Raw genomic sequence first — 72,089 nt, 5'->3', positions numbered from 1 at the left:
CTTCTTGACAGCAGGGAGAGGAAATTCAAAACCTCCAAATATAATCGATGGAATTTTTCCAATAGAATTAATACTATAAACTTGAGGTTGTTTCCTCGGAAAGTGTACTGTATGCTCGTTACCATTAACATGAAAAGTGACATTGCCCTTGTTGCAATCAATAACAGCCCCTGCAGTATTAAGAAAAGGTCTTCCAAGAATAATAGACATACTATCATCCTCGGGAATATCAAGAATAACAAAGTCTGTTAAAATAGTAACGTTTGCAACCACAACAGGCACATCCTCACAAATATCGGCAGGTATAGTAGTTGATTCATCAGCCATTTGCAAAGATATTTCAGTAGGTGTTAACTTATTCAAGTCAAGTCTATGATATAAAGAGAGAGGCATAACACTAACACCGGCTCCAAGATCACATAAAGCAGTTTTAACATAACTTCTCTTAATGGAGCATGGTATAGTAGGTACTCCCGGATCTCCAAGTTTCTTTGGTATTCCACCCTTAAAAGTATAATTAGCAAGCATGGTGGAAATTTCAGCTTCTGGTATCTTTCTTTTATTAGTAATGATATCCTTCATATACTTAGCATAAGGATTTGTTTTGAGCACATCAGTTAATCGCATACGCAAAAAGATAGGTCTCGTCATTTCAGCAAAGCGCTCAAAATCCTCATCATCCTTTTTCTTTGATGGTTTCGGAGGAAAAGGCATGGGTTTCTGAACTCATGGTTCCCTTTCTTTACCATGTTTCCTAGCAACGAAGTCTATTTTATCATAACGTTGATTCTTTGATTGTGGGTTATCAAGATCAACAGCAGGTTCAACTTCTGCATCATAATTATCATTACTAGGTTGAGCATCATCATGAACATCATCATTAACATTTTCACTAGGTTCATGTTCATTACCAGATTGTGTTTCAGCATCAGACATAGAGATATCATTTGGATTCTCAGGTGGTTCAGCAATAGGTTCACTAGAAGTTTGCAAAGTCTTATCATTTTTCTTTTTCTTCCTTTTAGAAGAAATAGGTACATCAATATTATTTCTCTGAGAATCTTGCTCGATTCTCTTAGGGTGGCCTTCAGGATACAAAGGTTCCTGAGTCATTCTACCAGTTCTAGTAGCCACTCTAACATCATAATCATTTTTCTTACTATTTATTTCATCAAGCACTTCTTTTTGAGCTTTAAGTACTTGTTCTACTTGAGTGGTAACCATAGAAGCATGTTTGATAACAAGTTTAAGTTCACCTCTAATATTAGCCATATAATCACCCAAGCGTTTAATCATATAAGCATCTTGTTTTAATTGTCTACCAAAATAAGCATTAAAGTCATCTTGTTTAAACATAAAGTTATCAAACTCATCCAAGCACTGACTAGCAATTTTAGTAGGAGGGACTTCAGCTTTATCATATCTATAGACAGAATTTACCTTTACTACCTGTGTCGGGATATCGGGATCAGGAGGTTCTTTAGTGAATAAAGAATTGAGATCATATACTTCTTCAACAGGCGGTAAATTAAGACCATGTATTTCTTCAATAGGAGGTAAATTCTTAACATCTTCAGCTTTAATACCTCTTTCTTTCATAGATTTCTTTGCTTCTTGCATATCTTCGGGACTGAGAAATAGAACACCTCTCTTCTTCGGAGTTGGTTTAGGAATAGGCTCAGTAATTGGCTCTGGAGCTGGCTCAGGAGGTGCCCAATTATTTTCATTTGTCAACATATTATTCAATAGAATTTCAGCTTCATCTGGTGTTCTTTCCCTGAAAAGAGAACCAGCACAACTATCCAGGTAATCTCTGGAAGCATCGGTTAGTCCATTATAAAAGATATCAAGTATTTCAGGTTTCTTAAGAGGATGATCAGGCAAAGCATTAAGTAACTTGAGAAGCCTCCCCCAAGCTTGTGGGAGACTCTCTTCTTTAATTTGCACGAAGTTGTATATTTCCCTCAAGGCAGCTTGTTTCTTATGAGCAGGGAAATATTTAGCAGAGAAGTAATAAATCATATCCCGGGGACTACGCACACAACCAGGATCAAGAGAATTAAACCATATCTTAGCATCGCCCTTTAATGAGAACGGAAATATTTTGAGTATATATAAGTAGCGCGGTATCTCATCATTAGTAAACAGGGCGGCTATGTCATTTAACTTAGTAAGATGTGCCACAACAGTTTCGGATTCAAAGCCATAAAAAGGATCAGATTCAACCAAAGTAATTATATCTGGATCAACAGAAAATTCATAATAATCCTTATTGGGAACACAGATAGGTGAAGTAGCAAAAGCAGGGTCGGGTCTCTTTCTATCTCTAAGAGATTCTTTACTCCATTTAACTAGTAGCCTCTTAAGCTCATATCTATCTTTACAAGCAAAAATAGCTGCAGAAGATTCCGCATAAAAAAGATAACCCTCAGGAATAGCAGGCATATTTTCATCATCACTTTCATCATCGTATTCAGATTCAATAATTTCTCTTTCTCTAGACCTAGAAATTTGCTCATCTAGAAATTCACCCAGGGGCACAGTAGTATCAAGCATAGAAGTAGTTTCATCATAATTATCATGCATAGCAGAAGTGGCATCATCAATAACATGTGACATATCGGAACGAATAGCAGAAGCAGGTTTAGGTGTCGCTAGCTTACTCATAACAGAAGGTGAATCAAGTGCAGAGCTAGATGGCAGTTCCTTACTTCCCCTCGTAGTTGAGGGATAAATTGTTGTCTTAGCGTCTTTCAAGTTCTTCATAGTGTCCAACAGATATAAATCCCAAGTGACTCAAGGAATAGAGCTATGCTCCCCGGCAACGGTGCCAGAAAAAGGTCTTGATAACCCACAAGTATAGGGGATCACAACAGTTTTTGAGGGTAGAGTATTCAACCCAAATTTATTGATTCGACACAAGGGGAGCCAAAGAATATTCTCAAGTATTAGCAGCTGAGTTGTCAATTCAAGCACACCTGGAAACTTAGTATCTGCAGCAAAGTGTTTAGTAGAAAAGTAATATGATAGTGGTGGTAATGGTAACAAAAGTAAAGACAGCAAAAGTAATGTTTTTGGTATTTTGTAGTGATTGTAACAGTAGCAACGGAAAAGTAAATAAGCGAGAACCAGTATATGGAAAACTCGTAGGCACCGGATCAGTGATGGATAATTATGCCGGATGTGGTTCGTCATGTAATAGTCATAACATAGGGTGACACAGAACTAGCTCCAATTCATCAATGTAATGTAGGCATGTATTCCGAATATAGTCATACGTGCTTATGGAAAAGAACTTGCATGACATCTTTTGTCCTACCCTCCCGTGGCAGCGGGGTCCTATTGGGAACTAAGGGATATTAAGGCCTCCTTTTAATAGAGAATCGGAACAAAGCATTAGCACATAGTGAATACATGAACTCCTCAAACTATGGTCATCACCGGGAGTGGTCCCGATTATTGTCACTTCGGGGGTGTCGGATCATAACACATAGTAGGTGACTATAGACTTGCAAGATAGGATCAAGAACTCACATATATTCATGAAAACATAATAGGTTCAGATCTGAAATCATGGCACTCGGGCCCTAGTGACAAGCATTAAGCATAGCAAAGTCATAGCAACATCCATCTCAGAACATAGTGGATACTAGGGATCAAACCCTAACAAAGCTAACTCGATTACATGATAAATCTCATCCAACCCATCACCGTCCACAAGCCTATGATGGAATTACTCACGCACGGCGGTGAGCATCATGAAATTGGTGATGGAGGATGGTTGATGATGACGACGGTGATGAATCCCCCTCTCTGGAGCCCCGAACGGACTCCAGATCAGCCCTCCCGAGAGAGATTAGGGCTTGGCGGCGGCTCCGTATTGTAAAACGCGATGATTTCTTCTCTCAGATTTTTTTCTCCCCGAAAGCCAATATATGGAGTTGGAGTTGGCGTCGGAGGGTCTCTAGGGGGCCCATGAGGTAGGGGCGCGCCCAGGGGGAGGGGGCGCGCCCCCCACCCTCGTGGACAGGGTGTGGGCCCCCTGGTCTTCATCTTTGGCGAGGATTTTTATTATTTATTCTAAGATGTTCCATAGAGTTTCAGGTCAATACGAGAACTTTTGTTTTCTGCACAAAAAACAACATCATGGTAATTCTGCTGAAAACAGCGTCAGTCCGGGTTAGTTCCATTCAAATCATACAAGTTAGAGTCCAAAACAAGGACAAAAGTGTTTGGAAAAGTAGATACAATGGAGATGTATCAGAGAACACCAATGAGAACCTCATCGCTAAACAGCTACACCTGGAAGCTATTACCGACATGCTAGGTCGGTCTCATAGCCTTGCTCAGGAGCTTGCGCAGCAGTTCCCCTGCAAGGCTAACCTTTTTTGAACTGTCTTGGAAGTGGTCTCGGTTCAGTATTATTTTGTTACGCTGCAATGGTGCCCAGTTTTTGTAATCTGCTTCTTCGTTGCGCTTTATCATCACTAACGGCGAACTTCGATGCCCAGTGGATGTAATATACCTTAAATCCTTTATTGTATAGTGTAGGTTTATTCTTAGTTACTATGCCGTAATTTATTTATTGTATAGAGTAGGTTTGTTCTTAATTCCTACTAGTTACTGCCATCATTCGCTATCTGAAAAAAATCAGATGTAGTCGACCGGGCCGAAATATTCGACTCTAACGGGCCAGGTTTTTAGCGGGCCACAATTGGGCCGGCCTGCGTCTTTCTTGGGCCTGAATGATTGGGGCCTTCACACATTGCGCCAGGCCCAAACTTACACCAGCTTATATTTAGTTGGGCCTTTTGTCAACCCAGCGCTTAGTTTGGCCCAGGTAGCGTTGGGCCATTAACAAGCTAAATATTATGCTGGCCTGTTACGGTCAAGATGAAACCACGGGCCTTTAGCAGGCCAAAATGCATGTTGGGCCTCAATTTTCTCTAGTCGTCGACGGGCCTTCAGCAGGCCGAAATGTAGACCGAGCCGTTTTGGGCCCAATTATCTCACGGGCCATTACCAGGCCGAAACATATCTCGGGTCTTAGTTGGCCCACTGATATCATGGGCCTTTAAGAGGCCGAAAGCTTAGTACATGCATCAACAGGTGGAATTACGCGACAGGCCTTTAACAGGCCCAAAGTCATGTTGGGCTTAACTGTTGCCACCTTTAGCACGGGCTGTTAGTGGGCCCGATGTTCCATCGGACCATATATGGCCCATGGGCAGCACGGGCCATTCCCAGGCCGAAAGTCACACCAGGCTGAAATGGGCCCATGTCTACATTAGGCCTCTAACAGGCCGAAAGTCACTGGGCTGTAGTTGGGCCCAAATATTCGGCGAACAATTAACGGGCCAGATCTGGCTTCGGGTCGCGAATGGGCTCAAATATTGGGCGAACAATTAACGGGCCAAATTTGGCTTCGGGCCATAAATGGGCCCAAATATTGGGCGAACAATTAATGGGCCAAATCTGGCTTCGGGCCGTAAATGGGCCTTTATTAAGCAGGCCGTTATTGGGCTGGCCCACTAGTACCTGATTAAGTTCTACGGGCCTTTGACTAGGCTGACCTTTTTAACCTATATGGGCCTCTGTTGGGCCCAGCCACGTGTCGACGTATCATAGGCATGTCTTCTCCAATGGACGGGCAACATCTGGCCCACTGACGAGCTGACAAGTGTATCCTTCAGCCAATCAGAATTTTACACGTGGAAATTTCCCATTGGTCGGGGCTGTTAACGGGTTATGGATCCAAAATCCGACCCGATAGCTTAACGGCATTCCGTTACGGTGGATGCCACATGTCGGTCACCCTTGACGAAAGCACTTCTGTGACGCGCGATTTATCATCATGGAAGTGGACGCTTCCGTGATGATAATTTTGGTAATGTCATGGAACACTTCTACGACAGCACAGGTATGACTATCTTGATTCTGTCATAAATTTGTCATAGATGTACATGCATGACAAAAAACGCGACCTACTGTGACAAACATGTATCATCACGGAAGTGTATTTTTTTTGTAGTGAAGCACGAAAGTCACAACGGGCTAGAATTGGCCCTTTCACGGAATGGGCCAAGAAAAGGCCGAAAGATGTACCAGAGGCATATTGGTCCATATGTATAATGGGCTGCTAACAGGCCGGAAGAAGGTCAAGCCGTAATTGAGCCCAAAGACGTAGTGGGATATTAACGGGCTGGAACTAATGATGGGCTGGAAATTGTGAAATCTAGAATGGGCCTTTGATGGGCTGATTCTGTGTAAGTCGTATGGGGCGTAGTTGTGAATGGGCTTGACTCAAGTAGGCTAGTCATGGGTCGGCCCACTTCTTTTGACATGCCCGACATGTTAACCTAAACGGGCCACTAGTGGGCCGTGCCACGTGTCGACGTATCATAGGCGCCTTCTTCCATTGGACGACTGACATCTGTCGTGGTGCAGAGCTGACACGTGGTTTCGTCGGCCAATGAGAATTTACACGTGGAAAATCGCCATTGGTATGTGCTGTTAGCGGGTTATCGAATCCAAAACCGGACCCGATAGGTTAATGACGGCCCGTTATAGTGGATGCCACGTGTCGGTTACCCTTGACGAAAGCACTTCCATGACGCATCATTTATCGGCACGGAAGTGGGCACTTCCGTGATGATAACTTTAGTATTGTCATGGAACACTTCTACGACAACACAAGTATGACTATCTTGATTCTGTCATAAAATCGTCATGGATGTACATGCATGACAGAAAACGTGACCTACTATGACAAACACGTATCATCACGGAAGTGTATTTTTTGTAGTGATGGGACGGAGAGAGTTTTGCTCCTGTGTTCAATCACAAGTCCCTCCAACCAGATGTAGTCCTTTGGCAGAAGGACGAACTAGTCTACCAAAATTTGTCGCCATCGAGCACCACTGGCTGTTTCTTTTCACCCAGTATTTCATTCAAATATTGTCTTTCGTGATTTGCGATGATCATGTATTTGCTTATGATTTGATCATTTATCCTTCGTGTGTAAACTGCTAGGTATCTCTCTTATCCTTCGAGTAGTATTCTAGTCCCTTCATCTTTGCCTGCATTTACCTTGTTGTTTGCATATAGATTCCTCTCATGCTACTGCAATTGCTAGTGTGTTGCATTACCATCGTGATAGTCAAGCCCATTATCTACTATATTTGAACTATTATTGCTTCCTATATCGAAGGTTTGTTCCTCGGTAGGATACCTGCTTAAGTTTCTTCTCATTCAAGTTTATTCCGCTACTATGTTTGGGATAGATGCAAAGCATTCGAAAGAATTTTTGAATCTCTCATTCACCCCCTCTGGTTGATATTCTCTCGGTCCCTACACTTGTGTGATGCATATACAAGTATGAACTAGATGAGGAAGCACTATGGTGGTGATGGTGGCTATGGAGATGGAAATGGTGGCGGCTAAGGTTTGTGGATGAAGATGAAGATGGTTCTGTTCTGGCTTCGTTCAATGCTCCCCTCGTTGACATTCAATGGGGTGCCCTTTATAAAAGTTGTTTAGGTAGACGATCTACCTCAAAATCCATGCCATACGAGTACCCACGGTCATATGAAACGCCATCTTTTGTGTTGTTTCTTCTGGCACGCCTCATGTTGATTCTCTCTTTCTTCATTTCCATTCCTTTTCATGTTTACACATGATTTCTTTCTTTTTGGCCCATTTCCCGTGGAAACACATCAAAGAGAGGATTTGTGGAATCCTTTGCATTTATTAGTCATTAATAGCAATATCGAAGCGAATATCTCTTTTTAAATAAAATATCTCGTTTTAAATAAGGGTGAATGAGTGTAGAAATATCACTCATCAACTCCCCCAAGCTTAAACTTGATTGTCCTCGAGCAACATAGAGAGAAATCTAAATCACAAGGAATTCAGATGTTTAAACCAAAATAGTGAGAAGGTTTTGGTTCACTTATGATCGGTACACCTAGATAGCCATCCATGTCTTGATCTGAAAATTTAGTATAGCTGTGTGGCATGTTTATTGTGCCAGTGCTAGTGAAGCAAAGATAATCGAAGCAAAGTCTTTGACCTACTAGATAAAACAACTTTGCAACACTATCATTCTATTTATTCTAGACAACACTTGCTTGTCAGGAATGCACGGAAGAGTTTTCTTTGGTAGACATAAAAACATTTGTTAGAGAGTGAAAGGCATGTAGAAAAACATGATGCACTAGTGCTCATAAACATACCCAGAATTATCTCATCCTTAAGGCTCTTAAGCACTTTATTTCAATCATTATTTGCTGAAAATTTGGTTGTCACATGAAGGGATTATGCCAAATAAGTGATCATGCATAGAGTTTAGATGTGGCTTAATGTTTGGGAACTATGGACTGATATTTGTCTCTTTTGAGCTATTTTGATCGGTCCCTTTATTTATCACATACACACCCATTCAAGAGAAAGCTGAATAATATGTGTTTGTAGTGTTGCCACTACGTAAGGTAACAAACTCATAGGCGAAATCCGAGCTTTTGCTCTTGGTGGGTCGTTCATTTGCTAGCGGAGTCATCGGCACAATATCAAGAAAGGTGACGAAGCCACATTTACACATGTACACGTTCATAGAGTAACAGGGCCATGGCACCAGCGAGAAGTTGAAGCACTATTTAAGAGATACAACATGTATTTTTGTCATAATCTTGTTCACCCTTCAACTAAGTTCCTCTAGACAATTTAATCCGCAAGTGCTATCAAGTCTATTAAAATTAATAATATGGGGTTGAGCATTTCAAACATCATCGTCTCTTCAATTTTTCTCAGCACCCAAGTCTTTGAAGACTTTCTCTTGTGCATAGTTATTCTTAATTAAGATCATTTCATTTAAAAACAGTCCCATGACAAGTCTTGGTTATCTAGAATAAACGAACAAAGGCTACAAAAATATTTCAACTACTAGAACAAAACCTTTGTTTTAATTATCAAGACTTACTCCCATTTGCACATACCATACATATTACTACTACATCTACTCTAAGTATTTCAAGTGCAAAAGGCAGGAGTTGTAGGACATACCTTCATGGTTGTGAATTTACACACTTCCCTTCCTTACTCTTGCATTCCTCGTAGTCCGGCATAGATCAACTCCTCTAAAAACAAAAATGCAAACGAACTCAAAGGGATAAAAAAAGAGTAAGAGCAAGGCAAAGCTTATTCTTTTTTTTTTTGATTTTTAGGTTTTTGAAAACTAACTTGCAAATGAAAAATTGCAAAGGCAAAAACAAAAATGAAAAGCAAAGTGTTGGAACAATCCAACACGTGTGTTTTGAAGCTCCACGAGTTTAAGTACAACCTCATTACAATTTATTCAAATAATGCTGCCACATCTTGATGTAGAAGTGATGATGACCTCCCCCAAGCTTAAGCTTTTGCAAGCCCAAACCGGCGAAATCATTGTGACTATTGGTCAGGAGCCCATCCTTGGCCCAAGTTAGCGAAGCTCTGGTTCATGTAGGTGGACATGCCTCAAAGGGACATGGCGAGGTCGCCCATATCATCAATAGAGCCCTGGAGGCTGTAGAGGTCTGCGTAGGTGGTGCAGGCTTCTTGTTGTGGCTGCTCCTCTTCTTCATCGATGGCGAGTTCTTCTTCATCTACCTGCTCAAATTCTGGGCTCTCTTGGTCAAAGGATGTATCTTCTACCTGTGCAACATAATGCAATTGTCCAAGTTCTATGGAGAAACAGTTAGGCATAGGAGTGGGCAACAAGTATGCCACTCCAATAATTCTAATGCAATGACGACCATTACGGACCACTATCATTCCAGTGCTAGTAAGAACATGAATATTAACAAGGTTGTTACCGACAATGGGGCGAAGGTGATTATATTTGAGGCCAAGGGAGTTGACCAACATGGTGATCACTCCTCCACACATGATATCTCCTTGTGCATGATTTGCTTGACACATGAGGTGTAGCGGAAGTATCACCCCTAAGTTGGGCGAATAACCAACGTCAAGGTTTGTTGCCGTCCCAAGAACTATAGCATGTTCTCATCATTTACCTTAGACACTTCTCCTCATGAGTGCAATGAGTTAGTGATAACATAATAGAAATAACTTATAACACGACCTTTAATGCGACTGGTTCTTTGCCTTGAGCCATGGCGACTCATCTGATAGAAGGATTGCCTTGGGTGCGGGTCAGTAAACTCATAAACATGACATATGTCATCATCATTGTTGTGAAGCCAAAATAATTACACTACTCTTCGAAAGTGATGTTGAAGCCTTGGTCCAAGAGACGAAAGAGTGATCCGCTCTTCCTCATATGCATTTGGCATCAACCCAACATTATGTGAGAGTGTACTAAGAAACTCAACCATCATGCATTCACATGTCTCACATCCCTGATAAACAAAATGGTGCAACCAGACATTACCACAAAGCAAATTGAAAAATTGGTAATACCTAGCTTGGCGAGCATTGACCTGCAAGCCCACTTGGATGCTTTAATCTTCCTTGTATTGAGCTTCTGAAATTTCTTTCTTGGTTTACGGTCGGTGAAGACGATTCCTTGAGTGAAAACTTGTTGTGGCGCTGTAGTGGATGAATCGAAGCACCATGTACGCGAGTGGACCTCCACGTAGACATTTACAAAACAATTTTTCTATCCAATACAATTAAACAATATTGATCCTACGGTACTCACAACATCATACTCCTCTAAATACATCAATGAACCCAAGCCAAACTCATATTTGGATAAAAAATATGCATTTCCTAGACATGGAAATGCTAGGCATGTAGACCATAGATTCACGAAAAATAAATTGGGGATCAGTGGATAAACATATCATAGATCAATCGAACTAGTAGGAAGATCGGGTGAAGTTTTGCTAGGGTTTAGAGAGGTTTGGAGGAAGAATAAGAAGAAAAGAGAAAGATGTGGGTGATTTACCTCCTTTCTCGGGCTTATTGTGGTCGCCAGGGGTCCATACGACCGCCCATACGAGCACAACCTGGTAACTTACCTACGCATGTGCATACTTCATACGACCGCTGAAACGGGCGGCGGCGCCCGTATGGCCTGAGAGAAGGACGTCATAGGGGAATCGCAGGTCTTTGCAATTTTAAAGGCGACAACTAAATTTTGGAAAATTATATTGAAATCACTATAGCCAATTATCTCCGGTTTTGCTAAATATCAACTCCAAGGTGGAAAACAAAAGTCATCAATACTCTGAAAGAAAAATGTACAAGCCGAGGGCTTTGGTATTCTACACTTCAGCACATCTGCTCTCTTCATTTTAAAATTGTGGAAAGGTGCTTGTGGAGTTCCAAAAATTCAAGAAAGAATCTCACACGTGGATATTAAAACGACTTACATGTTTTTCCAAAGTTTTGCGGATAGACTTGTGGTCTACACTAAAAAAACATGAGAGACTAAAATGGCACCCTTATATGTTATATTTGTTTCATTTTCTGCACATGTCCCAAGACTTAACATGACAATTGCAAATAATACTACATTTTTTTCAATACGACAATTTTGTGAGTTCTTCTAAAACATGATAAATATTTTTTTTACAAGATAAGACATCTTCAAATGCTCACGTGTGATGACTTCCCTTACTCTTCCATGTCGGCTTTTGTTTCTGTGGCACATTGTTTTATTAATGAGGATAAAGAATCATGTCTTATCATAAAAACGGTCTCGTATCACAATCCAAGAAAAAGATAGTCGGATATCATTTTCACGATCTAATTGGGTCTCCAATGTATCTATAATTTATGAAGTATTCATGTCATGTTTGCAAATAATTTTATATGCTTTTGGTGCACTTTTTATGATTTTCATAGACTAACATATCTATAATCTATAATACCTAAATAGTTCATCCCCACTAACCTATTTCTCTTGACATGCAGCCTATCCACCTCATCATGATGACATGTCAGCATTTTCTTCCAATTAACATACCAATTTTTCTTTGAAAAAAACATACAAATTTTCCCAATATGTCCATAGCGTGGCGTCTTATGCCCAGATAACTCTCGATCTTCAGTATGGCGCCTCAAGTTCTGGAACGGACCCCCCGCATCCAAAACGACATGATCGCTCGCATTTATTTCGCGTGATCTTTCAATTCCAGGCCAACGCCTACAGGTCGCATAATCTCCCCCTTCTAATCTTGGTCGACGTAGAGGGGTTGGGAGGAGGAGGATACACAGGGAGCGGCAGCGGGCAGGCAAACGGGAGGGCCGCATCTCGCAGCTCCCCGACGCGTAGCGCCGTAGATTCTGAGCCTGCTGCTGCTCAAGTCAGCCATCCACGCCAGCGCACTGTCCTTACGGTGGTGCGACCTCCTCCTCACTCCGCTACAGATTCCCGTCGGGCGTGTAGGGGACGGTGGAGACGGAGGACCAGTTTGCAGCCATCCTCTCGGTGATGCGGTGCTGGATGGTATGCACTTCGATACAGAGGGCGAGGCAGGTTGCGGGAGGCAAGACGTACATGCTCACCGTGGCTCTGCAATGCCCGTTCCCCAAACGTGTCCCTCTCTGTGCTTGGCATGGGTTGTGGGTATAGTAACAGTTCTACAACATCCTGCCATGGCAATCCGCATCTGGAGATGCGAGCACAACAGTGGACGGTGCCTTGCCGTCAGGGACCGTTTACCCAGGCCTGCCGGCCAAGTTGGATGCTACAGACAGTGGGTTCGTCGAAGCGAAAACTTTCCTGTAGCAGGTGCTGCAGAGCTACCGGTGGAAGGCGTGGACAATTAAGACGAGATCATGTGTGGAGCCGCTTCAACGACATGGACTTTGGCATTATTGTGAAGTTGTAGCGCAACTAGCAAAACTGGAACAAAACATACAGGTACCAAAATTTTAAACTGAGAGTTTGTGTTGTGGCTGTTTATTCTAATTTTCTGTTTGATAAAATTGTTCATGCTCATACTATAAAAACAGAATATGTATGTGCTTACTCTTTTGTTTATCGAACAATGTTTCCTTGCAGATGACATATTTGTATTGTTAAACCAGCCTCTAACTTACTCCATACAATGTTAGGGCACACACAGCCTGATTCGAGAATTTGCTACTTTTGGTGATTTCCTTGGCATTTTGTTTTCATGCTTTTTTAACTCCCAGTTGCTTATACATATATAATAGTAGGAGACACTTATGGCATCTTCCTGCTGCTCCTGCAGGCAACCAGATCAAGGTTCTGGCAAAAGCCCTCTACGTGCGTGTCTTTGCAATTCATATCACCGAAGCGCAACTGGTATCTTCCTGGTGGGCACCTCCAAACTCAGTAGTAGTGGTCTCTCTGATTTTACACTTTCAACTTTCTCGAGCATTCAATCAAAGTGGAGATGAGTATATCAACTAGCATATATATATATAGTAGTTGCAGCATAGTTTGATTTAACAAGTTATGAACGAATCTATGAATTTTGCTGGTCCCCTTGGATATTTTTTTTATTATCTTCCCTACGGTGGTGATTCGATTTAATTTTTTTTCTGATTCATCATAAAGGAAATCTCTACATGTTGCGGTGGTTGATGGTTGTGAACTACTTTTAGCAGCAGTCTAAAAATAAGATCTATGTTCAGTAATAAGGTCAAGAGAAAATGGTTCTATAATAGTATTTTCCTACTCAAAACATACAAGCTAGAGTTGTATAGCTTATTTTGGTTTCTGTTTATGCCTGCTTGCAATAATACTTTTTGAAGCAATATTATGGAGTTGGCCCATTCCTCTGTCTCTGCAGTTCTGCATTGTTGATTGAATGAAAAAGTGCACTCATGTGCTACATCAATCTTCAACTTGCAAAATTAAATCCCTTCTCCAACATATGACTACAAATACTTTGTTTATAGGGCAATTTGTGTATATAAAAGCTGATGTTCAATGTTATATGGCAATATGGTTAATCTCCAAAACACAAATTGCAAAGCCTCTACTTTTTTTGTGAGTACTTAACCACATGTCAATTTCTTGCGAACCGCGCCCGAAAGAGATCAGTGCTCCATTAGTAAAAGACAACTTTTTTGTTATTATTAAAATCAAGACGTTTGGCATTTAGAAGCCTACTACATGTCCCGCAACAACGTGCGGGGTATTCATCTAGTTAACCTAGTGCCCAGTGCCAGTTGTTGTTTTCTGCTTGTTTTTGGTTTTCCAGAAAACTCATACCAAACAAAGTCCAAACGCGATGAAACTTTTTGACAATTTTTATTAGAACATAAGAGACCCCTAAAGCTTCGTGGGAGGAACAAAAGACCCACGAGGCAGTGACAAGGCAACATGGCGCACCCCTGGGGGTATGGAGGGGGTTGTTGCCTTGTGGGCACCTCGTCACTCATTTTTTGCGTGAAATCAACGCTGGAAATTCTTATAAATAGAGAAACCCCAAAAATAAACCTAGAACTTTGAATCCGCCGCCGCAAGCCTATGTTTCGAAGAGATCCCATCTGGAGGCCTTTTCTTGCACCCTGCCAGAGGGGGAACCATCACCAGAGGCCATCTTCATCATCCCAGCGGTCTCCATGACGAGGAGGGAGTAGTTCACCCTCGGGGTTGAGGGTATGTACCAGTTTCTATGTGTTTGATCTCTCTTTCTCTCTCTCTCTCTCTCTCTCTCTCTCTCTCTCTCTTCCCCCTCTCTCTTGTGTTCTTGATTTGGCATGATCTTGATGTACCACAAGCTTTGTTAATATAGTTGGATCATATGGCGTTCTTTCCTCTCTATCATGTTGTGATGAATTGAGTCTTTCCCTTTGAGGTTTCATTATTATCGAATTGAATATTTTGGATTTGATAACACTTGATATATGTCTTGCATGTGGATACCTGTGGTGACAATGGGGATTCCCGTGGTGGCAATGGGGTACCAATAACTATTGAGTTACTTGATGTATGTTTTGGTAATTAAGTTGCAGATTCCTAAGGTGACAATGGGGTAATCTAGGCACATAGGTTGATACACATTTTCGTCTTACTTTCTTCGATATAAACTTTTTGGTACTCTTTGAAGTTCTTTGTGTTGGATTGAACATTATGAATTTGAAATTGTTTGATGCATATTGAATAATTAACTCACGGATACTTGTGGTGACATTGGAGTATCTAGGTGACATTAGAGTTGATTGATGTGTATCATATGGTGTTATTTTAGTGCCAACTCTAGGGTTGTTTACGACACTTATAGGGATGGCTCAATTGACTGATTGGAAAGGATAACTTTGAGATGGTTTGTCACCTACAATAATTTCATCTTATGTTCTCCGGTATTAATAAGAACTTTGGAGTGATTCTTTGTTGCACGCTGAGGGACGGTTATATGATAAAGTTATGTTAGCACTGTTGAGAGATTGCACTAGTGAAAGTATGAACCCTAGGCCCCGTTTTTCAAGCATAGCAACACTATTTTTACTCACTTTTGTTACACCTCACACAGATTGTCTGATCTGGAGAAAGCTAGAAATTTGAAATTTGTGTTTTGTGTCTTTGAACACTTGTCTGGGTTGAAGATAAATTTTCACAAGAGTGAAGTTTTTTGCTTGGGAGTGCAGAGGAAAAAAAGGCCTACATTGAGATCTTTACATGTAAAGAAGGGTCTCTTCCTTTGTTTACTTGGGGCTCTCTATGGATGATAGAGGATTGAGTAACACACAGTAGGCCCTAGCCGAGAGGAAAATTGAGAAAAGGATGGATGGCTAGATTGGGAACTTGCTGTCAATTGGAGATAGGATCACTTTGGTGAATTCTTGCCTTAGTAGCATTCCATTGTATATGCTCTACTTTTTGGAAGCACCAAAGGGGGTGTTGAAGAACATTGATGCTAGCAAAGCTAGGATGGTGTGGCAGGAAACACTAGAGAAGAAAAGATACCACCTAGTGAACTGGTAGACTGTTTGTATGCCTAAAAGCCATGGGCGTTTGGGCATTTTGGATCTTGAGGCCATGAATAAATGCCTTTTAATGAAGTGGTCATGGAAACTTGAGAATTCTGAAGGGCTATGGCAGGAAATAATGCAAAATAAATACCTATCTAAGAGTACTTTGGCTTCTGTGAGAGATGGTGGCTCTCATTTTTTGGCAAGGTTTGATGAAGGTCAGAGAGTTGTTTCTTAGCCTGACCAGGAGGGTAGTTGGAGATGGTGCCAAAACTCTATTTTGGGAAGATGTGTGGCCTGGGGATAAAAAGGTGGCAGAGCTATTCCCAAGGTTATACAACATTTCCTTTGATAAGATGATTACTGTGAAAAAGGCCAAAAGTTTTGGCTGGGCCAGTTTCACTTTTAGAAGGACATTGCATGGTGAATATTTGAGATAATGGGAGGAATTGACAAAGCTAATGGATGAAGTGGAATTGAGTTATGAGAAAGACAAGATGCTATGGTTGCTGAATAGCAAGAATAGGTTTGTGGTGAAAGGACTATATATGTTTCTCAAATCTTATGCCCTGGTGGGTTTTAGAGGGATTTAGAAACTGAAAGTTCCCCTCAAAATTAGAGTCTTCATGTGGTTGCTTATTAAGAGAAGCATACTTACTAAGGAGAACTTGATCAAGAGGGGGTGGACTCGGAATGAAGAGTGTTATTTTTGTGGGTGAAAAGAAAACAATGATCACCTGCTGTTCAAATGTGCTTTGGCCAGGTTTGTCTGGCAGGTGGTGATGTGCGCCTTTGATCTAAAAAGAACCCCTGATGGGGTTGCTGATTTAATGGGAGATTGGATTCAGTCTTTCCCTAGGAAGTATATGAGGGTAGTCCTCATTTGGGGGGTTACTATATGCTGGGTCATATGGAAGACCAAAAATAGGGCGTGTTTTGATAAGATTTACCCTGATGATCCTACCTCTGTTGTATATAAACTATGCTCTTTTCTGAAGTCTTGGAGTATATTGCAGAAAAAGCCAAATAGAAACACAACTGAGATGGGTGTGGCTCGTATCAGGGAGGTGCTGCGAGAGGTGTTCTCGGGGAAGCGTGCCTGGAATCCCGTGAGGAGAAGAATAGGAGTTGGATAATGGTGATCAGGTTGCATATACATGTGTTTGGCGCGTGGATGGCCTCCTTATGGCGTTGATGGCATTTTAGATTTTGCAATGGATGTTAATTTGGTCTTGTTGTGCTTGGGTGTTCTTGTCTGGACATGTTGTGCTTCGCCTGCATGTGGTAGCGCTTGCTTAGATGTTTTCTTCTTTATTTTCGGTTAACATACTTTTGTAGCTTGTGTGGCGGTTTCTTTAATGGAAATCGACGAGGGAGGCTCGTTGTGTCAAAAAAGAAGTTGATCTTCTATTTCCCTAACCTCCTGTCTATACCTGGTTTGCAAGGACTTCTCCTTAGCATCACGCAACTACACCTTAAGCTTCACTATCTGCCGTCGGATTGATCCAAAAACCATTCGGCTCCACCTTTGCATGTCGCTGGTGACCCTGCCCAATTTGCTACACACCCCACCAAGACCCGCCTGGTCCTGGTCAGCTGATTGCCACACGTCAGCAACCATGGCGTCATATAGCTTGTGCCGGGTCCATGCCTCCTCATAACTTAATCCCCTCTTCCCGCTTTTATCTCTGGTGACCTGTGTCATCATAGCATGAATAAGAAGGGCAACTTGTTCAGATTCTTCTGCCAAAAATGTGCTCGACACATGTCTCGGGAACCATTTTCAAAAAGTCATCATTACATGTGCCTCGGTCTAGTTCGACTTGAATATTTTCCTCCCTGTCTCTTTTACCATCCTATGTAAATGGATATCCCGAGAAACACAAGTCTGCTATGCAGCCGTCGGCAAGCGATCCCTGGAGCCCCCCATTTTCATAGAACTCCGGAGGTTCCCTCCTCGCCGTTCCGCTTGGAATAATACCCCATTAAAATCACCTGCTCAAAGCCTGTTCCGGTTGGAATAATACCCGGTTAAAATCACCCGCGCAAAGCCATGAAAGATCATCCTTGTTTTCTGAGATAACGGACAGCATCCCAAGTTTCCATCCTCTGTTTTCCGAAGATGCATCCCATGGCAAGCGTCCGGGGTACCTTGCGAGTTTCAAGTGTCAAAGCCGAAAGCTGCACGATGTTTCGTGTTGGGAGCAATGAATGAAGGGCATTGATCGAAGGATTTGCGTCCCGAAATATACCGCCGGGCGGGGACCGCCGAATTAGCAGAAACGCAAAACCCACGCGCGCGGCCGGCTCGCACGGCCCTTTATAGCCGGCCACCCGTCGCCGTGGCGACCCAAACGCGATGCGAGGGCAGCAGAGATAGGAGAGAGAGGGGAGAAAGAAACTGAAGCGACCGAGGTTTTGCCCCCAAATCCCCCACCCCACTCACGCGCACCTCGCCGCCGCCGCCCCCGTCCCCTCCCTCCCTCCACCAAACCCTCGTCGCCGCCGCAGCGCAGCGCAGCACCGCAGTCGCCCCCCGATGGCGACCGCCGCCGGCCCCGTCGGCGGGCTGTCGGCGAAGGACGAGATTAGGGAGGTGGAGATGGAGATCATGAACCCGCCGGAGGAGGCGGCGGAGCGGGCCGGGCTGAAGAGGGCCTGGGGCTCCGCGAGCGCCGGCGCTTCTCATGGTATTGCCCCTCGATCGCCCTCTAAACGCATGCTCTACCGGTTAATGTACTTCCTGTGCTCCTAGTTTCGGTGCGTGATTGCTTTGAAGCGCTAGATCTGTGCAGGCGAGGCGCGGATGGTAAGATCCGGCGGGGAAAATGCACATCCTTTATGCGGTTGATTGATGATTGATATCCACCAAGTTGTTTTTGCTTGTGTAGGAGAGGTGCTGGGTAGTTGATCTGGCATCAGGGGGTGTTGGAGATCTGGTAGAAGGCGAGGAATTATGCATGCAGTTTTCTAGGGTTTGCCTTGGAATGCTTGAATTGCATAACTTCACCTTTCGCGCCTGTTTTTCAACGGTAGCCGTTGGCTCTTGTTTATGTTGCTGGCATTGCCATGCTATTTTAGGTAGATGGGTTATGATGAAGTTATGTTGCTGACTATGGTTGACTTGATGACTTGTATCGGTCTATGCTTGTGACGTCATTGGTACGACTATTTGCTATACGACATGGAGCTCGAAGCGTGTATTTAAGTAGGTGAAGCAGCTCGTGCAGTATAGCAGCAACTAGATCGTAGCTCGACACAACGTTAATGTAGTAGATCAGTGAAGCAGTTTGTCGTGTTGTTTGAGGCAGTTTTTTGCCGTTTCTGTATATCCTAATAGATTACGCCACCACGTGGCTATAGCTATGTAGGGCAGTTGGTTGTGAAGTTGCGTGACGCAAGCGTAAACAATTAGTTATAAAATTCCGCCTTTCATGAAAGATTAATGGTTCTGATTCCTTGTTTTTGGTTTTTATTAAAACAAACCTGTTTTTATCGCTTTACTCAACCAACGGCCTAGCACAGCAAATGTTGAGGCAAACCCTGATGTTGCTAATTTTGTCGAAGGAACGTAGGAATATTTGGTTGACCATCAAGTCAACCGATTGGCATATATGGTGAAGTGCCTTCTTATGCTTATCTTGTGATTACTGCTGTGCTGTGATGTTAGGGAGAGGGTCAATTGTTTTTCAGTCTATTGCTCATGACAAGAGTATGCGGTTTCGCAGGCTTGCATACTGATATGCAACAGGTTTTCATGGCATGTTACGACTCATAGTCATAGGTCCATCTTGAGAATTATCTTGGTTTACATTTGATTAGCTCATCCCTCACAACCTTGTGGTTCACAAATATAAGGATGAAATGGACAAGTCCAATGGCCTTCTCATTCGTAGCAGGGAAGGCTTGTTTTCAGCCATGAGAATTGTATTAAGCGTATTGTTGTGAATATTGGAGTAGAGAAGGAAGAAAGACCTTGGTCCCCGCAGACCTTTCTATTACGGTTGGACTTCTTATAATTTCCTGGAATCTTTCCTAATTCTCTCCCTTCTAGTCTTATAATAATTACTTATCCTTTCACTTGGACTCCTTGTGTACCATTATTCTTGGCTGAATTGGGCTCCACAAATTCTAGCAGAAGCTTGTCCAAGTTGCTACTCTTGCTGTCATTGCCCATTGCCCAATACATCCATAACATGTATGTACCAAATGTTGGCCCGTATCATGCTATAAGCTATCACTAACTGGTTTGTTTGCTCCTATTATATCCTCTGATTCCAACCCTATTTACTTATCATTGGTTTTGCCATGGTAAAGCTAACACTCTATGCGGCCTTTTTTATTTGGGACCATTATATCCCATATCCCATGATCGTACCATTCTTCTATGTCCATTTGTTGTTTGCTTGAATCAATAGAGGCTTTTCAGCCTCCAGGGTTCAGTCAAACTGGAAAATAAACATTGAAATCCTGAACTTCAGAGTCAACAGTAGTTGGTTCTGGAGTCAGTCATAGGGATCTTAAATCAAATTTATTTCTTACTCCTAGGAAATCTTGCATGGAATGATTCTTGTCAGTGATTGATGTATTGTAATGGTATAAGTTAGCAGCCTGCTGGACTAAAAAAAATATATCCTTTACGTGTATGTCAGCTACGTTGTACAAGTATCGGGTTTCTGCTATTTGGAACCTGTTAACAGTTTCTTTGAGATTAAGCATTTTAATTGATTGGTGGAATATAGAATGGCTAGTACGAATAAGTTGAACATAGGTATGAATTTTGTATGAAGATCACTAAGATGAATTGGTTGTATATGTTGAAACTTGGATCTCATTATAACCATACATTTTCTAGGTTTTATTGGAGTGACTACTGCTGAAAAGAAGCCAACACTCCTGCCTCATAACAATGTCAAATATCTGAAGAAAACTGGCAGTGGCAATCTTCTACGTTCGGATATGCCAGATACTAATGCTTGGAGGTACATCTATTATTATTGCTACTTCTGTGTGCACTAGGAATTTTGAACCTTCGAACAATATTTCTATCTTTGCTGTGGTGTTTGATGGAAGACATAATGTTCTTTTATCTTACACTTCTTAAACAGTCATTTGATTCACTAATTCACTCAACACATTCACAACCTAGATTTAGTAGCTCATCTCCTGGTGGAGATCTGGGGAGCAAAACCAGAACCCCTACGAGTACCTTTAATGCTCAAGGAAAGAATTGCACTTCTCCTCATGAAAGAGAGGGTTCTGGTTTTGGTAACCTGTGGAGTCAAGAAGAAAATGCTGGTTCACTCACATCAGTTGGTTATGGGAAACATAGAGGTATGAGATTTTTATAGGATAATCTTTAATGAATATCTTGCAGCCACAAACTTTTGATTGCTCTATAAATCTAAGTACTTTTGATTGCTCCACCCCTGCTCAGGCTCTGAAGAAGGATTTGAAGCACAATGTGTATCCAACTTGAATGATCTGCACAACTATGGGCGATATAGGACCCTCATTCATTCTTATGGCGAAGATAATAGGGGGCTGGCTCATAACTCGCCCAACCTAAATATTTCGGAGAGGTCTTGCAGAACTGATAATTTATGGACTACAAAGCCTACCCCTCCTGTAAATGAGCTGGTGCAGATCTCAGTTCAAGGGAAAAACCACAAACCTAGTCTCATGGGACGCCATATTAGTTTGCCCTCTGATAGCTACTTGGATGGCAGGGGAACCTTAAGTAGATTGCATTTAGATGGAGAAAATCTGTTGCCGGATCTGAATGTGGCCAAAGCAAGCAGCCTAAGTGATTCTCATGTCTCTGATTATTGGCATCGGCCATTTGACTCATCTGTTTCATTTGACTATCCCCAGTATGGTGAGAAGCGATCTGTTTATGGTGGACCAACAGAAAATCTTCCTCACAAACATCAGAAAGAACATAGTTCAAGCTTTGCCTCATACGGCTCAAACAGTATAACAGGGTTCAGAAGTCCAGGCTACAATAGCTCTGCTCATTCCTTGGGTAGCCAACCTTCTCGAGCAATTACTCACCTAGGAATGCCGTCCCCTCATCAGTTAACACCTGGTATTGAGAAATTTGGTCTCCATAAAGATGTATATTTTGACAAGGGCTGTGGTACATCTAGGCTTGGGTTACGTGCAAGCAGTTCATGCCAACCTGAGCACCTTTCCCCAATCAAGGATGACCCTTGGGTAACTTCAGTGCCTTTTGTACCTCTTGTTGAGTTTCCCAACAGTACATCACCTTCAAATAGTCCATATGACCCACTTGCTGACAGTATGGACCCTCCCAAAGTTGAAAGTGGCAATATTCTCAAGTCCTCCAACATATCCTGCAGCATTTCAAGTCAGCACACTGCTGGGAATGGTGTTATATATGGAGATATCAACAAATCATTGATTTATGCTGATAAGTTGGCAAGGAATATGTCGGCAAAAGGGTCAAATGAGTTTGCAGGCTTGGTTGCACCTGTTAAGGAACGCTCTAGTCTGGATGTCGATACTTTGGTGAAAGCTTTTGAAAGAACCAAAGATGGAGCAATTGATGAGAAAACGAGGGATTATTTCCGTATTCATTTGGCAGAACATGTGAAGGAGTTGCTGAAACCTATTTGGAAGGAAGGCAAACTGAGTAAAGATGCTCATAAACTGATAGTAAAAAAATCTGTTGACAAAGTTCTTGCTTCAGTTGATCTGCATCAAGTACCAGCTACTAAAGAATTGATAACTGATTATATAACCATGTCTGGAACAAAGATTGAAAAGCTTGTGAAGGTAAAAAACTTGAATATGCAATTCAATGATGCACATAGCCGTTAACTTTCCTATGTTTGATTCCAGTCTATTTATTTTATGTCAGGCATATGTTGATAGGCATGGTACAAGATGAGATCCAGACTTCTAAAAGCTGAGCTCCATCACCTATATATGGGCTTTCAGCAAACACCTTTCCGATGTGATTAATCTGCAGTCCAATGTTGCTAGGCCTGATCTGCAGTCCAATGTTGCTAGGCCTGATCTGCAGTAGGTATTGAGTTGCATAACCCTGGCTGGTTTACAGGCTTAGTCAGACTATGTAGTAGTACTTTATGGTGGAGTTTTAATTTAATGTATGCATGTTAGCTGAGAGGACATCTAGTGCAACCAATGTAGAAACCTTGCTGCATGTGTGGTTGAATCTGTTTGAAGTACTCATCTTGCTTAAAGTACAGTGTCATCGTTGTTCATTTTGTTTGGTAAGTAATCATCTTGCAAGATGCAATATCTACATAACCTGTTGTGCTTGATTGGGGGAGATGGAAGGAGCAACAATTTGTTGTGGAACAGAAAAGCACAGGAGATGTGTGCCAAAAAAACAAGGAGGGGGGGGGGGCGCAAAAGTGCACAAGAGATATGTGGTAATGGCAAAAGATGGGGGGGGGGGGGTGAAGTGCCATGCAATGTCCTAACTACTAGAATGATAGACAAAGTGTACTTTTATCTGCTCTACCGACTGGTAAAAACCCTGCTCTGCATAGCATGGACCATTATCACAATATACTAAAATACCATGAGTGTGGAATATTTATACTCATGTTCCATGTTTCACCTCTTGGATCAATGGCCTTTGGCAATCTAGATCATTGTTAGGATGCTATTGGGTTGCACAATGAATGGACGAGTTGAGATGCAAGGTATAGAGAGGGAGAGAGGAAGAGGGTATTAAGCTATACAAGGAAGAAGAGCTCGGTGACACAAATTGGTAGGGTGTTGTATGCATCTTTGTCAGTGTTGTTAGGTGATGAAATGATCCGAGTAGTGTGACGATCAATCGTTGTCTGATGAGCATTGGAACCATGGCTTAGGGCTCGGAGGAGCCAAAAATGTAGAAGAATGGAAGGGTAGTAGGAAGAGAGTAGTTCATGAGAGAGAGGTATCCATGAGCATAGCGGCTGCTTTACTCGTCTTTGGTTGTATCTGCCTATGTTTTTAAGGCGGTAAGGCGAGGCGAGGCGCTGGGGGGGCGCCTCACAGCCTAAGCGCTAAAGCGTAAGGCGAGGCGACGCCTTAGACACGTGCATATATAATATATGGCAGCCAATTAGGAGATTTAACAACTAGCATTAACTTAATAAATTGTACATACATATATAATAGATGGCCACCAATTAGGAGATTTAACAACTAACATTAACATATAAACTGTTACCAAAGCATAGGCCTCAAATCATCTTGTGTATATGACAGAACGGCGCCTTTGAAGTTCAGCTTCATCCTCCTCATCAATATATCGCTCCATAGCTTTAAACTTTCTAGTGTTTAAGAATTGTGCATCTCTATCCTAATCTCCATGGATGCCTCGGGACACTTATCCGCATCACCGGAACCCCCAGAAAAGTGCTGCTTTAGCCTTCTCACTCCACCATGGACTATCTTGCCACACAATGTACACTGGAGTAAATCTTTCCTCTCTAAATCCGGCCAGAACCCATACTTCCAGGCTGGATCATCTGATGTAGCTCTTCTCCTAGGATCATTGGCTAGATCCATCAGAGCAGGTACACCTGGCTACTGTCAAAGAAAAAGAGAGAAGAGCCAAATCACTAGAGCAGCCAGATCAAGCATGGGGAAGGAGAGAAGCAGTGGTGGGGCTGCTGCCTTGTGGGTGGAGAAGCAGATCTGGGAAGAAACAGATGCAGATGAGGAGCGGGCAAGCACATCTAGCTACACTGCTGTGCATAGAGAGGCAGCACCTAACAGTTAGTAGAGGAGCTGTGCATAACAGAGCAGGCAAGCATGGCAAGCTACACTGCTGGATGGAAGAAAGAGGAGAGGGGGAAAGGGGGGAGAAGAGAGGGCTGAATTCATACCTTGATGTGGTGCTGATCTGCTGGAAGAGGGATGGAAGAAAGAGGAGGATGGGGAGGAGCTGCAGCCAGAGAGGAGGGGAGGAACTGGCCGGAGGGAGGAGGCTGGCGGCTGCCGCAGATCTGAGGAGGAAGCCTCCGTCAATGGTCCAGAGAGGAGACAGGAGAGACCTCTCGCGTCGATTCACTCTCTCTTTCCCCTTCTCATAACTGGTCGCACCTGAACCAATGTTTCCCGCGCCTGTGTTCCCGCCCAGGTCAGTTTTCCCGCCTGCAATCTCTGTTTCCCTGCCTGACAAGCTAAGGCGTCCGATTTGGTCTGAGGCGTGCAAGGCGGCGCTAAGGCGGACGCTTTAGACGCCTTACAGCCTAAGGCGGACGCCTTACACGACTGTCTAAGGCAAGGCCGACGCCCTGAGTCTGGAGGGCGCCCTGACGCCTAGGCGTCGCCTAAGCGACGCCTTACGGACGCCTTAAAAACAGAGGTATCTGCACGTCAACAAATACTAAGGGGAAAGGCGGCATAACTAGGGGCTAAGGGCATCACTGCATCTTCACCTTCATTAAGTGCATGAAGACAAATACACCGAACATATCTTCCACCCTCATCAAGAACTACTACTAGTAGGTGGATAGGAAGAACATGACAATGGCTCATGAACTCGCATGTTAGATGGACCAGATTGATATTTGCCTATGAGATCAAGCCGATTGCCCCCAACCCTAACAGTTGTGCGTGTGATCGGTAGCGATTTGTGCTATCAGAGAAACAACTAGTAGGTGGACAGGAAAAACACAACAATGGCTTCTTATGGACTCGCGTGCTAGATCAACCATATTGATATGTGCCTATGAAATCAAGTCGATTGTTCAAATTGCCCAACCCTAAAACCTCGAATGTACATTCAATGTCATATCCTCAGCTGCAAGGCAACAATAGGTATGAAGCAAGATAAGTCCAAGGCCTGAGCCAGCTAAACAAAGCCGTTCTCCACCTGAGCTTGTAGCCTTGTAGCCAAGTGATTCCAAATTGTAACTTTGGCTATAAGTAGTTGTGCGTGTATGTGGAAATCGGTGTCGATCAGATAAACAACCTACACGGGTTGAACTTAATGCTGTTGTTGATCTTGTTAATTGGAGCATGTTCTGGTGCACATAAGAGTTCCTCTAGGGCATAAATGCTAGTATGGCCATTTGGTTTGATTGAGAATTGCTTTCAAGGACCTTAAAGGATGAGTTGTCGAAGACCTAGGTGGTCCAGAGTGGGCCCAACCTCTATGAGGCTTGACAGATTATTTTTAGCCGTCGATCCTCTTTTGTTGTTCTTGCGTTTCCTTGTGAGCTTGCAGGATCATGAAGCGTCGGCTCGTGCAGTTAGTGGATCATTAATAGTTTGGGTGAATTTGCAGTTTAGTGGATTCATTAATAGTTTGGGTGAATTTTCATCACAACCTGATGCATTACCCCGTTATTTTCGCGTAGTTGCGACTAGGTACATGGTATGACATCGTACAATGCCCCATTTCACTATTATCTTTCAACAAGTTTGCAAGTCTAGCGGTCAACCCTTGTTCAATGTTCTTGCCATGATGCTGGGAAAAAGACTTGCACAATAACTAGGCGAGGCGCGAACAAGAGAGATAAATAGCCATACCCTTACTTAATGATATGCTACACCTACTTGACATTTTCAAAATTAGTACTGAAAAGGTAGAGTGGAAACATTACAATAACTACACTCTTCATTCCCTAGATTGACAAGTACTTTAAAGCAAATAATGTTAGGGCCATGGCTAGAGATAGTGAAACAGAGGGAATATATTATTGATATTGCATTCTTACTAGCAATTGGTTTTGTCGCCAGGTAGTTAGGGTCGTTTGGCCTGGCTTCACTCGGATCATGATCACTTTTCTAGCTACTCAACCTTTTTCCTTGACCTGTTCGACCCACGGTCTTGGTAACTATCAGTACATCTCTCCTTAGGTGGCGGGGTGTGGGACCTTGGGTTTAGTGAAGGGCTAAGCAACTGTCTTTTAGAACACCGACTCCTCATAGAGGTGTGCATATAACCTCTTAATAAATGCACTGGTGATTCCATCAATGCAAATTGGCTATTGTCTAGAGAACATATTGTGGAACTTTGAGAGTGTTGTGTACTGAAATACATGTTGTTTTATATGTACGTGTTATAGAAAAAAATGCATAAAGGGGATGCAGATAGATACTTAAATTTGACCTAACCATGCTCTAAAAGCCAAGAGCATCTTAAGTGAAGTCCTTACTTTTAACCACAAGAAATTTTGTAGAACCAACTAAATACCAATTATATTTCACTTAATAATGTTTACCATCTTTCTTATGCTTATTTGAGTTCTTCCATTGGGAGATATAACCTATGCACCAAGACACTAACCACACACAAGACCATTAAGAGGATTTTGTATTTATATACTCCCTCCGTCCCAAAATAAGTGTCTCAACTTTGTACTAACTTTAGTACAAAGTCATACTAAGCTTGAGAGAATTCCTTATTTAACATCGTGTTTAAATTTTATGCCCTATTTGACATCGACAAATGATTTCTTCCCTATCTAACAACGAGTCTAAATTTTATGCCTTTTATGACACTTGTGTCTATTTTAAGCATAAATTACACCTGAAAAGACCCTTTTGCCCCTCATGAGTATGAGAGAATTCCTTATTTAACATGTTTAAATTTTATGCCCTATTTGACATCGACAAATGATTTCTTCCCTATCTAACAACGAGTCTATGCCTTTTATGACACTTCTGTCCATTTTAAGCATAAATGACGCCTGAAAAGACCCTTTTGCCCCTCATGTGGTATGTTTGTGTGCGCGCGCATGTGTGCTACTGATGCTGTGCGTGTGTGTGTGCTACTGCGTGTGTAAGTGTGTGTGCTGCTGCGTGCGTTTGTGCAGCTACATGCGTGTTGCTCGGTGTGCTGCTGCGTGCGTGTGTGTATGTGCTGCTGCATGTGTGCTACTGCTGCTGCGTGTGGTGTGCTGCACGTGTGTGTGCGCGCGCTCCTGCCCCACACAGATACCACATGAGGGGCAAAAGGGTCTTTTCAGGTGTCATTTAGGATCAAAATGGATGGAAGTGTCATGAAGGGCATAAAATTTGGATTCATTGTTAGTTAGGGAAGAAAAAGTTTTTCAGTGTCGAATAAAGAAACGAAATTTAAGATAGTGTTAAATAAGGAATTGTTTCGTTATATATCATGGAGGCTTTTCTATAAAGATAAGTGAGTTTTGAGCTTTGTTTTGTCAGTGAATTCTTGTGGACCGAGCTTGGTTGAGCTGCCTGATTTGCTTGATTCACAAGGAACAGAATAGATTTTTATCGTAGAATATATTACCTGCTCCTGAAACATTAAAAGATTAAAGCCTTCTTTCTCTTGCCAAGAAAACTGCATCTTGCTGCCAAACTGATTGTTGAGGTTTGATATTTTTGTTTGCCTGTTTCTTGAATCTTGATAAATGGTTTCTCTTTTGCAGCCAACCTGAAGTGAAGTGGATTCAGGGAAGCATTCAATTTTGCATCTTTAAGGTTGCCAGATATTAAAGTCGTCTTTGAGCCTATTATATCCTCATTTTATCATCACTGATCAAACTTATGAGAGCTGCCAGAACATGCAAATGGGTATGTGTAATTACTATAGCTCTTTTCTTTGGTGTAACGAGAATATTTCCTTAGCTTGCGGTTGTCAATATCTGAATTCATTCTTCTTAGATTTTGCTCCAGCGAAAATCTCGTGTTTTCACTTCTACTTGTTTCAGGAAATAGCAAACTATTCATTCCTTCTGTCATGTACTTGTACTCGTTTACATTTTGCTTGACACGCTCCACTATGTTGTTTTTCTGCAGAAACAAACAGTTCGCCTCATTCACCTTCTCAGATTTTTTATGGCCTGTACTGCTTAATTCCTTGGCCCATTCTGCTGAAAAGGTATACCATACTGTTCCTGTATTACTATGACCCTAAGGCACAAAGTATTAAGAATGTCTCTTTTGATGTTATTTTTCTTCTCCAAAATGGCAACGTAGGTTCTGTTTCTGGACGGAATGGCGTTCCAGATTGGAATGCTAATACTAAAGAGTGTCCATGTCCTGACTCGTCCATGAAGTGGTTTGACCTAACCTCTGCCCTCAAATGCCTATGCTCACCCAAGCTGTAGATCACAAATACCTTGCTGGTCAGGCTGCGCTCTGCTTCCCATGGGAACTGATGCTTAACTCAGCCCTGCTCGGCGGGGCAGCTGGCTGCCCATCTCCATCGCCCGCCTCATGCTTACTCTGTCTGCCTCATCCTCCGTGTTACATTCTTCCTCCAACAGCAAGGTGTGGTTTGGCTTTCGGTTCTGTTTTGCCGGCGAGAATGGTGAAGGCTTTGGTTAACATTTAAGATCAGCATTAAAACAGGCTTCTACTGTGCAGCCTGTGTTATATCACTAAATAAATGGAATTTAATTTCAATGCCACTAGTTGACTCTGAAACTATAAATGTATTAAAGAAAATGGAGTCACAAATGCAACCAACACAACCCTCTACACTTACATCCCAGGCTACACAGCCCCTACAGTAAGATGCAACAAACAGAGAGCCAAACTAACAATCTTAACCAAACAGGTTCCAACACAAGAAGTAAAGGCAGGACAAACAGGTCCGTCTATAAGTATGTCTTCCGTTTTTGCTATGCTGATGTATTGACCAGCCTGGACTATATTGGTTCGGAAACTACCTCATTAACACATATTGACCCAGCTTGTACTAGTCACTGGAGCACATGCCCCCACCACACAGCCCTCTCAATTGTGTGCTCTACTCACCTCCCGATTGAATCCCCTTCTCCAAAATCCCTTGCCAAGTTCAGTGAGTCAGGCGAGGCTGCAGCACAAGCTTCCTTGGTAGGGACGTGGCATGTGTAATTGAGCGGGACTGACGGCTGGCTCTGGGAATGGAACCAGACGGTGACGTGGGTGCGTGAGTGGGGACAATGGCTGGCTGCGCGCATGGAACCAGGTCAAGTGAGGGGCCTAGGCTCGTCTTGGAGGCTCGCTCTAAATATACAATCCTTGCTCATGGCCTGAAGTATGCCTAGATGCTGATGGGTGTATTGTATCCTGCTTGTGTTAGCTTATGGATTCTATATATATATAGCATAATTGCATTAAACCTGATGGACTATGGATTCATAAAACCTTGTTATTATGCTTACTAAACTGTGCATTGTAGATACTCCAGTTGTAGCAAACCTCAGAATCTCAGTACATTATGGCTCAAGAATTTTACAGTATTGCTGTATGAACTGACTACATTAGCTCCAGGGTTGTAATGCATAAATTTATAACAATTCTGCGCCAGATTCGAGCATGAAAATCTTCTCAGGGTAGCTAGCTATCTTTTCCGTACCCTCTGTTTCAGCGTCAGGTAATACCAATTCCTCCCTGCCCTTTCTCTTTGTAGAGAGCTACCAAACGGTATTTAAGGCTTTTTACCTATTTTCATCTCAACCCAGGCTGTTTTGACCAGCCGGTAGCATCACTGCATGGCAAGAAAGAGAAACGAGTTTGGTGAATGGCATTCCTAGTGACATTGTCATAAATAAATCTACTTGTACTAATAAAAGCATGAGTTTGGTGAATCCAAATGATCTGAGCCATCCAACCACCTATATCCAACGTCTCACGCTACTCCAATGATGTATCTATCACATCATCAATAATTTGGAAAAGACATTAATTGCATTAAACACAATTAATATTGAAATCAACATTAGTTATGGTTACTTTTGGAAATAGTATTACTGCCAAACTAGATGTGCGTGCACATACACGATTAGTAGTATATTATATTACATTCTATTATCGCTTGTCACAGAACTAGTTATCAACATGCGCTGCATGTATTAATATACACGATTAGCTGCTATTAATATACCGGCTAATATCAACATGCGCTGCATGTATGCATTTAGTAGTTGTCATAAATATTCCATAAATAAAATGTATGCATGTGTGGGGCTTAAGACCCCAGTACAACCACCGAAAACACAAAGCTCAAGGCTGTATAAAATTAACAAGGTAGGGTCTTAGCTTGTCTTTGACCCTATTAACAAGTAGGCCTAGACCAGATTTGAGGCACAACCTCCAGGAGATCCTTGGTGGGGCAATTCCTTCCAGACTCTTGTGATTATGTTCCTTGCATCCAGAATTTAACCACAGGACCATAATTTAATTGCTTACAGGGCTGCTAATCATAATTCATTATCTGATGAAGGTACTAACTAAAGAACCTTTTGGTAGTATGTCAGCTATCAAATATGTGAGGCATATATAAATGCTTGCTCATCTGCAACATGTCTTGTGCAGTCTGGGTGTGCTAATGAGGATGACAAGGTTTTGGCTTCTGCTACTTGATGCATCGCACCAAACCTGAAGCTCAACATTGCTTTTGTAGTCTCCTTTTCTCGTGTTCCAAGCTTTTGTAGTCTCCCTCAAAAGTTGTTGATGTTTGTTGCTTCCTGAATCCTGATGGTCTGTCGTTTTGCTTCCAGTTTTCTGAATAAAGCAGAGTGTGGCTTGTTCAAGAAATATACTCCCTCCATAAAGAAACATAAGAGCGTTTAAACCATTACTTTAGTGATCTAAACGCTCTTATATTTCTTTACAGAGGGAGTATATGCTTATCTAATGAATTGCTCAATAGCCTCACTTAGTAATATCCAATGCCTTCGCAGGGTCTTAAAAAGGCTGCAGAGCACAGATGAACATCTCATTCATTTTCTATGGATTCTTTACAGTCAACACAGAGTATCCAAAAATGGAAAACGTGATGAATATTTGTACTGTGTCCGGTTAGACAAGGTTTACGTCTGACAAATTGCTGCACTATGTTGATGCAACGTAATACTTCCATGAATAATTGGTATTTGGTTGGTATTCCCTACCAGTATACAACCATCTGTGTCGGCTTGCTCAGTTGCTCAAGTGTGTTCCTATCATGGCACATTTGTTTGCAGTTTTTCTATCTTTGGAAGCCGCTAAAGCTGGCACTGATGCTTGGTTCAGGATCAAGACACAGACATGCTACTGCTCCTTTTGTGGCCAAACTGTTCATTAGCTCCTAAAGCTATCGGGATTCAGGATATGCTCTTCTGTCCTGCGGAGTTTCTTTTCAGTTATGCTCTTGGAGTTGGATAGTCGAGATACTCTCTGGTAAAGAAAATCCAGGTTCAAAGATATCATGAATAGTCAGAAATCCTGGATACATATTTCAGTTCTTGTATTGCTTTCTTTAGCACAAGGTGCAGCGATGCTGACGGTATGGCAGCACCGCACATCAAAAGCCGTATGATTTTTGTCTCGTGACTAGTCTGGTGGCAGGTCGTAGCTGTTTATGAATGCTACACGAGCAGCCTTGAGAAAGATCTATGAGCAGGGGAATGCCAGTGTGGCACCAGTATTTTTTTAATTCTTTCTTTCAGTTTTGTACCGTGCCCATTATGCCAAAACTGCAAACTATGATGTACAGTGTGTGTTGTCTTTGTGGTTGTGGCTGCCGTTAAGCATAATGCGTTATGTGCTAACACAGATCTCTGTGGCCTTTTATGCTCATCGACGATCATTGAGGAGGTCAAGGTTGAGTGCAGGTCATGTTTCTCATCCTGTTCTGTTACTTTCAGGTAAAAGAGGTGCCGGCTGTGTCGTGCATCTGTTGGCTCAGTCAGGCTCTGCTCTCTGTTGAACCCATATACTGGTTGTTCCAGTGCAAGTCGCGGAGTGTGCAAGGGCAGAAATTGTCATCGTTTCTTTGTAATAAAGCTTTTGCTTTAAGTTGAAAAGAAAAAGGGTTGGGAAGTTGCTTGGTCTGACATCTCAGTTTGGAGTTTTTCTTTTTTTTCCGGGGTAGTTTGGAGTTGTAATAATAAATTAAAAATACATTTACGGGCTGTCTTCAGATAGTGCCAACTAATGTTATTATGTGCTTGTATTCAGATGCTGATTATTATGTTATTTTCGTTACTGGAATATATATTCTGAATTACCCGCTTAATTCAAGTTAGGGTGGTGTTAACGTGGAGTTGGTGCCGCATACCCCCTGAGGTCGGCCTTACAATATGTGTGTGTTGGTGATCCATACAAACAACTCTTGCTGGCTTATCTCACATCTCGTTCATGTACAATATTTGTATTTCTAATTTCACAAACTTAGATGTGATTATGCATGCTAATTGATCAACTCCTTGTAGCTCTAGGGTTGGCATCCTTGAACCACTGATGCTTGAGCGCTCGTTCCGCCGTGAGTCTCTTCTCTGGGTTGCTTCGTAGAAGACCGCTCAAGACCTCGAAACCAGCCTCCAACAGTGTTTTTTTACTTGCGGAAAGTTTTTTTTTACTTTAAACACAATAAAGAATCTGAATACCAACATGGTGTTGGAAGAGAGGATTAAAGGACAACACACTCAATTTTTACATAAAGTCACACAACTATCACTTACAAACTAATATCAAGATATCCACGACCGGCATAATGTAATCGTATATAGATTCAAGAGACAAATATAATCGTATATAGGGTTCACTCACTTTCGGTGTAGAAAGGCGTATTCTTATCGAGGATAACACATCAAATTTTGAATAGATAGGCATGATTCCAAATACTATTGTATTACACATCTAAACTACACATCTACAACAAATTTACAAGGACTGTGCTAACTTCCGGACGTACTGAATTTAGCAACAGATCCGCACGCCCATTTCTCTTTCTTAATTACTAATTATACATCTAATTATTTCTTTTTTCTTGATTACTAATCTCTTTCGTGGCTAAGGAAAGGATGTACCTGTTGATTTATGCTTTCATGCATGCATGCAAACTACAAGACAAAACAAATGATGTCAGCAAAATATTCTTTCTATTTTAATATTTTAAAATGTTTTGTAGCTCAAACCGTCGATCCAATTGAAAAACTGTTTTCATATAAAATGTTCATCGCGACCAGATCTTTGAAACTAGATCCCATGTTGATATATTCTGACGAATTTTTTTTTTCGTGTAAAAAGTTACCAGGTCTGGGCTATGTAAGTTATCATGCCTTTAACACATAAGTTACCAACCTGTTTTCACAGAAATTATCGGACATGAAAAATTATTTTTCAACCTTTCTTCTCACGTGCACATGCATGCATGCCCTAGATAACAAAAAAAATGTTGATGTTATCCTAGATTCTCCCAATTTTAGAACTTCAAAATGATTTTGTACCTTAAATTGTCGCCCTAATCGAAAACTTGTTTTCACATAAATGATTTTGTCGTGATGATATCTTGGACACTAGATCCAACATTGGTATGTTCCAATGACTTTTTTGGAGGGTAAAAAGTTATCACGGATGTGCTACGCGAGTTATCATGCTAGTTGAGCATAAATTATCATAGTGTTTCCACAAAAATTACCGGGGCATATAAAATGGTTTCTTCGATCTTCTCCCCACATACACATTCATGCATTGCCCAAGAGGACGCAAAATGCTAATGTAAGGGGGGATTCCACTGAATTTCAAAAAAAATTGAAAATGTTTTGTAACTCAAACAATCGCTCCGTTACAAAAATCATTTTGACATGAGAAATTCGTTGCGACGAGATCTTCGAAACTAGATCTCACGTTGGTGTGTTTTGATAACTTTTTAGGTCAAAAAGTTACCAGGACAGGGCTAACTAAGTCATCACCTCTATTGTGTTCATATTACCATGTTATTCTTACATGAGTTACTGAAGGGTGTTTAACAACATGCACCCCCTCCGCCCCCCGGCCGCCCTCCCGGTCAAAAGTTATCACACCTGAACTAAGTCAGTTATCAACTCAGTTGTGCATATATTATCATGTTATTTACACATGAGTTACCGAGTCAAAGTTATCACCATGTATGTACGTAAGCTATCAGGTCTGCTGTGCATAAATTACCATGTTATTCACACAAAAATTACCGGTGACATATTTCTTCAACTTTATTTCCCTGGGTTAAAAGTTATCAACGTGTTGCACAGAAGTTATTAGTTCTATGATGCATAAATTACCATGTTATTCATGTACCAGTTATCGGTGATGTATTACAACAACCCTCCCCCCCCCAAGTTATCATAGCGTCTGTACACATGTTATCAGCTAAATGATGCATAAATTAGCATGCTCTTCACATAGAAGTTATCAGGGGTATGGTCTCAACTACCTCCCACTCCTGTCAAAGTTATCATAGTGTTTGTATGCAAGTTATTAGATGTGCTATGTGTAAATTATCATGCTTTATACATATTCACCCTATCGTATTAACATTGTCCGTCGGCACCATCGGGGCGTTTTGCGGCGAGACCATAATAGCCAGGCGAGGTGAATTTTGTTCCACTCTAATAGCACTACATAAATGGGTTTTTCTACAATGGTAATATAAAAACGAAAAGTCAACCATGAAAATACCCTTTCATCTGCACAAGGACTAGACATACAATAGGTGGTTGGTGGGCAAATGTACTAAACCAACGACCAAGGATCAAATCCGTGAATGACCTATATTTTTGACCGCTGCTTTAATAATCCCGTAAAAATGGTGTGGCATGCATGCTAATTAATCCAGCATTAATTATTGCGAGATTTCGGGGTGGGAGCAACAATCGGGCCAGGATCGAAGCAGTACAAATGTGGCAGGTGCAGTTTTAAAGGAAACGTTAATTACTACCGATAGAATAGGAAACTGAAACCAGAAAATAAGGAAAGAGGGAAGACGAAAATCGGGAAAGAGGGAAGACGAGCGCGCGCCCGCATGATTCGGATCGAACGGTGAAGGAGTCGTTCGGACCTATTACTAAAATCCTGCCGACTGGTGGTTAGATTTCTCGAATTTACAAATATTTGATCCGTCCTACACGGCAAGCATAGTAGTACCCTTTTTTTTTAACAACAAACATTAAAATTAGTTGAACCCCAAATTAGGAGCAAGAAACCAAATTGCAATCGTCGTTACAATATGTGTGTGGTGGTGATCTACACGAACAACTCCTGCTTACTTATCTCACACCTCATCCATACTCATTCGTTAAATTCATGTACAATGTTTGCATTTCTAATTACACAAATTAGATGTGCTAAAGCATGATAACCGGTCATCTCCTTGTAGCCCTAGGCTTTGTGTCCTTGAACCATCGATGCTTGAGCGCTTGTTCCGCCGTTAGCCTCTTCTCCGGGTTGCATCGTAGAAGCCCGCTCAAGACCTCGAACCCAGCCTCCGACAGTGTTGGGGGGCCTTTGATCCTGGCCTTGGTGGGACATGGGAACTTGTTGCGCAGAAAGCTTCCTAGTTGGCCTCCACTTGGTAGCCGCCGCCCATCGTAGCCCGACCACTCCTTAATGTCTGCCGTGCCAAGAAGGTCCAGGATTTCGCTGAGGTGATCCATGTCCGACCTCCCATGGAAAGGGTGCTGGCCGGCGAGGAGCTCGGCCATCATGACGCCGAGAGCCCATGAGTCGACATGCTCGTCATAATCCGTGGACCCGAGGAGGATTTCTGGCGCGCGATATCCCCGTGTCCCAATAGGGTTAGAGTAGGGCGGCCCATCGACCATGCTACATGACAGCCCCAGATCGCAGATCTTGAGGTTCCCGTGGCCGTCAACAAGCACGTTCTCCGGCTTGAGGTCCCGGTGCATGAGGCCGAGACGATTCATCCTCCTCTCGCCGGCGAGAAGCTGTCTCATGAGAAGGCGAACCTCCAGCTCGGTGTGCCTCCTCCCAAAACGGACATGCTTCATGACGTGCCTGAGAGTCGGCCCCACAAACTCCATGGCAAGGAAAGCCCCGCTGTCAAGTTGGCCGGAGGCACGCGGCTGAACGATGGACGGGTGGCCGCTGCACGCCTCGAGAGCACTGACCTCGCTGGCGAAGTCGGAGAGGTAGCGTTCGGCGTCGGCGTCGCCGGCGCCATCGCTCGCACGGAGGCACTTCACCGCCACGATCTCACCCGTGCGGCGGTCCCTCGCCCGGTAGACGACGCCGAATGTTCCTGCGCCGAGCACCTCAAGCCGCTGGAACCGGCCGCTGCTTGCGGGGGAGCTTGAGTCGCCGTTAGTGGCTGCTGTTCTCTGATTCTTGCGCGCCGCCGGTGTGCCCACGACCGCGTCATCTAGGGCAGCCACGCCCACGCGTGGCGGCGTCGAGGTCGACCACCCCATATTTCTCCGAGGAAAACCGCAGAGATCGCACCGTGAGGTCACGCCGAGGGTTACACGACGACCCACCGGACAATCAGCAGCGCAAGCTTTGGTGTTGATCGACTGCTCGGCAGCTAAAATAGCTAGACGGCCGGAGAGAGGATTGCTTTTGCTTTATTTCTCACAGCCGTATGGGTATGGCTATGTATGTATATATAGACGGCCAGCACGGCAGCACGCTATGGCTACACGACTCGTGAAGGGACACTAATCAGGTTCGGACACGGACTGCACAGTTTCTACGCGTCATATTGCTCTCATGGTGATGGATAGGAAGCCGTAGGAGGCTACACATACGCGCGTGTGTGCACGTCGTGTGACTTAGTCGATCAGCCTAATTAGGCAATGTCCATGTTCGTCATTGGTGCACCGTTACCACCAGCACGTCAATCATGAGCACTTATATCTATCAATTTCACACGTGAGATATTTAAGCATCGTCTTAGAGAGGCTAAAACCTAAAAGAGCAGGGGATGCTTTAGCTAAACATGGTGAGCGTCATGCGATGGAGTCATGAAGACCCTCTGGCTTTCTTAATTCCTGTAATTGTTATGCCCAGTTAATATATACCTCCATGATGGTATTTCCTAAAAAGGGGGTGAATATCATAAAACCATCACATCTACGTCTAGGGTTTTAAACCGCAACCACTTTACTTAACCGCTACAAAAATTTATCTATTTAAGTTGGGTGTGGGGCCACCTGTCAACGTTAACACTACTCTCTCTCACACATGCCTATTCCCATTTGATCGAACGACTTTGTGTGCGACTGCGGCGTCGACCCTTGTCTTCTGCGGGCGACCTCCTGGATGCCTTCTCGTCACTAGATGATGTCCATGAGCTACCTAAGATCTAGGATAGATGATCCACAAAAGCAATTTGATAGTTCCTCACCCTGCGCAATGTACGCATGTGACGAAGGAGTGGATGTAGGCAAAATTTGTCCTCCATGGGCCACGGTTTTGGGCACTTCTTTGTCTAAATGGTTCCTCTCATTTTTCTTCTCCTAGTGGCACGATAACGTGGTTCGGAACGCAACGATTCATTGGAGTCGGCGATGGTGGATGGCGACCATGTTTCTCTTTGTCGGTTTCTCCTTTACGTGAACCTTTTGCCCTATAAGTGCTCCTCTGCGTGCGGTTGTGCTTTGGTCGTGGACGAGGACGAGGAGGAGGGTTGGGCCACCGTCGCCGGAGATGACAGGGAAGACGGAAAAATGAAGAAAAAAATTCATCAGAATCTTGCCGAAGTGGGGGAGGGGGCGTCATGGGGCGGAGTGGGACTGGGCTTGTAGGCGGCATGTTGCACGGCTGCTCGAGTGGCCATGGGAGCTAAGAACTAAATGAAACCAGAAATGGGCTAGTTAGGCGATAATTCCCCATCAAAAGGTTTTCCCTCATATTAAAAACACTAAGAGTCGAAAGCGGGGTTTTGGCTCCCGTGCTTAGATGAGCCTATGCATTACAGTAAAATCATTAAAAAATATTAAAAATTAAAATAAAAAAATTGAATTTTTTGTGGTGAAAGATGCTTAAGTGCGTGATGTTCGTGCCAAATTCCGTCGTGTTTGGACATTTAAGTAGCTCATAGAGGGAAAACAAGAAGCAAAATTGAGGTCTGTGAGAAAGTTCATTGTTCAGACCAATTATATTTTTTTTTGCCACGAGCTCCTCAGATGTCCAGACACGATAAAATTTGGTACGGACATCGCACACTCCAATATCTTTCATGTAAAAATATTTCAGATTTTTTAAATCTTTTTAGTTTTTTTTAATTTACTGTTCACCAGGAGGAGCCGAGCCCGGGAAATGAATATTCGCTCAGAGTGATAGTATTTTGTTAAGCGTAGGTTAAGAGGAACATTTTTGTCAGTACATGGTGCGCGTACCCTCCTACATGCTGGATCTGTCTCGTGCCAGTTTTTGGCGAGAGCGGGTTATGGGGCGCCTTCGGTGTCCACGTCGACGTGAGCCCACCGCCTCCCTCCCTCCACGTACAGCTCTATCTCGTCGTTCACGTGGCCACGGCCGCGTCCACCGGCAACCTCCTCACGGCCGCTATAAAATGCGCGCCTGCTCGTTCACAATAGGCACAGCAACGCAACATCAGCCAAGTGTCATCACCATCGTTCTAAACTAGCGAGCAGCACCTTCTCTAGTTCTCTTCCTGCGCTAGCTTTTCTCTGCCTCGAGTAATGGCGACCATGGTGACTTTGAGCTCCTTCGCCGTCGTCGGCCGGTCCGCCGCCCGTTCTCCGGTGGTGGCCCCGCGCCGGCGCGCCCTCGTCGTCAGGGCCCAGGCCGAGGTGAGCTTTCACGTCACGCACTCAACTGTTTCGGATGCTGGCTGGCTAGTGTTACTTCAAGACTCGATCTCAATGTAAAATTGTTTGTGTATGCGCAGCCTGACATGGACTCAACCAAGGAGACGACGAGCGCGTCGACCTCCTCATCCCCACGCACGAGCCCTGCCCCGACCCCGATCCCGGCAGCACCCAAGCCCATGACCAAGAAGGCCAACCCCTCGGTCTGGGACGCGCTGGCCTTCAGCGGCCCGGCGCCGGAGCGCACCAACGGCCGGCTGGCCATGGTGGGATTCGTGGCGGCGCTGTCCGTTGAGGCGGCGCGCGGCGGTGGGCTCCTCGACCAGGCCGGCAGCGGCGCTGGGCTTGGCTGGTTCCTGGTGACCGCGGGGGTGTTCTCCGTGGCGTCGCTGGTGCCGCTGCTGCAGGGCCAGAGCGTGGAGAGCAAGTCGAGCGGCGTCTGGAGCGCCGACGCCGAGCTCTGGAACGGCCGCTTCGCCATGCTCGGCCTCGTCGCGCTCGCCGCCACCGAGTTCATTACCGGCGCGCCCTTCGTCAACATCTAAGACGACGTAATGTAGCGCTGTGGATTCTTTTCTGCTGACAGATCGTAATAGTACTAACTGTTGTAGCCACGTTGCAATTTTGTATTACTATTGATGATTGAATTCTGTACATCTCATATTAAGGTTGTTTTCATGGCTTCTTATCCTTTTTTTAGTACGAGTCCACGAGTGTGGCGTCATCGCAACATCTTTTTTTTTCTTGAAAATTTTCACCACCGTCCTCTTGAGGTTAACTGTATATTTGATGACGATGTTTTTTTAACACAGTACAGACGCAAGCGCTTATATATACGCATATACACCCACTTCTATATAAATGCACACACGCGCCCTGTCTCCACTTTCGAGGGACTGAGTTACCACATCATCATGCGATCGAGGAAGCTATCATAGAACGCCTTTGTAGTCGACGAGAGCATTTTCTCCCACTGAACGCACATTACCGAAAGGCCTAAAATAAATCCTGAAAAATGCGAGCACCCTCGACTCTCTGGCTAGTATGTGCTTCATGTTTATCCGCTAATCCATTACATACTCATATGTCTACTTTGACTATGCTACTTAATTAAAAACTTATTCACTTTAGTTATACTTAAGTCACCTGAAAATTAAATTTGGGTTAGTCGATTTTTAGACCGTTGATTTCTGTTTTAAGATTTGTGTACTTTTTTCGGACTAGTCTGTGGGTTGTCTTGGGCTTTTTTTTACTGAACCATATTTGGGCCAGTCAATTCTTAACGGGCCGAAGCCCATTCCAATGCGACAAAGCCTTCTTATTTCTCCTTTGAGTTTTCTGTTTTTTGTTTCTATGCGTTTTTGTTTTTCCTTTCCATTATTAGTTCCTTTTTGTTTTTCTTTTGTGGGTATTTTTGGGATGTTGGATCAGTGTAATTCTATACATACAAATACTATATAATTTGCGCCAAAATTTCATGATTCTGTGATTAGCTATTGCATATTACAAAAAATGCAATTTTGGTGCAAAGTTGTGTGCAAGTTTTTAAATTTTCTTTCATCTTAAAGAAATTACCAATGCACTAATCACTCTTTTTTATAGACAAAATCATTATTTTGATATTATTTTAGTCTCTATTTCATTTTCATTCTACTTTAAGGGTAATACGAATGCCACTAATTGATTCATTATTAGATTATTTTTCTGCGAAAATTTCACTTTTATATACTTATTCTTGCATATTTTTAGAATGTGCATTTTTGTGCAAATTTTCTCCCTGATGGTTTTAGATTATTTCCCCCCCTTTTATTTCTTCTTAAGTGGTAAAAGCAATGCCATTAATTTGCTCTTCCTCAGGAAATTTAATTATTTTGAATTTTTTCTATTTTATTTTTATTTTCTTTCTTCTTAAAGGGTCATACTAATGTTATTATGTTGCTAAATTCATTAGTTCTCAATAAACATATTTTTGCAAAAACAATTAATATTATATTTTTCAGAATAACAATTAATATTATATGCTTATTCTTGCATATTATTAAAAAACTCGATTTTTGTGTAAATCATTATTTAATTTTGTTGTTTTCTCTTTCTTTCTTATTTAAGACTAATACAAATGCCACTAATTCATTCCTTCTTAGAGAATATTTTTCTTTTCTTTTTGTGTGTGTAAGTATAAATTCAGTTACTAAATAATGTGTGTAAGTTCTAGTTGAATGCAAAAATCACACTATTATATGCTTATTCTTTGCATATTTCAAAAAGTGCAATTTCAGTGCAAAGTTGTGTGCATGTTTTTATAGGTTTTTCTTTTTCATTTTCTTTCTTCTTAAGATGTGTGTGTGTATTGCATAGTCACTAACCGTTGCATGCAAATATATATGGGAATGCTATTCATCCATCACCTACAAAGGCTTGACCAACACTATATACACTAGGGCAGCCTATAATTGTTGACGCTCAAAAGTGGCACAATGGTAAAAGTTTCTTTAAGCTATGTCAAGATTAATTCAAACTTATGATTGGAGGTCATCATGGGTGGATCTTTTTGAGAAGATCAAGATAGATATGAAAATGGTCTAAAACGGAGCTCGGATGCAAAAGTTATGACAAGTTCAGATATGCTCATGTTGCACCATATTAAAGAATAGCTGGAAACCCAATTAAGATGTCCTCATATGAAAAAATGATCAACACGAGTTGTCTTCGTCTCGTCGAAACGGTCGATTTTGATATAAAAATCGTCTTAATCCGAGGTCGTATGCAACCTATGAAGGCAAAATAATGTCAGAAACAGAAGCTGCAAAGTCATTTCGGACAGACCGAGTTGTTTTGATCGGTGAGACCGAGCTGGTCCTAAAATTTACCAGAGAGTTGGCAATGTTGACTCGGTAGGACCGAAGCAAAATAATCGGTGAGACCGAGTTGATCCGAAAAATTACAGAAGGATACAGAGAGTTGGCAACGTTCACTCGGTGGGACCGAAATGAACCAATCGTTGAGACCGAGTTGGTCCGAGAAATTACCAAAGATTCCTGTCCGAGTTAGGTTAGGGTTTTTGATGTTTTGGACGGAATATTTAGTCCTTTTCTTGTACGGGAAGTCCAGCCGCCTCATAAATAGATGAGAGGTGACGGCCGATTGAACAACACACAATCGCAAACGCATCTACAACTTTTTTATCTACGTTTTGTTCCTCCCTCGTTCTTGCTCCCTCGTTCTTCATCGTTCTTCGTGTCGGAGAGCTGCAAATACCGAGGCTCTAGGGGCAGCTTGACCGACCTAGGGCAGCCCATAGCCGCCGCACTCCCCAACGGGGTCCCTCCCGGGAGTGTAGGGTTTCGGGTCTTCAAAAGCTCTCGCCGGTCGACTTGCGAACCGCGCTTCCGGTGAGACTCCTTCGACGTGAGCTGCGGTGCACCACCCCCGACGTCGAGGGTACACGTGACGTGTTCGTGTGCGAACACACTTTTTGGCGACTCCGCTGGGGAAAAGATCTATCATCATCATCATCCATCATGTCTGGCAACGACAAGATTCCCAAGCCCTCAGAAATCGACGCCGATAACATAATCAAGCCCAATTTTGAGGAGTTATCGGAGGAACATCGCCAAGCTTATGAGGAGTACAAGAAGGTGCGTGAAGAGAAGGAGATGCAGGAGTTCCTTGCTAAGTTCAAAAAGGATCGTCAAGGCAATATCACTCCGGTTGGAGAAATCAAGTTTCCTCCTCTTCATGATGAACAGGTTAAACCCTGTGTAAGTAATACCTTCTCTCCTGAGGTATGGGCTGAAATTGATAGTCGCATTACTGATAGCAATAATCTTTTATACCAAATTTTCTTGGAAAATAGTAATGCTAAAAATAGTGTGCCTCAATCATCCAGTGGTAATGCTGGTGTGCCTGCTACCGCAGAAATCCCTAGTCCAACTTTACCTATTTCATCGGCGCCCCCCGTGCCGATGAATTTTTATCCTAGCCCCACAAATCAAATTGTTGCTGCACCCATTAATCCTATCATGAGTATGCCAAGTTCGGTGGTGACGCCGAACCAAACCCTACCTACAAGAGCAAACACTGTTAGATCACTGCCGAATTACAATTCGGCATGCATGCCACAATTCACACCTGCAACTACTAACCCTACTCCTCCTATGCTACCGCCACAAGCTCATCGTCCACCGTGGATGATGGTCTAGCTAATCTTAGAGGGGAGATGGCTAAGATGCTCCGAGAGAATTTTGGAGTTGAGTTACCAAGGAACCGTATTTACCAAAAGCCATATCCAGAATACTTTGATGCAATTCAATGCCCTCCGGGATATAAAATTCCAGATTTTGTTAAGTTTAATGGAGAGGGCACGAAAACCACCTGGGAGCATGTTAGTCAGTACTTGGCACAATTAGGTGAGGCAAGTTCACGAGATGAGTGGAGAGTACGTTATTTTCCTTTATCTTTAACCGGTACTGCTTTCTCGTGGTTTTCTGCGTTACCACCTGGTTCTATTACTACATGGTTTCACTTGGAACAAAAGTTTCATGATCATTTTTATAGTGGTGATAATGAGCTTAAGTTATCACATCTTACATCGGTTAGACAAAAGCATGATGAATCGGTCTCCGATTACGTCAAGAGATTTAGAGATACAAAAAACCGGTGCTATAGTTTGGTGATAACCGAGAGAGATTTGGCTGATCTTGTGCTTAGTGGTTTGAGAACTCACATTAGAGAAAGGCTAGAAGGACATGAGTTTTTAAATATCAACCAAGTCTTGCAAAGGGCTTTGGCTCAAGAAAGCCGAAGCAAAGATCTTAAAGAGGTGCATAGATATAAAACTGATCGTCCTAAAATGAATATGGTTGAGTATGATAGTGACCACTCGGACGATGAGGGTGATATTTATGCTGCTGAATTTGTTTGGCCATCTAAGGCCAAACCATTTACTTGCAATGATTTAAAGCCGATTCATAAGAATCGCGATGAAGAGATGAAATTTACTTTCAACATTGCTAAGTGTGATAGAATATTTGATGCTTTGTTGCAAGCCAAGATTATTAGAATATCTCATACTTTACCGCCGTTCGAAGAGCTGAAACGGCGTACTTATTGCAAGTATCATAATTCTTTTTCTCATGCTACTAATGATTGTAATGTTTTTCGACCATTAATGACGGACGATTGAATTTTTCTGAAATGCAAGTTGATAAGCAGCCTTTCCCAATGAACACCATGGATTTGGAGGGGAAGAAGATGTTAATTCGGCCCAACATAGCCAAATCAGCTAATAAAAATAATATTGTCATTGGTGAGCCCAGGAAAACTGACGAGAGCAACAAGGTCTTGGGGAGACAAGCTGTGCTTGACAAGCAACCCGGTGGCAAGGAGGTAATCAAGATCACCATCAAGAATCCTACACTCGGGGGGCAATCACAAGTGCAAGAGAACACTCATGTCAAATTTGTTAAGCCCAAGAGTCCAAAGGTTGGCAAGTGGAAGACGAATGAAGCTAAAGTGCAGCGCAAGAGAATCAAGCCAACTTTTGATATGCTGTTGTCCAAGTATGCCAATCAAGCGGCCGGTTCTAGCTCTAACCAGTCATCAAATTTGAAGCGCTCAAGATCACCTCCGAGGGAAGAATCTCATCATCACACAAGGCCATATGGGTCATGGGCACCAAGACCATGGATGGCACCGCCCCCCTATGCGCCATACTACATGGGAGGCTTCAATGGAGGATGGGGGCAGCCCCCAATGGCCCCTTATGCTTTTCATCCGGGTTGGGCAGAACCAAGGAGGCCCGTTCATGAGAGGCTTTCTTATCCCACACGAGGCCGTTTGAACAATGGTGTCAATCGGCCAATGCAAGATAATCAAAAAAGGGTCAACCGGCAAGTGTGGCGTGCCAAATCACCAATTGCTGAAATTTCAAAGCCTAGCAAGCAAAAGGAGAAGAATGCTAGTGGTGAAACTATTATGATAGGCACTAAAGAATTAATAATCAAAGAGCCGATTATTTTGATAATCCGGCTGATTCTAATAAAGATGTGGCTGCGGTCCAGCAAGGCCCCATGGCTAATGATCATGAAGCTAGCATAAGCAAGGCCAAGTCGAGGGATCCAAAATATACTCAGCCTAAGTGGTGTCCTTCCGGTCTGACCAAGGCGCAAAAAAGGAGATTGCAGCGCATGAGGAGTCATGAGAAGGAGGAACAAGAAGCAGAAAAGCTAAGGGATAAATTATTCAATGAAAGCCGTCCCATGGTACCCCCAAAACAAGTGTGGAGGCCAAAGCAAAAGGAAAACATTGCAGCTTCTGCATTGATCATAGCAACACCTACACCACCAACGGAGGACGATGCGGCTACTATTACATCGTCCACTTTGCCTACTACTTCCTCTTCCCTTGAAGATATTTCGGAGTCAGTGGACATGCTTGCGGAAGGAGATGAAATGCTTGATTATGAGTCTACACCAGTTCATGAAGGTATGGATATTAATATGGTGTATTACTTACCCGCTGAATTTCGTGCTATAGATGAAGAAGGGGAAGTAGCTCAGCTAGATTTTGGTCCTAAAAATGCTATATTCGAGAAGCCAAAAGAACCGGTGACGCACTTGAAGCCATTGTTCCTTAAAGGTCATATTAATGGATCGCCGGTTGCTAGAATGCTTGTCGATGGTGGTGCTGTGGTGAATCTTATGCCATATTCGGTCTTCAAAAAATTGGGGCTGCGTGATGAAGAGTTAATAAAGACCAACATGGTGCTTAATGGATTTGAAGGCAAAGAGAAAACTGAAGCCAAAGGTGTGATGTATGTGGAGCTTACGGTGGGAAGCAAAACTTTGGCTACCGCATTCTTTGTCGCCGAGGTGCAAGGTAACTACAATGTGATATTAGGCCGTGATTGGGTTCATGCGAACCAATGCGTGCCATCTACTATGCACCAGTTTTTGATTCAATGGGTTGATGATGAAGTAGAAGTCATTCATGCGGATAATTCGGCTTGTGTTGCTTTGGCCGATGCATCGGTGGATTGGCAACATCCCAATGCTACTTGCTTGACGGGGCGCGACTTATCAGAATATGATTTTCTTAGCGCCACAAAAAGTGGTTTCGTGCCCGTTTCTTTAAAGCCGGTTGGCGATAATCGGCTCCAAGGTATGATGTATTTAAATGGATCCTAACTCAGAGTGGTTACAAAAGCGTCTTGTAGAATATCGGTCCAATGAGAACGATATGTATGAGTCCATAGAAGAGTTAGATGATATGGATAAGTTAGGACAAGGTTTTACATCGGCCGATCCATTAGAAGAGATAGATATAGGAGATGGTTCAATTCCTAGGCCGACATTTGTAAACGAAAATTTAAGAGCCGATCATAAGGCTAAGTTGATCGAGCTATTGAAAGAATATGTTTGTTGCTTTGCATGGGAATATCATGAGATGCCGGGTTTAAGCCGAGAGCTAGTGGAGCATCGGTTACCTATAAAGGCCGGTTTTAGACCATACAAGCAATCGGCCAGAAAGTTTAATCCAAAAACGTATGACCGGATCAAGGAAGAGATCGGTCGTTTGCTTAAAGCTAATTTTATTAGACCTTGTAGTATGCCGAGTGGATTTCTAACATTGTACCAGTAGAGAAGAAAGGCTCTGGCAAGTTGAGGGTGTGCATTGATTTCAGAGATTTGAATAGAGCTACACCTAAAGATGAGTATCCCATGCCAATAGCCGATATGCTTATTAATGATGCTTCTGGACATAAGGTCATTAGCTTTCTTGATGGTAATGCGGGGTATAACCAGATTTTTATGGCCGAAGAGGACATGTCCAAAACGGCTTTTCGATGTCCCGGTTTTCTTGGTTTATTTGAGTGGACAGTGATGACCTTTGGATTAAAAAATGCCGGTGCCACGTATCAAAGGGCTATGAATTTAATTTTTCATGATTTACTTGGTGTTATACTTGAGGTTTATATTGATGATATTGTTGTCAAATCGGATGCTTTTGAATCTCACTTAGCCGATTTGCGTTTGGCTTTTGAAAGAATGAAGAAATATGGGCTGAAAATGAATCCTTTGAAGTGTGCCTTTGGTGTATCGGCTGGGAAGTTTCTGGGTTTCATTATTCATGAAGATGGCGTGGAAATTGATCCCAAAAAGATAGAAGCTATACAGAAAGTAGGGGCTCCAACATGCAAGAGAGATATGCAAAAATTCCTTGGCAAGGTCAATTATTTGAGGAGGTTCGTAGCCAAGCTATCAGGGAAGGTTGATGCATTTACTCCTATCCTTCGGTTAAAGAATGATGTTGATTTTACTTGGGGGCAAAACAGCAAGAGGCATTTGATATGATTAAGAAATATTTGTGCACTCCTCCGGTTATGAAAGCACCCAGGCACAGGGAGCCATTTAGACTTTACGTTGCAGCGGAGGAAGGTGTTATTGGTGCTGTTTTGACTCAAGAGGCCGAAGGAAAGGAGCATGCTATTACTTATTTGAGCCGACGGTTATTGGACGCTGAGACAAGGTATACATTTTTTGAGAAACTATGCTTATGCTTATATTATTCTTGCACAAAATTGAGACATTATCTAGTGCCTAGTACTTGCATTATAGCTTGTCAAATTGATGTCATCAAATACATGTTGCATAGGCCAATTCTTAGTGGTAGAATTGGCAAGTGGGCTTATGCTTTAATTGAATATGATTTGGCTTATGAATCTCTGAAATCCATGAAAGGCCAAATTGTTGCTAATTTTATTGTTGAGCATCGGATTGATGACAAGCATGATATTGATATAAACCTTGTTTCATTAGTACCATGGAGATTATATTTTGATGGTTCAGTGTGTAGCAATGGCCAAGGTGTTGGTATTGTTTATATATCTCCTCATGGTGCTGTTTTTGAAGCCTCATGCCGCTTAGAATACTTTTGCACAAATAATCAAGCTGAATATGAAGCATTGTTATTCGGCTTAGAGATGTTGCTTGCCATAGGTGCTACACATATTGAGGCTTTTGGTGATTCGTTATTAGTAGTGCAACAAATATCCAAAGTCTTTCAATGTTTTGACGAATCACTTAATGTTTATCTTGATAAATGTCTAGATATAATTTCAGATTTGGATTATTTTAGCATTGCTCATATATCTAGACATGACAATTGGAGAGCAAATGAGTTGGCACAACAAGCATCCGGCTATCATGTTGATCGTGGCATGTTTCATATTTCTCAAAGGCCGATGTCTAGTCTTGCCAACATAGGGGAGGCCGAACCGGAGCCCACCGTTTCGGCCACTAATGAAAAATTTAATGCAGGAGAAAATCAAGACTGGAGGAAACCCATTATTGATTATTTGTGTGATCCTAGTAAAAGGGTGGACAGGACTGTTCGGCGTATGGCTTTCAAATACACAATGAGAGATGATGGTCTCTATCGCCGAACGGTTGATGATGTTCTTTTAAAGTGCTTGGACGAGGACCAAGCGAGAGTTGCTATGGGAGAGGTCCATGAAGGTATTTGTGGCACTCATCAGTCGGCTCCCAAGATGAAATGGCTATTACGACGTGCTGGGTTTTATTGGCCGACGATGGTTAATGATTGCTTCCGGTATTATAAAGGATGTGAAGCTTGTCAAAAGTTTGGTGATATTCAGTTGGCTCCCGCTGCTATGTTACATCCTATTATCAAGCCGTGGCCTTTTAGAGGTTGGGGATTAGACTTTATTGGAGAGATTCATCCTTCTTCTTCAAAGGGGCATCGGTTCGTGTTGGTGGCGACTGATTATTTCACTAAATGGTCTGAAGCAATACCACTCAAAAATATGACGCATACAGAGGTAATTCAATTCATAACTGAGCATATTATTCATAGATTCGGCATTCCTCAAACATTAACTACGGACCAAGGTTCATCCTTTATGTCACATCAAGTAAGAGAATTTGCTGAATCATATAAGATAAAGTTGCTCAATTCCTCTCCATATTATGCCCAAGCCAATGGACAAGCTGAGTCTAGTAATAAAATATTAATCAAGCTCATCAAGAAGAAGATTGAGGATAATCCAAGGAGATGGCATGAGCTATTGTCCGAAGCTTTGTGGGCACATAGGATCTCAAGGCATGGTGCTACAAAGGTGACTCCATATGAGCTCGTATATGGTCAGGAGGCCGTTTTACCAGTGGAAGTGAATTTGAATGCTTTGAGAATAGCCAAACAAAATGATTTATCGGCTGTGGACTTCTATAACTTGATGATGGACAATATTGATGAAGTTGCCGATAAACGTTTGGTTGCTTTAAAGGCCATAGAGAGGGATAAGTTGAGGGTGGCAAGAGCTTACAATAAGAAGGTCAAGTTGAAGAATTTTCAAGTTGGCGATCTCGTGTGGAAGGTGATTCTACCAATTGGTTCAAAAGATAGAAAGTTCGGGAAGTGGTCTCCAAGTTGGGAAGGTCCTTTTAAGATTACAAGAGTGGTTCCCGGAAACTCATATTTGGTGGAATCCGTACAAGGCACATTATTACCTCGAGCTCTCAATGGCAAATATTTAAAGAAGTATCACCCAAGTGTGTGGCAAGAAGCCTAGATAGGCAAACGGCCGATATATAACTATCGCCCTTAGCATAAACATGGCCGATATATAATTATCGCCCTAAGAACATATAAATGGCCGATGGAGTGTTGACATCGTCCTTAGAACAAATATGGTACAAGTTATTTTTCGGCACCCTAGCTTTGCCGAAAAACAGGGGGGCATGTGTTGACGCTCAAAAGTGGCACAATGGTAAAAGTTTCTTTAAGCTATGTCAAGATTAATTCAAACTTATGATTGGAGGTCACCATGGGATGGATCTTTTCGAGAAGATCAAGATGGATATGAAAATGGTCTAAAACGGAGCTCGGATGCAAAAGTTATGACAAGTTCAGATATGCTCATGCTGACACCAGATTAAAGAATGGCTGGAAACCCAATTAAGATGTCCTCATATGGAAAAATGATCAACACGAGTTGTCTTCGTCTCGTCGAAACGGTCGATTTTGATATAAAAATCGTCTTAATCCGAGGTCGTATGCAACCTATGAAGGCAAAATAATGTCAGAAACAGAAGCTGCAAAGTCATTTCGGACAGACCGAGTTGTTTTGATCGGTGAGACCGAGTTGGTCCGAAAATTTACCAGAGAGTTGGCAATGTTGACTCGGTAGGACCGAAGCAAAATAATCGGTGAGACCGAGTTGATCCGAAAAATTATAGAAGGATACAGAGAGTTGGCAACGTTCACTCGGTGGGACCGAAATGAACCAATCGGTGAGACCGAGTTGGTCCGAGAAATTATCAAAGATTCCTGTCCGAGTTAGGTTAGGGTTTTTGATGTTTTGGACGGAATTTTTAGTCATTTTCTTGTACGGGAAGTCCAGCCGCCTCATAAATAGATGAGAGGTGACGGCCGATTGAACAACACACAATCGCAAAACGCATCTACAACTTTTTCATCTACGTTTTGTTCCTCCCTCGTTCTTGCTCCTTCGTTCTTCGTCGTTCTTCGTGTTGGAGAGCTGCAAATACCGAGGCTCTAGGGGCGGCTTGACCGATCTAGGGCAGCCCATAGCCGCCGCACTCCCCGACGGGGTCCCTCCCGGGAGTGTAGGGTTTCGGGTCTTCAAAAGCTCTCGCCGGTCGACTTGCGAATCGCGCTTCCGGTGAGATTCCTTCGACGTGAGCTGCGGTGCACCACCCCCGACGTCGAGGGTACACGTGACGTGTTCGTGTGCGAACAATAATCAACATATAAAAAAATAGATTGGCTTGCGAGTATTGGAGTGGAGCAGCCCATGCTCCAGCTTGCACACCCTGCGTGAGCTTGTGCGGCAGCAGGCGATGTGAATCGATTGACCAAAATTTGCGGTCAATCAACTTCTAGGTAGCCTGTCCCAAACTTATTCATTATTTTTAAATTATATACATGGCACATATATTGCCATAATTTTACCTAGAAATTCATGGCGGCTATCCCTTATTCCACTGATTTTGCCTTGTTCAAAAAGCATAGCCATTTGCTTTCTTTTGGTATACTAATGTAAAAGTGATGTTTTTGGTATTTTGTTCGATAGCATGGAGTTCTATGTAAATGATTTGGAATATTTTTGTTTTGTGGCAAACTTGTGTACTCGTTGATTTGGTACCCTTGATATTGTTGCCAGTTTGAGGGCATCGCATAGGCGCTCAATGAGCCGGCTGCCAAACAAGGAATCATGCGGTTTCACAACAGATTGTTGTGCTTGGATGTTGTGCATGCAAAAATGTGTAGGTGTTATTGCATATAAGGAACTAATGACTGCATATCTTTCAAGATAAGAAAGTAAAATGGCCTACTCAAATTTGTCTAACTTGGAGTGATCTTCATCATTCCGGTCATTGCAAAACCATAAACTTTAACCTCATGGATATATCGAGGCTCTCCTATCAGCAGAACTCAGCGACCTTTTTGGTCGTATAGCCTTTAACGATGGTTCCCTCCTTCCGGGCGTGCTTGATTCCCAACACAACGCTCTCAGAATTCCCGGAAAGCATTCAAAGGGATATATGGTATGCAAGAATTCGTGGTTATACATCTTATCTCATGCACAATGTGATGAACCATGATACCAAATAATGATGAAGGAAATATCATCTCTAGATTGCATGTAGTCTCACCATATCTAGCTGTAGGTCATCCAACACGTTTGGATCTATCACCTTGTGAGAAATGATGTTAACAAAATCACACTACTCCGCTAGTATTTGTCACACATTGGGTGGCAAGATATTCTTGATTGTGACCGGAAGTGTGTGTTTTATAAGAACATGGTAATCATGAGGCTTCATGTTGATTAGTTTGTTACATTCTTTGGAAATAATTCTCTGATATTACAAGCGCACCCTATAGGAAATCATATGTAATGCAGACTACCACAAAATTCATTCATTTCTATTCTGGATAAGTGGATAGAGTATACCCTGAAAAATGTTTTTGTCTCACCTGATGAGAATGGTTTTTCTACCATGCACGGGATTTCCCATGTACGCTAGTGTCCCAGCATACTACCTATGAGGTTATGACTTGTGCTTACTCTACCCTATGACCCTACCTGATTCTTTCCCTTCTCATATTAACCCATGCATTTTAAGTTAGAGTCTGAAATTTTACAACCATGTAGCTCTTTATTGAAAATTTTGATTTCTGGTTTGTTTGCATATTTTGGGTTCTGGAAAGGAGATCTTTTAAAACAGACCAATCGTGGATATATCTCATAATTTTAAAATAGTATTTTGAAACATGGTGAAACTATAGAATATAAAGCCCATCAAATTACAAAACTGTATACGATGTTCTGGAGTGCGTCTTTGTGTTTCTCATTGGAAACAAATTGACATGAAATGAGTTCCGCAGACTATATCATAGAATTTTACATCATGTTTCATGGAGTTTCACCATCTTTTGTAAGGTTTTATCATGTTTCAAAAAATATCAAAATATATTAAAGGGTGATCTTGTTTAAAAGTCCTTGTCACTAGGAACATAGATATGCAAACGAAAGTGAAATCGGGTTGTCGGTTCATAAGATAAAATGATTTCAAACTTTGAAATCACATCAAAAAGCATGGGTGTGTAGTGTGCTGCATGGGAGAGAGTTGGTGCATAGACCATGTGATTAATGGGCGAAATACAACTAGAAGAGGTGTGCATGCATCCAACTCCATCTAAATCCAACGGTTGACACATGCACGAGACCTCCCATGCATGAGCGAATTGATTTTCTCCTCACCTAATTGGTTGCATGAAGAGGGACCAGAACAAGCTGGCACATGGCCTTGCTGCTCGTTCGTCTACGTCTACGTGTCTCCGGATTTTATCCTTCCAAACTACATGGCCATGTGCAGATTGGTGAAGGAAATATGCCCTAGAGGCAATAATAAAGTTATTATTTATTTCCTCATATCATGATAAATGTTTATTATTCATGCTAGAATTGTATTAACCGGAAACATGATACATGTGTGAATACATAGACAAACATATAGTCACTAGTATGCCTCTACTTGACTAGCTCATTAATCAAAGATGGTTATGTTTCCTAACCATTGACATGTGTTGTCATTTGATTAATGGGATCACATCATTAGGAGAATGAGGTGATTGACATGACCCATCCCGTTAGCTTAGCACTTGATCGTTTAGTATTCTGCTATTGCTTCCTTCATGACTTATACATGTTCCTGTAACTATGAGAATTGTGTAACTCCCGTTTACCGGAGGAACACTTTGGGTACTACCAAACGTCACAACGTAACTGGGTGATTATAAAGGAGTACTACAGGTGTCTCTGAAGGTACATGTTGAGTTAGCATAATTCGAGATTAGGTTTTGTCACTCTGATTGTCGGAGAGGTATCTCTGGGCCCTCTCAGCAATGCTCATCACCTAAGCCTTGCAAGCATGTAACTAATGAGTTAGTTATAAGATGAAGTATTATAGAACGAGTAAAGAGACTTGTCGATAACGAGATTGAACTAGGTATTGGATACCGACGACCGAATCTCGGACAAGTAACATACCGATGACAAAGGGAACAACGTATGTTGTTATGCGGTTTGACCGATAAAGATCTTCGTAGAATATGTAGGAACCAATATGGGCATCCAGGTCCCGCTATTGGTTATTGACCAGAGATGTGTCTCAGTCATGTCTACATCGTTCTCGAACCGTAGGGTCCGCACGCTTAAGGTTTCGATGACAGTTATATTATGAGTTTATGTATTTTGATGTACCGAAGGTTGTTCGGAGTCCCGGATATGATTACGGACATGACGAGGAGTCTCGAAATGGTCGAGACATAAAGATTGATATATTGGACGGATATATTTGGACACCGGAAAGGTTCCGGAGAAGTTTGGAGCCCCGGAAGGTTACCGGAACCCCCCGGGAGGTATATGGGCCTTATTGGGCCCATGTAGGAGGAAGAGAGAAGGAGCAAGGGAAGGGGGCGCGCCCCCCAAGCCCAATCCGAATTGGGGAGGGGGGCCGGCCCCCCCTTTCCTTTCTCCTTCCCCCTCTTCCTATTACTACTACTAGTACTACTTCCTAATACTAGTACTCTTTCCTTCCCCCTCCAAATAAGATAAGGAAAAGAGAGGGAAACCTACTTGGAGTAGGTTTCCCCCTCCTCATGGAGCGCCCCCTAGGGCCGGCCACCTCCTCCCTCCCTCCTTTATATACGGGGGTAAGGGGGCACCCTAGGACACACAAGTTGATCATTGATCGTTCCTTAGCCGTGTGCGGTGCCCCCCTCCACGATATTACACCTCGGTCATATTGTAGCGGTGCTTAGGCGAAGCCCTGCAACAGGAGAACATCAAGATCGTCACCACGCCATCGTGCTGATGGAACTCCCCCTCGGCGCCTCTGCTGGATCGGAGATCGAGGGTGCGTCATCGAGCTGTACGCGTGTCAAGAACTCGGAGGTGCCGGAGTAACGGTACTTGGATCAGTTGAACCGGAGGACGTACGACTACTTCCTCTATGTTGCGTCAACGCTTCCGCTTCGGTCTACGATGGTACGTAGACAGCACTCTCCCCTCGTTGCTATATCATCACCATGATCTTGCGTGTGCGTAGGAATTTTTTTTGAAATTACTACGTTCCCCAACAGTGGCATCCGAGCCTAGGTTTTATGTGTTGATGTTATATGCACGAGTAGAACACAAGTAAGTTGTGGACGATATAAGTCATACTGCCTACCAGCATGTCATACTTTGGTTCAGCGGTATTGTGAGATGAAGCGGCCCGGACCGACATTACGCGTACGCTTACGCGAGACTGGTTTCACCGTTACGAGCACTCGTGCTTAAAGGTGGCTGGCGGGTGTCTGTCTCTCTCACTTTAGTTGAACCGAGTGTGGCTACGCCCGGTCCTTGTGAAGGTTAAAATGGAGTCTATTTGACAAACTATCGTTGTGGTTTTGATGCGTAGGTGAGATTGGTTCTTGCTTAAGCCCGTAGCAGCCACGTAAAATTTGCAACAACAAAGTAGAGGACGTCTAACTTGTTTTTGCAGGGCATGTTGTGATGTGATATGGCCAAGACATGATGCTATATTTTATTGTATGAGATGATCATGTTTTGTAACCGAAGTTATCGGCAACTGGCAGGAGCCATATGGTTGTCGCTTTATTGTATGAAATGCAAACGCCCTGTAATTGCTTTACTTTATCACTAAGCGGTAGCGATAGTCGTAGAAGCAATAGATGGCGTAACGACAACGATGCTACGATGGAGATCAAGGTGTCGCGCCGGTGACGATGGTGATCACGACGGTGCTTCGAAGATGGAGATCACAAGCACAAGATGATGATGGCCATATCATATCACTTATATTGATTGCATGTGATGTTTATCCTTTATGCATCTTATCTTGCTTTGATTGACGGTAGCATTTTAAGATGATCTCTCACTAATTATCAAGAAGTGCTCTCCCTGAGTATGCACCGTTGCGAAAGTTCTTCGTGCTGAGACACCACGTGATGATCGGGTGTGATAGGCTCTACGTTCAAATACAACGGGTGCAAAACAGTTGCACACGCGGAATACTCAGGTTATACTTGACGAGCCTAGCATATACAGATATGGCCTCGGAACACGGGGACCGAAAGGTCGAGCGTGAATCATATAGTAGATATGATCAACATAGAGATGTTCACCATTGAAACTACTCCATCTCACGTGATGATCGGACATGGTTTAGTTGATTTGGATCACGTAATCACTTAGATGACTAGAGAGATGTCTGTCTAAGTGGGAGTTCTTTAGTAATATGATTAATTGAACTTAAATTTATCATGAACTTAGTACCTGATAGTATTTTGCTTGTCTATGTTTGTTTGTAGATAGATGGCTCGTGCTATTGTTCCGTTGAATTTTAATGCGTTCCTTGAGAAAGCAAAGTTGAAAGATGATGGTAGCAATTACACGGACTGGGTCCGTAACCCGAGGATTATCCTCATTGCTGCACAGAAGAGTTACATCCTGGAAGCACCGCTGGGTGCCAGGCCTGCTGCTGATGCAACTGACGACGTTAAGAACGTCTGGCAGAGCAAAGCTGATGACTACTCTATAGTTCAGTGTGCCATGCTTTACGGCTTAGAACCGGGTCTTCAACGACGTTTGAACATCATGGGGCATATGAGATGTTCCAGGAGTTGAAGTTAATATTTCAAGCAAATGCCCGGATTGAGAGATATGAAGTCTCCAATAAGTTCTACAGCTGCAAGATGGAGGAGAACAGTTCTGTCAGTGAGCATATACTCAAAATGTCTGGGTATAATAATCACTTGATTCAACTGGGAGTTAATCTTCCGGATGATAGCGTCATTGACAGAATTCTCCAATCACTGCCACCAAGCTACAAGAGCTTTGTGATGAACTATAATATGCAAGGGATGAACAAGACTATTCCCGAGCTCTTCGCGATGCTGAAAGCCGCGGAGGATCAAAAAGGAGCATCAAGTGTTGATGGTCAACAAGACCACTGATTTCAAGAAAAGGGGCAAAGGGAAGAAGAAGGGGAACTTCAAAAGGAACGGCAAACAAGTTGCTGCTCAAGTGAAGAAACCCAAGTCTGGGCCTAAGCCTGAAACTGAGTGCTTCTACTGCAAGCAGACTGGACACTGGAAGCGGAACTGCCCCAAGTATTTGGCGGATAAGAAGGATGGCAAAGTGAACAAAGGTATATGTGATATACATGTTATTGATGTGTACCTTACTAATGCTCGCAGTAGCACCTGGGTATTTGATACTGGTTCTGTTGCTAACATTTGTAACTCGAAACAGGGACTACGGATTAAGCGAAGATTAGCTAAGGACGAGGTGACGATGCGCGTGGGAAATGGTTCCAAAGTCGATGTGATCGCGGTCGGAATGCTACCTCTACATCTACCATCGGGATTAGTTTTAGACCTGAATAATTGTTATTTGGTGCCTGCGTTGAGCATGAACATTATATCTGGATCTTGTTTGATGCGAGACGGTTATTCATTTAAATCAGAGAATAATGGTTGTTCTATTTATATGAGTAATATCTTTTATGGTCATGCACCCTTGAAGAGTGGTCTATTTTTATTAAATCTCGATAGTAGTGATACACATATTCATAATGTTGAAGCCAAAAGATGCAGAGTTGATAATGATAGTGCAACATATTTGTGGCACTGCCGTTTAGGTCATATCGGTGTAAAACGCATGAAGAAACTCCATACTGATGGACTTCTGGAATCACTTGATTATGAATCACTTGGTACTTGCGAACCGTGCCTCATGGGCAAGATGACCAAAACACCGTTCTCCGGATCTATGGAGAGAGCAACAGATTTGTTGGAAATCATACATACAGATGTATGTGGTCCGATGAATGTTGAGGCTCATGGCGGATATCGTTATTTCCTCACCTTCACAGATGATTTGAGCAGATATGGGTATATCTACTTGATGAAGCACAAGTCTGAAACATTTGAAAAGTTCAAAGAATTTCAGAGTGAAGTAGAAAATCATCGTAACAAGAAAATAAAGTTTCTACGATCTGATCGTGGAGGAGAATATTTGAGTTACGAGTTTGGTTTACATTTGAAACAATGTGGAATAGTTTCGCAACTCACGCCACCTGGAACACCACAACGAAATGGTGTGTCCGAACGTCGTAATCGTACTTTACTTGATATGGTGCGATCTATGATGTCTCTTACCGATTTACCGCTATCGTTTTGGGGTTATGCTTTAGAGACGGCCGCATTCACGTTAAATAGGGCACCATCAAAATCCGTTGAGACGACGCCTTATGAACTGTGGTTTGGCAAGAAACCAAAGTTGTCGTTTCTCAAAGTTTGGGGCTGCGATGCTTATGTGAAGAAACTTCAACCAGATAAGCTCGAACCCAAATCGGAGAAATGTGTCTTCATAGGATACCCAAAGGAGACAATTGGGTACACCTTCTATCACAGATCTGAAGGCAAGATTTTCGTTGCTAAAATCGGATCCTTTCTAGAGAAGGAGTTTCTCTCAAAAGAAGTGAGTGGGAGGAAAGTAGAACTTGATGAGATAACTGTATCTACTCCCTTATTGGAAAGTAGTTCATCACAAGAACCGGTTCCTGTGACAACTACACCAATTAGTGAGGAAGCTAATGATATTGATCATGAAACTTTAGATCAAGTTTCTACTGAACCTCGTAGGTCTACCAGAGTAAGATCCGCACCAGAGTGGTACGGAAATCCTATTCTAGAAGTCATGTTACTAGACCATGATGAACCTACGAACTATGAGGAAGCGATGATGAGCCCAGATTCCGCAAAATGGCTAGAGGCCATGAAATCTGAGATAGGATCCATGTATGAAAACAAAGTATGGACTTTGGTTGACTTGCCCGATGATCGGCAAGCCATTGAGAATAAATGGATCTTTAAGAAGAAGACTGACGCTGATGGTAATGTTACTGTCTACAAAGCTCGACTTGTTGCAAAAGGTTTTCGACAAGTTCAAGGGGTTGACTACGATGAGACTTTCTCACCCGTAGCGATGCTTAAGTCTGTCCGAATCATGTTGGCTATTGCTGCATTTCATGATTATGAAATTTGGCAAATGGATGTCAAGACTGCATTCTTGAATGGATTTCTAGAAGAAGAGTTGTATATGATGCAACCTGAAGGTTTTGTTGATCCAAAAGGTGCTGACAAAGTGTGCAAGCTCCAACGTTCCATTTATGGACTGGTGCAAGCATCTCGGAGTTGGAATAAACGTTTTGATAGTGTGATCAAAGCATATGGCTTTATACAGACTTTTGGAGAAGCCTGTATTTACAAGAAAGTGAGTGGGAGCTCTGTAGCATTTCTAGTTTTATATGTTGATGACATATTATTAATTGGAAATGATATAGAATTTCTGGATAGCATAAAGGGATACTTGAATAAAAGTTTTTCTATGAAAGACCTCGGTGAAGCTGCTTACATATTGAGCATCAAGATCTATAGAGATAGATCAAGACGCTTAATAGGACTTTCACAAAGTACATACCTTGACAAATTTTTGAAAAAGTTCAAAATGGATCAGGCAAAGAAAGGATTCTTGCCTGTGCTACAAGGTGTGAAGTTGAGTCAAACTCAATGCCCGACCACAGCAGAAGATAGAGAGAAAATGAAAGATGTTCCCTATGCTTCAGCCATAGGCTCTATCATGTATGCAATGCTGTGTACCAGACCTGACGTATGCTTAGCAATAAGCTTGGCAGGTAGGTACCAAAGTAATCCAGGAGTGGATCACTGGACAGCGGTCAAGAACATCCTGAAATACCTGAAAAGGACTAAGGATATGTTTCTCGTATATGGAGGTGACAAAGAGCTAGTCGTAAATGGTTACGTCGATGCAAGCTTTGACACTGATCCGGACGATTCTAAATCGCAGACCGGATACGTGTTTTTATTAAACGGTGGAGCTGTAAGTTGGTGCAGTTCTAAACAAAGCGTCGTGGCAGGATCTACATGTGAAGCGGAGTACATAGCTGCTTCTGAAGCAGCAAATGAAGGAGTCTGGATGAAGGAGTTCATTTCCGATCTAGGTGTCATACCTAGTGCATCGGGACCAATGAAGATCTTCTGTGACAATACTGGTGCAATTGCCTTGGCAAAGGAATCCAGATTTCACAAGAGGACCAAGCACATCAAGAGACGCTTCAATTCCATTCGGGACCAAGTCCAAGTGGGAGACATAGAGATTTGCAAGATACATACGGATCTGAATGTTGCAGACCCATTGACTAAGCCTCTCTCACGAGCAAAACATGATCAGCACCAAGACTCCATGGGTGTTAGAATCATTACTATGTAATCTAGATTATTGACTCTAGTGCAAGTGCGAGACTGAAGGAAATATGCCCTAGAGGCAATAATAAAGTTATTATTTATTTCCTCATATCATGATAAATGTTTATTATTCATGCTAGAATTGTATTAACCGGAAACATGATACATGTGTGAATACATAGACAAACATATAGTCACTAGTATGCCTCTACTTGACTAGCTCATTAATCAAAGATGGTTATGTTTCCTAACCATTGACATGTGTTGTCATTTGATTAATGGGATCACATCGTTAGGAGAATGAGGTGATTGACATGACCCATCCCGTTAGCTTAGCACTTGATCGTTTAGTATTCTGCTATTGCTTCCTTCATGACTTATACATGTTCCTGTAACTATGAGAATTGTGTAACTCCCGTTTACCGGAGGAACACTTTGGGTACTACCAAACGTCACAACGTAACTGGGTGATTATAAAGGAGTACTACAGGTGTCTCCGAAGGTACATGTTGAGTTAGCATAATTCGAGATTAGGTTTTGTCACTCCGATTGTCGGAGAGGTATCTCCGGGCCCTCTCAGCAATGCTCATCACCTAAGCCTTGCAAGCATGTAACTAATGAGTTAGTTATAAGATGAAGTATTACAGAACGAGTAAAGAGACTTGTCGATAACGAGATTGAACTAGGTATTGGATACCGACGATCGAACCTCGGACAAGTAACATACCGATGACAAAGGGAACAACGTATGTTGTTATGCGGTTTGACCGATAAAGATCTTCGTAGAATATGTAGGAACCAATATGGGCATCCAGGTCCCGCTATTGGTTATTGACCAGAGATGTGTCTCAGTCATGTCTACATCGTTCTCGAACCGTAGGGTCCGCACGCTTAAGGTTTCGATGACAGTTATATTATGAGTTTATGTATTTTGATGTACCGAAGGTTGTTCGGAGTCCCGGATATGATTACGGACATGACGAGGAGTCTCGAAATGGTCGAGACATAAAGATTGATATATTGGACGGATATATTTGGACACCGGAAAGGTTCCGGAGAAGTTTGGAGCCCCGGAAGGTTACCGGAACCCCCCGGGAGGTATATGGGCCTTATTGGGCCCATGTAGGAGGAAGAGAGAAGGAGCAAGGGAAGGGGGCACGCCCCCCAAGCCCAATCCGAATTGGGGAGGGGGGCCGGCCCCCCTTTCCTTTCTCCTTCCCCCTCTTCCTATTACTACTACTAGTACTACTTCCTAATACTAGTACTCTTTCCTTCCCCCTCCAAATAAGATAAGGAAAAGAGAGGGAACCTACTTGGAGTAGATTTCCCCCTCCTCATGGCGTGTGACGCCCCCGATTTAACCGTACACTAATCATGCACGCAAATGTGTACGATCAAGATCAGGGACTCACGGGAAGATATCACAACACAACTCTACAAATAAAATAAGTCATACAAGCATCATAATACAAGCCAGGGGCCTCGAGGGCTCGAATACAAGTGCTCGATCATAGACGAGTCAGCGGAAGCAACAATATCTGAGTACAGACATAAGTTAAACAAGTTGCCTTAAGAAGGCTAGCACAAACTGGGATACAGATCGAAAGAGGCGCAGGCCTCCTGCCTGGGATCCTCCTAAACTACTCCAGGTCGTCGTCAGCGGGCAGCACGTAGTAGTAGGCACCTCCGGTGTAGTAGGGGTCGTCGTCGACGGTGGCGTCTGGCTCCTGGACTCCAGCATCTGGTTGCGACAACCAGGAAGAAGGAAAGGGGAAAAAAGGGGGGAGAAAGCAACCGTGAGTACTCATCCAAAGTACTCGCAAGCAAGGAACTACACTACATATGCATGGGTATATGTGTAAGGAGGCCATATCAGTGGACTGAACTGCAGAATGCCAGAATAAGAGGGGGATAACTAATCCTGTCGAAGACTACGCTTCTGGTCACCTTCGTCTTGCAGCATGTAGAATAAAGTAGATTGAAGTCCTCCAAGTAGCATCTCCAAGTAACATCTCCAATAGCATCATCCTACCCGGCGACCCTCTCCTCGTATCCCTGAGGTAGAGCGACCACCGGTTGTATCTGGCACTTGGAAGGGTGTATTTTATTAAGTATCCGGTTCTAGTTGTCATAAGGTCAAGGTACAACTCCAAGTCGTCCTGTTACCGAAGATCACGGCTATTCGAATAGATTAACTTCCCTGCAGGGGTGCACCACATAGCCCAACACGCTCGATCCCATTTGGCCGGACACACTTTCCTGGGTCATGCCCGGCCTCGGAAGATCAACACGTCGCAGCCCCACCTAGGCACAACAGAGAGGCCAGCACGCCGGTCTAAACCTAAGCGCACAGGGGTCTGGGCCCATCGCCCATAGCACACCTGCACGTTGCGAGGGCGGCCGAAAGCAGACCTAGCCTAGTGGCGTTCCAGTCCAATTCGGCGCGCGCCGCTCCGTCGCTGACGTCTGAAGTGCTTCGGCTGATACCACGACGTCGGGATACCCATAACTACTCCCACGTAGATGGTTAGTGCGTATAGGCTCGTAGCCAGACTCAGATCAAATACCAAGATCTCGTTAAGCGTGTTAAGTATCCGCGAATGCCGAACAGGGCCAGGCCCACCTGTCTCCTAGGTGGTCTCAACCTGCCCTGTCGCTCCGCCACAAGTAACAGTCGGGGGCCGTCGGGAACCCAGGCCCACCTCTACCGGGATGGAGCCACCTGTCCTTTCAGCCCCCTCGTCAGAATCACTTGCGGGTACTCAATGAGCTGACCCGACTTTAGTCACCATCTGTATAGTATGTATGTATGTATAGTATATACCCGTGATCACCTCCCAAGTGATCACGGCCCGATAGTATAGCAAGGCAGACTGACAAGAATGTAGGGCCAATGATGATAAACTAGCATCCTATACTAAGCATATAGGATTGCAGGTAAGGTATCAATGACTGTAGCAGCAATGACAGGCTATGCATCAGAATAGGATTAACGGAAAGCAGTAACATGCTACACTACTCTAATGCAAGCAGTATAGAGAAGAGTAGGCGATATCTGGTGATCAAGGGGGGGGGGGCTTGCCTGGTTGCTCTGGCAAGAGAGAGGGGTCGTCAACACCGTAGTCGAACTGGCCAGCAGCAGCGTCGGTCTCGTAGTCTACCGGAGAGAAGAGGGGGAAGAAACAATGAATACAAGGTAAACAGATGCATATCGATGCATGACATGTCAAGAAGCGATGCTAGGCGTGCCCTAACGTGGTACGAGGAGGTACTGGTTAAGGGGGAAACATCCGGGAAAGTATCCCCGGTGTTTAGGGTTTTCGGGCAGAGGAGCCGGAGGGGAAAAGTTGCAGGTTCGATAGGTTAGGGGTGTGTGGCTGACGAACGGACTGCGTATCCGGATTCGTCTCGTCGTTCTGAGCAACTTTCATGTTGAAAATATTTTAATCCGAGTTACGGATTAAAAGATATGATTTTTAAAAGATTTTATTAATTTCTGGAATTTAATTAATTAATTAATTAATTCGAAAAAAATGTATTTATGACGTCAGCATGATGTCATGCTGGCGTCAGCAGTCAACAGGGTTGACTGAGTCAACCCTGACAGGTGGGTCCCGCATGTCATTCTCTGTTATCTAATTAACCTAATCAGATTTAATTAACAGTGGTTAATTAGCTTTAATTAGTGATTAGGTTAAATCTAATCTGATTTAATTAAGTTAATTAATTCTCTAATTAATTAATTAATTAATATTTTAATTATTATTTTTAATATTTAGTTTTCCCTTTTTTTTCATTTTCGTTTTAACAGTGGGGCCGACCCCACTGGTCAGGGACCCAGCCCAACCGGGGCAGGCGAACGGGGAGAGGCGCAGTTGAGCGCCCGAACGGGGCGCAGCGGGGGAGGCCGAGGCCACGACGACGGCCGGAGGGGCCGCAGCCACAGTGAGGTTGGCCGGGCTGCGAGCGGCGCCGGCGAGGCGACCGAGCGGTGGACGGGGCCGGCAGCGGCCGGAGCGGCAGGGAGGAGTGGGGCGAGCGCCGTGCGGGGCCGCGGTGGTGGTCGGGGCGGCCGCCGCGGCGAGAGGTGGTGCGGGAGTCGACGGCCGCCGTGGTGCGGCGGGGGCGTTGGCCGCGGCGTCGGCACCGGCGCGCGTCGCCGGGGGGGGGGGCGGCGTGGCCGCGGATGGCCGGAGCCGGCGACGGGGCGCGGGGCTATGGTGGCGTGCGGGAGGGGAGAGGGGAGCGAAGGGGGGGGGAGATGTGAAGCTCACAGCGGGGCCCGTAGGGTCTAGGGGGGCGGGCGCGGTGGAGCTCGCTGACGTCCGGCGAGGAGGCGGGCGGGGAAGCGGTCGCCGGCGTTGGGGAGGGCGTCCAGTGAGGCGGGGGAGGCCGGGGTTGACCCCGCGGTGGCGGGTGCCCCGCGCGTGGGGGCGACGGAGGGGAGGAGGGGGTCCGGGCGGTGGAGAGGAGGAGGGGGGGTGGAGGTGACCGGTTGGGGCGGCGGGGGCCGCCGGCGATGAGGGGTGCGACGGGGGTCTCGCCCCCGATCTGGATCGGGGCGGGGGCAGGGGAAAGGGGATCGGGGCGGGGGGGGGGGCGAGTGGGGGCGAGTGAGGTGGGGCGGCTAGGGTTTCTAGCCGCGGGAGGGCTAAGTGGCCGGCCGGCTGGGCCGGCCCAGGGTAGGGGGCTGGGCCAGGGGTGAGGGGGCCGGTGGGGGGTTCGGGGGGGCTGGCTGGGCCAGGTGGGGAAGGGCTGGCCCAGATGGGCCAGTGGGGGTTCCTTCCCCCCACCTCTTTTGTTTTATTTTCCTTTTTTTATATTTTTCCCTTTTCTTACTTTCTGTTTTAGATTAATTAAAATGCCAAAACATTTTACAAAATTTTGTGCACCCCACCATAATTAGGTTTGCTATTTTAGACAACCCCCGAACATTTTAGTTTTGGTTTTGAAACTTTTTATCTTTGCTCTTGTTTTGATTTTTGTTTTAGAACGGGTTCGGATCTAACGCGAGTTTATCCACAGTCACCGAGGTGACGTGGCAACATTAGTGGGGATTACTGTAGCTTAATTACCCGGGCGTCACAATTCTCCTCCACTACAAGAAATCTCGTCCCGAGATTTAAGAGGGGAGCAAGGGGGAAAGTTCTGGTTACAATATTCTAACGGATCTTCTCGAAGAAGTTAATTCCTTTCGTTGATGTCTTCAATTCACTGCTTCAAGTCACCATGATCAATTTGTCATCCTTTCTTCAGGATCTCCATCGTACTTACGAATAAGTAAGGGGCAGCTCTACAACGATAGGATGTTATAAGGGAAAATCTTCTGGGGGTTTCCCAAGTATGAACATATGAGTATCTCTCGAGTTGAACAAATGAAACACATCGAGAGCAAAGTAAGACGGTGCAATAAGAAGTTCCAAGCGGATAGGCAATCGTTCATTGCCTGAAACAGAGTGTGAATGGGGTTCAGAGCAACAGGAATAAGTATTGTGTCCGATACCAGAATTGATCACTAGGAAGGTGGCTCGCAAACTACATACGAAGTCAAGCTGTAGGAATAACTTTGGCGACAGGGTGTATAGGAGAGTCAGGTTTCGATCCTGTGAAACTGTGGGTTATGGGCCCACCATGTGGTTGAAAGTAGGAAGGGGCCGACATTTTGCACGGTCATGATAGTAAGGTGTGTCAAAGGGTAGCCTGTCAGATATGTCGGCAACAACATCGATACCAAGGGCGAGGGACGAAGAGAACCATTTTCCTGCTCGTTGAACGAGGCGGGCCAATAGGCAAAGTTCTCATCCATCGGTGGTTACCGGAATGTTTTCAACAATAGTAACAGGGTCTTGCTGACAGAGTTGTACACCGAGGTGTTTACATAAGCAGGAGAACATTACTGCTTAGATCATATAGACCACAAGAAAGGTTAAACAAAACAATGGAAAGGAAAAGGTGATCATCAGATCAAATAGAACAATGGAATGGAAAATATGTTTAAACACATATTTCGAGGGTATATCCTTCCTAAGGACAAGCAGATGATATCCATGACAGGATAGTAGGTAGAAAACCATTTTAGGTAAGGGGAGAAAAATTTCATGACATTACCCATACAACGGTGTTCGGATAATTGAGCAAGAAACATTTAGCATTGGGCTTCGGATGTTCTTGTTGAAAATCAGAGTATCGCAGACATGCTTCGAGATAGCATTGACATGGTCTTCATGTGAAGATCAGACTTTGGAAACACGAAGGATCCATCAGGAATAACTTGTAGAATAAGTCTTACAATTTCCTCATGGATGAACGGATAACCTTGCTGAAAAGGAATCTATAAGGATAGGTCCTCCAGCCGGGGGGGGTGCTAGGCATGACATCAGGTTACCGGGTCATCAAAGGACCAACAACATAAATCCTGGAAAGTTGTCCCAACCATCATATCTGACCGAGATTCAGGTCCAATTGGTGTCATGGTACCTCAGACTCAGGATACCTGGGAAGAAAAGGTGCAACGCAAATTGACGAGATGACATTGTAAGATTCTCGGGGAAATGAACTATGAAGTGTTTTCCGTTATCAAGAGTTCATCATTAACCCAAGGAGAGGATGATGAGGTGGCTGATGGACTCAGCGATAATTCAACGAGGTATCCAAAAGATGGATCTCCACAATTATGTGGATAAGGGGATAACATCCGTCAGATTAAACGATATAATGGGATATGCTCGAGGAAACATACATAATTAAACATTGGTTGAACGGTGCGCCCGCAATACGGGTTGGGTTGCTCGACCAATGTCGGAATGGTGATTCAATAATCAATAGACTAAGAATGAACGGCCGACTATTAACTTCAAAGCAATAGGGTTGCTAGAAGGGCAGAATCCAAACAGCACCGCTCACTTGTTGGTACCCCGGTTGGAATCAACACGAGGACCCAAGAAGAATGGTGATGGTGAAAAGTTTCACCATACCAAGAATTCTTAAGAGGTGGTGAAATTCTCATAACATTGATGACATAAAAGGTGGTAATATTCCAAGGTAAAGAAGAACAATGCTGGGTAGCAGTGATCTCAAAGTTTACACAAAACACGAACAAGTTGTGTTGAACGGAAGGAAATAAAGTGGTCGATGAGAACAGGAATCATCGAGGGGCAAGGATGGTATTACCCATCATGAATTCAATTGAATTCCTGGTAGAGCTCATAAGGTTGATGATGATCACGACACAATTGTCGAGAGATTTCATGCAGATGTAGTCAATCAGCGACGACATCAAGTCAAGGGAATGATGAAGCAAGAGGTTATTGGAACCACAGTTACGACATAAACTCGAACTCAAGCTTGTTGTTTAAGGTGAAAGGGAATGACGAGGAAAATCGACGTAAGCTTAATTCATCGTCGAAAATTGTGCTCCGAGAAGAAGGACCGGGTAGCACAGTTAAAATCATCACGACAATGATATAGCCAAACAGGCTAGGAATGGCGTGATCGGGTACAAACTCGTACTTATAGAAGCTTACTGAAGAGTTGTTGAACCGTAGTGCGGACTTGGTTCAGTTATCGGTGTCTTTGAGTGTTTAATAACTCAGAGCCCGTGAGAAATTGGAATCAGTGGGAAGGTAGTACTTGATGAACTCATAAAAAGTTATGCAGTTCCATGATAATCTCGAAATACCAGGGGGGGTAATACTCGACAGAAGATCAAAGTAAAGGTTGGACTGGGGTATTGATCCATAGAAGACAATTGTTTAACTTGTCCGAGAAATGGAATCAAAGAAGAACAAACATGGTCGGAACCACGGATGCAAAAGGCCAGATCCCTGATATAAGAAAAACTTATACCAAGGGAATAATTAATTCAAGAGAAGCTCTAATGATAAGATCTACATCGTGTCCATGGGCATGAACACAAAGTTCAAGGTCGACTCCCACTTCTCCAATGCATACCCTTTCATTCACTTCTCGCTTTCAATGAAGTTATAGCGTTGAAATTTTTACCTGGTGAAATACCAGATGAGTATGACTCGTGAAATCTTCCGAGTTCACACATATTAAGGAAGGCATAGGTTCAACCCATCCGGGCATCTTACGAACATATACCACAAACTTCGGGGTAATTAATACAAGCTCGAAAGTAGAGCATTGTTGGTCAAGCAGAGGATACAATGTACCAAAGGCATTATGTATCAGGGGAAAGAGCTCACAAGGTGATTAATTATGAAGGACATAAAATCCAACAAAGGAACCGATGGTCCACAACGGAGTTGGTGTGGGTATCGATACTCTATCAAAGGAAGAAGGAATGCAAGTGCACCGGATTATAGAAACAACTGACTAACTCAATTGTCAAATGCAAAGGAATTATGATTCCCAAATCAAGGGATCAGAAGCAATGCTCTGATTAGGGGTGGATAAGTTGAATAGCCTTAGGGTACAATCAAAGACAATTCGATTGGTCGAGAACCAATTCCAGTTAAAAGAATGGCAGCTCAGCCGGAAAGGTAATTTATAAGGATCAATGATGTTTGCGGGTATTCGCAAACATATTGAGTCAACAGACTCAAAATGATAATGACAAGGAATGTCATTAAGACTACGAGACTTATGGGATTAACCATAATGCAAGCAAGCAAGAATTTCAAGAGCCAAGGCTCCAGAGGATTTTCAGAAGATCGAATATTATTTTGAAGACTTTTGTGAAACACAAGAACAACTGGGGATAAGCGGATACTCGGCAAGCACGAGTAATTATCCGTAGGGGTATTCATGCAGCAAGGAACTGCAGGGCAGTAAGCGTAAGAATTCTCAGAATATCGAAGAGTATTTCAGGACATCTTGTAATAACAAGAGCAACTGGGGATGACAATATGAACGATAGGTGTAAGTAGTTATCCAGAGGGATTTATCGATGGAAGTGAATTGCAAAAGCGATGGCACATAGTCTCGAGAGCACATCGTAGAGTATCTTCGGAATCTTCTGGTGTAGCAGGCGATCATCTGAAGTGAGGGGCTCTCCGGGAAAAAGTACTTGCGAGAACCTAAAGTTAGTTTTGTTTTTAGCAAAATCGTTTAACCCGAATAGAAGAGAGTTCAGAATCCCAGAGTAAAGGTCGAGGAGTAAAAGATCCTAATACCACCCAATGGCGACGTGGGCCCATGGGCCACACAGCCATGTTAGTAAAAGTTTTTCAACGACTAGACTCGACTTCGGCCAAGGAGTTGGAAAGGGGGATTCCTACAGGCAGTCGGCTCTGATACCAACTTGTGACGCCCCCGATTTAACCGTACACTAATCATGCACGCAAATGTGTACGATCAAGATCAGGGACTCACGGGAAGATATCACAACACAACTCTACAAATAAAATAAGTCATACAAGCATCATAATACAAGCCAGGGGCCTCGAGGGCTCGAATACAAGTGCTCGATCATAGACGAGTCAGCGGAAGCAACAATATCTGAGTACAGACATAAGTTAAACAAGTTGCCTTAAGAAGGCTAGCACAAACTGGGATACAGATCGAAAGAGGCGCAGGCCTCCTGCCTGGGATCCTCCTAAACTACTCCAGGTCGTCGTCAGCGGGCAGCACGTAGTAGTAGGCACCTCCGGTGTAGTAGGGGTCGTCGTCGACGGTGGCGTCTGGCTCCTGGACTCCAGCATCTGGTTGCGACAACCAGGAAGAAGGAAAGGGGAAAAAAGGGGGGAGAAAGCAACCGTGAGTACTCATCCAAAGTACTCGCAAGCAAGGAACTACACTACATATGCATGGGTATATGTGTAAGGAGGCCATATCAGTGGACTGAACTGCAGAATGCCAGAATAAGAGGGGGATAACTAATCCTGTCGAAGACTACGCTTCTGGTCACCTTCGTCTTGCAGCATGTAGAATAAAGTAGATTGAAGTCCTCCAAGTAGCATCTCCAAGTAACATCTCCAAATAGCATCATCCTACCCGGCGACCCTCTCCTCGTATCCCTGAGGTAGAGCGACCACCGGTTGTATCTGGCACTTGGAAGGGTGTATTTTATTAAGTATCCGGTTCTAGTTGTCATAAGGTCAAGGTACAACTCCAAGTCGTCCTGTTACCGAAGATCGCGGCTATTCGAATAGATTAACTTCCCTGCAGGGGTGCACCACATAGCCCAACACGCTCGATCCCATTTGGCCGGACACACTTTCCTGGGTCATGCCCGGCCTCGGAAGATCAACACGTCGTAGCCCCACCTAGGCACAACAGAGAGGCCAGCACGCCGGTCTAAACCTAAGCGCACAGGGGTCTGGGCCCATCGCCCATAGCACACCTGCACGTTGCGAGGGCGGCCGAAAGCAGACCTAGCCTAGTGGCGTTCCAGTCCAATTCGGCGCGCGCCGCTCCGTCGCTGACGTCTGAAGTGCTTCGGCTGATACCACGACGTCGGGATACCCATAACTACTCCCACGTAGATGGTTAGTGCGTATAGGCTCGTAGCCAGACTCAGATCAAATACCAAGATCTCGTTAAGCGTGTTAAGTATCCGCGAATGCCGAACAGGGCCAGGCCCACCTGTCTCCTAGGTGGTCTCAACCTGCCCTGTCGCTCCGCCACAAGTAACAGTCGGGGGCCGTCGGGAACCCAGGCCCACCTCTACCGGGATGGAGCCACCTGTCCTTTCAGCCCCCTCGTCAGAATCACTTGCGGGTACTCAATGAGCTGACCCGACTTTAGTCACCATCTGTATAGTATGTATGTATGTATAGTATATACCCGTGATCACCTCCCAAGTGATCACGGCCCGATAGTATAGCAAGGCAGACTGACAAGAATGTAGGGCCAATGATGATAAACTAGCATCCTATACTAAGCATATAGGATTGCAGGTAAGGTATCAATGACTGTAGCAGCAATGACAGGCTATGCATCAGAATAGGATTAACGGAAAGCAGTAACATGCTACACTACTCTAATGCAAGCAGTATAGAGAAGAGTAGGCGATATCTGGTGATCAAGGGGGGGGGGGGCTTGCCTGGTTGCTCTGGCAAGAGAGAGGGGTCGTCAACACCGTAGTCGAACTGGCCAGCAGCAGCGTCGGTCTCGTAGTCTACCGGAGAGAAGAGGGGGAAGAAACAATGAATACAAGGTAAACAGATGCATATCGATGCATGACATGTCAAGAAGCGATGCTAGGCGTGCCCTAACGTGGTACGAGGAGGTACTGGTTAAGGGGGAAACATCCGGGAAAGTATCCCCGGTGTTTAGGGTTTTCGGGCAGAGGAGCCGGAGGGGAAAAGTTGCAGGTTCGATAGGTTAGGGGTGTGTGGCTGACGAACGGACTGCGTATCCGGATTCGTCTCGTCGTTCTGAGCAACTTTCATGTTGAAAATATTTTAATCCGAGTTACGGATTAAAAGATATGATTTTTAAAAGATTTTATTAATTTCTGGAATTTAATTAATTAATTAATTAATTCGAAAAAAATGTATTTATGACGTCAGCATGATGTCATGCTGACGTCAGCAGTCAACAGGGTTGACTGAGTCAACCCTGACAGGTGGGTCCCGCATGTCATTCTCTGTTATCTAATTAACCTAATCAGATTTAATTAACAGTGGTTAATTAGCTTTAATTAGTGATTAGGTTAAATCTAATCTGATTTAATTAAGTTAATTAATTCTCTAATTAATTAATTAATTAATTAATATTTTAATTATTATTTTTAATATTTAGTTTTCCCTTTTTTTCATTTTCGTTTTAACAGTGGGGCCGACCCCACTGGTCAGGGACCCAGCCCAACCGGGGCGGGCGAACGGGGAGAGGCGCAGTTGAGCGCCCGAACAGGGCGCA

General features: G+C 43.5%; 3 protein-coding genes across 14 annotated transcripts; 2 read left to right on the top strand and 1 right to left on the bottom strand.

Annotated features, from left to right (window-relative positions):
- Window positions 1-18,238: 18,238 nt before the first annotated feature.
- LOC123138236 (zinc finger CCCH domain-containing protein 36) lies at window positions 18,239-32,786 on the top strand. Of its 12 annotated transcripts, XM_044558193.1 has the most exons (10): window positions 18,239-18,584; window positions 20,750-20,876; window positions 21,044-21,228; window positions 21,332-22,692; window positions 22,778-22,945; window positions 28,287-28,431; window positions 28,657-28,738; window positions 28,837-31,069; window positions 31,162-31,326; window positions 31,530-32,786. In XM_044558193.1, the coding sequence occupies exons 1-5, from the start codon at window positions 18,434-18,436 to the stop codon at window positions 22,805-22,807; spliced, it is 1,854 nt and encodes a 617-aa protein (XP_044414128.1). In that variant the 5' UTR covers window positions 18,239-18,433; the 3' UTR covers window positions 22,808-22,945; window positions 28,287-28,431; window positions 28,657-28,738; window positions 28,837-31,069; window positions 31,162-31,326; window positions 31,530-32,786. The 12 variants fall into 12 exon arrangements, with proteins under 12 accessions (XP_044414128.1, XP_044414161.1, XP_044414142.1 ...); XM_044558226.1 differs by lacking the exon at window positions 28,837-31,069; XM_044558207.1 differs by having other exon boundaries at window positions 28,837-28,918; window positions 28,991-32,786.
- A 3,106-nt stretch (window positions 32,787-35,892) lies between these two features.
- LOC123138294 (putative cyclin-dependent kinase F-2) lies at window positions 35,893-37,163 on the bottom strand. Its single transcript, XM_044558246.1, has one exon. The coding sequence runs from the start codon at window positions 37,014-37,016 to the stop codon at window positions 35,952-35,954; it is 1,065 nt and encodes a 354-aa protein (XP_044414181.1). The 5' UTR covers window positions 37,017-37,163; the 3' UTR covers window positions 35,893-35,951.
- Window positions 37,164-39,143: 1,980 nt separating this feature from the next.
- Window positions 39,144-40,043, top strand: LOC123138302 (high molecular mass early light-inducible protein HV58, chloroplastic). Its single transcript, XM_044558254.1, has 2 exons — window positions 39,144-39,362; window positions 39,461-40,043. The coding sequence occupies exons 1-2, from the start codon at window positions 39,252-39,254 to the stop codon at window positions 39,923-39,925; spliced, it is 576 nt and encodes a 191-aa protein (XP_044414189.1). The 5' UTR covers window positions 39,144-39,251; the 3' UTR covers window positions 39,926-40,043.
- The last annotated feature ends 32,046 nt before the right edge of the window (window positions 40,044-72,089 follow it).

This window comes from Triticum aestivum, chromosome 1B, assembly GCF_018294505.1.
Source record: "Triticum aestivum cultivar Chinese Spring chromosome 1B, IWGSC CS RefSeq v2.1, whole genome shotgun sequence".
NCBI lineage: Eukaryota > Viridiplantae > Streptophyta > Magnoliopsida > Poales > Poaceae > Triticum > Triticum aestivum.
This window is presented reverse-complemented; position numbering and strand designations above follow the sequence as displayed.

Bases quoted from the DNA above. Each gene is read 5' to 3' on its own strand.
- LOC123138236 (XM_044558199.1), top strand. From the start codon at position 18,434: ATGGCGACCGCCGCCGGCCCCGTCGGCGGGCTGTCGGCGAAGGACGAG. The intron at 18,585-20,749 runs GTATTGCCCCTC...TACATTTTCTAG, and splicing joins GAGCGCCGGCGCTTCTCATG to GTTTTATTGGAGTGACTACT. The intron at 22,693-22,777 runs GTAAAAAACTTG...ATTTTATGTCAG, and splicing joins AGATTGAAAAGCTTGTGAAG to GCATATGTTGATAGGCATGG.
- LOC123138294 (XM_044558246.1), bottom strand. From the start codon at position 37,016: ATGGGGTGGTCGACCTCGACGCCGCCACGCGTGGGCGTGGCTGCCCTA.
- LOC123138302 (XM_044558254.1), top strand. From the start codon at position 39,252: ATGGCGACCATGGTGACTTTGAGCTCCTTCGCCGTCGTCGGCCGGTCC. The intron at 39,363-39,460 runs GTGAGCTTTCAC...GTGTATGCGCAG, and splicing joins TCGTCAGGGCCCAGGCCGAG to CCTGACATGGACTCAACCAA.